This window comes from Trachypithecus francoisi, unplaced genomic scaffold (assembly GCF_009764315.1).
Source record: "Trachypithecus francoisi isolate TF-2019V2 unplaced genomic scaffold, Tfra_2.0 Lachesis_group5, whole genome shotgun sequence".
NCBI classification, from domain to species: domain Eukaryota; kingdom Metazoa; phylum Chordata; class Mammalia; order Primates; family Cercopithecidae; genus Trachypithecus; species Trachypithecus francoisi.
In genome coordinates this window covers 57,086,626-57,158,714 of record NW_022681470.1, presented here as the reverse complement: position 1 = coordinate 57,158,714, position 72,089 = coordinate 57,086,626, and the positions used below count along the sequence as shown (strand labels likewise).

The following is a 72,089-nucleotide window of genomic DNA, read 5'->3' as shown; positions in this document are numbered from 1 at the left end:
TCCAGACTTTCTTAATTCTCCACATTTCAGTCTATTGGCAAATTCTATTGGTTGGCATCTAGAAAATATTTCCAATCAGTTTTCTTAATTTCCATTGTCACTACTCAGGTCCAAGCCACCATTATCTCTTGTTCTAAGACTGTTTTAACTTCCCAGCTCTTCTCCCTATTTTCATTTTTGTCCCCATACAACCCATTTCCCTCTAGAATCATTCATGCAATATCATTCTGCTGTTTTAATCTTCAGCCTGCTTCAGTATCTTCCTACTACTCTTAGAGTAAAATGCAAACTTCCTATGAGGCCTGCAGAGCCACTCTCCTGTTAACTTTCCTCAGATTGCATGCTACTCTCCTACTCACATGGGCTTCGTCTCTGTTCCTGCAGAAAGACCAGTCCAGTGCCACCTCAGAACATTGCATCTGTCACTCTTGTTCATTACTGTATATGTGGTGCTTTGCACATTGCCCTGTATCTGGAAGGTACTTAATATTTGTTAAATGCATGAGAAAACAGCCTTCTCTTGAGAGAACTGTGGGGAGAGGGAGTTTCAAGTTAATACCAGGAGTTTGAGGTTGCAGGAGAGTTTAATTATGGAAAATGAGTTCCCCCAGGATACAAGGGAAGGCTTTAAATGTCAAAGAGGAGTGTGGCTAGGAGAATGGAAGTACAGAGAATTTAGTAGTTTGCTGTCGTAACAGGCTGTATAATTATGTTATAACAAGTAAACTAAGTGTTAAGAAATCAATCAGTAATTAATGTGGCTGTAGTGCCAACATTTTTCATATGATTTTGAATAACTCAAAACTTTCGAAGGTTTTAGATTGAGTTAGGGCATAACTATAGACTTCTTAAATTGCAAATTATTTTTCCATACTTCCCAGGAATACTTCACTTGGGGATTTAATTTTTGATTGGAGGTGGGGGAGAATAGTTTGTTATTTCATTTTCATTACATTAGAATAGAAGCTTTAAATTTTTTTCTGTGACTCCATGATAAATAAATTTATATCACCTATAATATAAATCATGAATTGATGTAAAGTTTCACACAAAATGTTGTTTTTAAAATTATTGCTCTTTGATACATTTTATTCTGTTTCATATTTTTTTTAAAGTGCTGGATGGGACTCACTAAAAATCAATTTATAACTTGAAAAACACTGTTCTACAAGGTGGAGATGATCACTTGCTCTTAATGAGAAGGGGCTTATACATGTCTGTCCTGATTTTGTCCCTTCTAGAGGGGAAAGAGATAGAAAGGGAAAAAAAGTTTGTGACTCTAGTTGGTTTCTTTTTTTCTTTTTCTTTTTTTTTTTTTTGAGACGGAGTCTTGCTGTGTCGCCAGGTTGGAGTTCAATGGTGCGATCTTGGCTCACTGGGACCTCTGCCTCCCAGGTTCAAGCGATTCTCCTGCCTCAGCCTCCCAAGTAACTGGGGCTACAGGCGTGCGCCACTATGCCCAGCTAAATTTTATATTTTTAGTAGAAACAGGATTTCACCATGTTGGCCAGGATGGTCTCAGTGTCTTGACCGCCTCAGCCTCCCAAAGTGCTGGGATTACAGGCGTGAGCCACCAAGCCCAGCAAATTCTTGCTATTTTTGAATGAATAAACAAATAATTCAAAAGGCCTCTCTGTCCCATCTCCTTTTTCTTACTCTGTTTACAAATGTCAGATAGTTGTGCAGGTGATGAAATAATGAAATAAGTGACTAATTCTTTTGTTTTTATCTATCTTCTGTCACTCTTGTTTTTATTTGAGGGAAACATATTTTATTGTCACTCATGCTGAGGTAGGCCTTCAATCTCAAAGTTACTATGCTGTTAACAGCTAATGTAAATTATCCTAAAGAAAGGCAAATTTTTAACATTTTAATGAACTCTCCAGAAACCATGGGACATTTAGAAGCAAAAATATTTTAAGTTACAGTCCTTTTGGGCTGGGTGTGGTGGCTCATACCTGTAATTTCAGCACCTTGGGAGGCTGAGGCGGGCGGATCATGAGGTCAGGAGTTCTAGACCAGCCAGGCCAACATGGTGAAATTCTGTCTCTACCAAAAATACAAAAATTAGCCAGATGTGGTGGCGCATGCCTGTAATCCTAGCTACTCGGGAGGCTGAGGCAGGAGAAATACTTGAACCTGGGAGGTGGAGATTGCAGTGAGCCAAGACTATGCCACTGTACTCCAGCCTGGGTGACAGAGCAAGACTTCATCAAAAAAAAAAAAAAAAAAAGTTATAGTCCTCTTGATTAACAGTTTTCACTAACAGTATAAGCTAAGATGCTGAAGATAAAACTCCAATACTTAAGCTTTAGTAGCATTTTTACTGTACTTAGCAAAACAAAGTTCAGGGACTGCTACATTTTTATGTTTCTTTTGTATACCATGTTTTTTATTGTTAAGAAGTTGGGAGATACAAAAAAAGAAATATCCAGCACTCAGTCAACCATTGAATTATTGGTTTATTGTATTTCCTGTCTGCTTTTCCTGTGCATATACTTTTTTTTTTTTTTCTTTTTAAGACAGGGTCTTGCTTTGTAGGCTGGAGTGCAGTGGCAAGATTATAGCTCTTTGCAGCCTTAAATTCTCAGGCCCAAGCAATCCTCCCACTTCAGCCTCCTGAGTAGCTGAGACTACAGGCATGCTCCACCATGCCCAGCTAATTTTTTATATTTTCATTTTTGGTAGAGATGAGAGCTCACTATGTTCCCCAGGCTGATCTCAAACTTCTGAGTTCAAGTGATCTAACTGCCTTGGCATCCCAAAGTGTTGGAATTATAGGCAGGAGCCGCTGTGCCAGGCCCCTTTTCTCTTTTTATAAAAATGTATGCGTAGGAGGCCAGGTGCGGTGGCTTGCGCCTGTAATCCCCACACTTTGGGAGGCCGAGGAGGGCAGGTCACCTAAGGTCAGGAGTTCAAGACCAGCCTGGCCAACATGGTGAAATCCCGTCTCTATTAAAAATACAAACATTAGGGTTGTGTGGGCACCTGTAATCCCAGCTATTCAGGAGACTGAAGCAAGAGAATTACTTGAACCCAGGAGGCAGAGGTTGCAGTGAGCTAAGACCGAGACATTGCACTCCAGCCTGGGCAACAAAAGCAAAACTCTGTCTCAAAAAAAGGCAAAAAAAAAAAAAAAAAAAAAAAGCATAGGAAAAAGTCTGGAAGGGTTAACAATGTATTATTATATCTGGGGAACAGGATTGTGGTGTTTACTTTTAAGTCTTAGCTATATTTTCTATAATAATTTGTCTACAGTGACACATGTATATGTAAAAAGTAAAGAAATAGAAAAACACAAAACATCAGCAAGGGCTGGGCATGGTGGCTCATGCCTGTAATCCCAGCACTTTGGGACGCCGAGGTGGGTGGATCACCTGAGGTCAGGAGTTCGAGACTAGCCTGGCCAACATGGTGAAACCCCATTTCAACTAAAAATACAAAAATTACCCAGGTGTGGTGGTGCGCACCTGTAATCCCAGCTGCTTGCGAGGCTGAGGTGTGAGAATAGCTTGAACCGGGGACAAGGAGGCTGCAGTGAACTGAGATGGTGCCACGGCACTCCAGATACAAACAGAAAAACATCAGCAAAGACTGTGGATGTCTACAGGGTGCTAGTCTGTGAGGGACAGACATTATGAAGTCAGTGTGGCAAGAATGGTGGGACCTAAGAGAAGTGTTAGGATTTGAATCCCACCTTCCCTAATGGGGCCCAGTACTTAATGCTCTGCAGTTATTTTCCATCTGTGAAATGGATTCTGACCAAGAGATTTGTCAAATAGTGTGTAGATCAGTAAGTTTAGGATACCATGAGTAGTAAAGAAGCACTTCTGCCCAGGTTACCCATGTGGGGTGAGTTCAAACTTCCTTCAGTCTTTATAGCACTCATTAAACAGATTCTTTAACAAATGGTACCTAATACCTGCTTGGCTCTGTTTGAGGTCCTTGTGTAACAGTGGTGAACAAAATTGTTAAGGTCCTGGCTATCAGAATGTGTACCTAGCATCCTTAAATCTGATTTCTGAAAAGAACATGTATTTAGATAATTTATGAATAATTATTCTGAAATAGTGCAAAGAAAAATTAAGATGCTTTGGTGAGACATCTGAACTTTCACTGTCACAGGAAGCTATAACTTCCCACAATGTCCAGGGCTGGACCTACCAGTAATTGGATGTGGCTTCTCTCTTGTTTCTTTAGCACTTTTTTTTTTTTTTTAATATAAACAAAACCCACAGCATTTTAATACTTATTTTTATATTTCCCGGAATACTCATATTACTCATACCTCTGAAAACACACGTTTAAATCTGGGTTAAAATTTAATCAAGATGTGAAAATGCTCATTCTTTGACTTGGTAATACCAGTTTAAGAATTTGTTTTAGAACTTAGTGAGATACACCAAAATGTTACTTATGATCATCTTCCCCAAAACAAAAGAGAAATGCCTATGGTCCCACAAAAGGAGTATGAAAGAAATAATGGGATTTTATCAGATTTCATATGTAGCCACTGGAAATTATAAATATGAAGTATCTAGCAACATAGAAATATATAACAAAAAGGACAAAACTCTAAATGTCATGTATACTATGAATGCAATTTAAAATTATGTTCAGGCCAGGTGCAGTGGCTCACACCTATAATCCCAGCACTTTGAGAGGCCGAGATGGGCAGATCACTTGAGGTCAGGAATTCCAGACCAGCCTTGCCAACATGGTGAAACCCTGTCTTTACTAAAATTACAAAAAGGAGCCGGGCATGGTGGTGCATGCCTGTAATCCCAGCTACTTGGGAGGCTGAGGCAGGAGAATCGTTTAAACCCGGGAAGTGGAGGTTGTAGTGAGTTGAGATCAAGCCACTGCATTCCAGCCTGGGCGACAAAGTGAGAGACTCCATCTCAAAAAACTAAACTAAACTAAACTAATGTTCAGGGCCAGGTGCTGTGGCCCTTTGGGAGACCAAGGTGGGAGGATCACTTAAGCCCAGGAGTTTGAGACCAGCCTGGGCAATGTAAGGAGACCCCATCTCTACCAAAAAAAAAAAAAAAAAAAAAAGCCAGATGTGGTGGTACACGTACCTGTGGTCCCAGCTACTCAGGAGGCTGAGCCCAGGAGGTTGAGGCTGCAGTGTAGCTGTGACTGCACCAGTGCTCTCCAATCTGGGCAACAGAGCAAGATCCTCTGTCAATAAATAAATAGAGAGATTAGACAGACAGACAGATAGATAGATAGATAAAACCGTGTTCATGTATGCATAGACATGAAGTGTTTGATTTAGTACAATAGCATTATGAGTGATTTTCTTTTTTCTTAAATATTAATCTCCAGTAATGTTACTGTAATATTTGTGCAAAAACGAAACCAACTGAGTTAATACATCCTTGCTATACCTGTTTTGGAATGATTATTGGTGTGGGCAAAAATCTTATCTGTTATATTGAATCTAGTGTATGGAGAAGGTGGCCAAAGTAAGTAAACAGCTCAAATTGAACACTGAAACTTTGTTAGCCTAAATTAGCTAGGCTTTGAATTACCATGGAGATATTATGAAATACCAGTGTGTACTATGTCTGAATATATTGAAAAGAGATTGATCAAGTATGTATTCATTTAGGTTTTGGGGATCCTATATTCAACAAGTTGTGTAGATAAATACCAAAACAATCTTTTATCCCCAAGATTAGTCAAAGCAGATTCTTGCCATAGATGTGATGCACCCAGAGAACCTGTTGTAAAACCATGTAATATTTCAGGGAATGCAAAGCAAATGTACTGCAATTAGTTAAACTAGAATTGAACCACGAGTAAAGTTAGAGGGGTCTAGATCTAATTTCATACTTATTGCTGATGAAAGAAGGCCCTATTAAGTAAAATATTTTCCTGAGAATCTAGATATAAGAAAAAAAAATACAGAGTATATTAAAGTTGCCACATTAAGGCAAAATGAAGAAATTAAAATGTCTTTAAATTTCTACATATTCACTGTTGAATTAGTGAATTGAATATTTTTATACTGTGAAAATTAAGAAGTCTGTCAGGAAACTTAAGAGTTAATTGTTAAAGTGAGTGGACTAAGAGATGGTGCTGTAGTTGGAATCTTGAAGTTTTTAATTTTTTTTAGTTTTAGAAATATAGTCTTATATTTTGAGAGCAGTTTGAACTTTGAACTGTCAGAGTCTGTCTTAGAATCTATCTGGGATCAGGTGCAGTGGCTCACACCTGTAATCCCAGCATTTTGGGAGGCCAAGGCGGGCGGATCACCTGAGGTCAGGAGTTAGAGACCAGCCTGGCCAACATGGAGAAACCCCGTCTCTACTAAAAATACAAAAATTAGCTGGGCAGGGTGGCACATGCCTGTAATCCCAGCTACTTGGGAGGCTGAGGCAGGAGAATCGCTTGAACCCTAGGAAGTGGAGGTTGCAGTGAGCCGAGATTGTGCCACTGCACTCTAGCCTGGGCGACAGAGTGAGACTCTATCTCAAAAAAAAAAAAAAAAAAAAAAAAAGAGAGTCTATCTGGAGTGGGAGGACTTGGATCATTCATCCGAGGATAATATATCAATTGCTTAGAAAGCCTTTTACCAAATCTTATTTAAAAACAGAATTATATGTTGTCATATAGCAGCCTAGAGTGGAAGTCTGAGAACATTTTTCTTATACTTTTCTCTAGCCAGCAATAAACTATTTACATCATCCGTAGATTCTAGTCACTCATTTACTTGTTCATTCGTTCCTAAAAATGTGAGTATGGGATACCAGGCACTGTGTCAGGTGCTGGGATACAATGATAAACTAAGATAGTCAAAGTTCTTGCTCTCCTGGAAATAACATTCTAATGGGAGTAGGCAGACAGAAAATAGCAAACAAACAAGATACTAGATTGTGCTAAGCACTGCAAAGTAAGGACACAGGATAATGAGCTGGAGAATAATGGGGGTGGGTGCACTTTAGATTGCTGCTCTAGGAAGAGTTAAAACACATCTTGGACTGTCGCTCGTTTCTAACGCTCCTAGAAGCAGCCTCTGGGCCCAATTAGTACATATAATTGAAATGGTGAATTAGGGAAGATTCAGGTGGAATGAGAGTGCTCAAAATCTGTTAGTCAATTTGACCAAGAAACTTCTGAACCTGTAACATGATTGACTCTACAGAGACAGTCTCTGAAGGGTCTTTTAGGATGGTCTCAATTGCTTCTATTAATATCTTGGCCAGCTGGGCACGGTGGCTCACACCTGTAATCCCAACACTTTGGGAGGCCAAGGTGGGCGGATCACGAGGTCAGGAGTTTGAGGCCAGCCTGACCAACATGGTGAAACCCTGTCTCTACTAAAAAAATATAAAAATTAGCCAGATGTGGTGGTGCATGCCTGTATTCCCAGCTATTTGGGAGCCTGAGGCAGGAGAATCACTTGAACCTAGGAGGTGGAGGTCACAGTGAGTTGAACGAGCCACTACACTCCAGCCTGGGCAACAGAGTGAGACTCTGTCTCAAAAAAAAAAAAAAAGGCCGGGCGCGGTGGCTCACGCCCGTAATCCCAGCACTTTGGGAGGCCGAGGCGAGTGGATCACGAGGTCAGGAGATCGAGACCATCCTGGCTAACATGGTGAAACCCTGTCTCTACTAAAAATACAAAAAATTAGCTGGGCGTGGTGGCGGGCGCCTGTAGTCCCAGCTACATGGGAGGCTGAGGCAGGAGAATGGCGTGAACCCGGGAGGCAGAGCTTGCAGTGAGCTGAGATCATGCCACTGTACTCCAGCCTGGGTGACAGAGCGAGACTCCGTCTCAAAAAAAAACAAAAAACAAACAAACAAAAAACAAACAAAAAAAAACTTGGCCATATTTTAAATGTAGGATCCATACATAAATTTTAATGCCCAATTTTTAATTATAGTAGCAAACATGTTACTTTTGGGAAGTCTCTTTTCTGACTTGTTAAGGCAAGTATGCATGGCCCTAAAATTCTACAACACAAATTGCATTTTCGTTTTGATGAGCTCTGTTCCTTTATTCATACATTCATTCATTCAACAAATATTTATTCAGAACTTACTAGGTCCTGGGGATACTACAGTGAACAATAAACAGCAATCTATGCTCTCATGTGATAGCCTCTGGTTATACCGCTTGATTCCTTTCCTTTTTCTTTCTGACTTATATACTGCTACTTTCTGACTTATATACTACTTTCTTACTTTCTGACTTGTATACTGCTAATATCACGGCTTAACCTAACACCAATTTGGGAAGATAACATTTATGTGATGTAAATAGATCTATTTTATGTTCTGCTGTTCTTAACACTTAAACATTATTATTGCGAGTGATTTTTGTATTCTTTTGGATGTGGGTAATTTAACTTTTATTAAGGTAATTTTAGTATGTTAGATGCTCAACTCTGTTGGCCATTAGAGTGCACTTCTTTATTTAGGAGCGTATAACTACTTGTCTCTGACTGATTGTGCAGTCATGACATAGCTGGAGTGAGGATCCAGCTTTAAACATTGTGAGATAAATCATTTCCACAGTCTTGCTTAAGTGGCCATTTTAGTGTAGAGAAGCACATTTTCTGTTGAAAGCCAATGTGAATGTCTCCTTGACCCAGGGTCTCAACAATTTTTGAGCAACGTAGATATGATGGTTTAGAAAAAGGTCAATAGATTAAAAAAAAGATTCTGTAAAATTAAAAATTTCCCTTTGAAGAATTATTGATAAAAGCATGCATTTGAAATGATATAATTAATATATATCAATAATAAAAATGGGGTCTATTTGAGTTTACTAAGCATTAGCTTAGCAATAGCTACATTTCTCTAGACAGATTTCTGAGTTGCTATGAACATTTTGATCTCAAGACAATGAAACCTGTAGAAGTTACTAGTTCCTTTTTCCTTTTTAATGCTCTGTATACCAAACAAAAACTGTCTCCTTTCATGCATAAACATTAATGACCAATATCTGTGAGTGCAAAGCCTGTATATTCAAGGTTAAAACTCATTCCCTGCACTATTTGGGGAGATGATTAACTCTTCTTGGTAGCAGACCAGAAGCAAGAGGGGCAGCCCCCACCTCTTCATCTTTCTGTGGAGTGCTGTAGGGTTGTCTAGAAAACAGCTGCTCGCCACATGTACTGGGTGTGAAAAAATCCATTTTTGAGTAACAAAACATCAAAACAAAGACCTCATAGCTATATATTTTTCTACCATTAGGTCCAGGATCCAAAGTCCATATTGAAATCGCTTACTTGCCTTCCAGAGCACAGGAGTGGCCGCAGGAAGTAGACCCAGAGGTTTTCACAAACCAGGTCTTCCCTGGAAATAGTAGAAGAGGCTCGGGACCCAGATCCCCATGGCCAGGTGGCTGGTTTCTTTAGGGGAGGGCCTGAGCTAAGAGTTTTTCAGAGGCAGAGCCATGTGCCTTTCTGATCTGACTATATTCTGGGCTTAGGTGAATCTAGGTTAACTTCAGAATGGTCAGAGGGGTTGAAGCAAAACTGGCATGGATATTCTGCTGGTTGTCAAATGTTGGGCAAGTGTCCTGCTCCTAATTTTTAAAGGACAAATATTTGAAATGAGCTAGCTATTTTAGATAATTTAAAAATTATTTATGTGCTGGTTTATTGTATAAAAAGGAATATGAAATATTGTACATTGGCCGGGCGCGGTGGCTCAAGCCTGTAATCCCAGCACTTTGGGAGGCCGAGACGGGCGGATCACGAGGTCAGGAGTTCGAGACCATCCTGGCTAACATGGTGAAACCCCATCTCTACTAAAAAATACAAAAAGCTAGCCGGGCGAGGTGGCTGGCGCCTGTAGTCCCAGCTACTCGGGAGGCTGAGGCAGGAGAATGGCGTAAACCCGGGAGGCGGAGCTTGCAGTGAGCTGAGATCCGGCCACTGCACTCCAGCCCGGGCGACAGAGCGAGACTCCATCTCAAAAAAAAAAAAAAAAGAAATATTGTACATAACTTAAAAACAGATTAAAACAAGCCTGGCACAGTGGCTGGCACCTGTAGTCCTAGCTACTGAGGAGGCTGAGGTGAGAGAATTGCTTGAGCCCAGGTGTTCGATGCAATGAGCTATAATTGCACCACTGCACTCCAGCCTGGGCAACAGAGTGTTCTCTCTACATATAAAACAGTAGATCAACATTACAAAATGTTAAGATAAAAAAACACCCATAATACTGCCATTCTATTTTTCCTCTGTGCAAATATATTTGAACATGGTTACATTCATAATGCACATATATCATTTGTATTCTGCTTTTCAATTTAATATCATCCTCAGTATTTTCTGTATATTGTGACAGTCTTCATAATTCATTTTTAATGATAATATAGAATTTCATTAGAAAGATGTACCATAATTAACATTTTTCTGATTATTGGGCATTCAGGTTGATTCATATTTTGTAGTGAACATCTTTTCTTTTGGATCATTTCTTAGGATCAGTTTCCAGCAATAAGATTACTGTGTCAAAGGGAATAGACATTTTCATGACTGATACATGCTTTGCAAAAGGTTTGGCCTTTTTCTTTGCACAACTTTAAAGGTGAATCATCAGCCATGAGCCAGTGCTTACATTTTTGGACAGTTAATTATTATTCCCATATTAGGCAGAGAGAGAAAAGCTCTGTGCACATCTGATTTTCTTCTTATTGCTTTCGTTATGTAGAGCTGACATGTTGAGAAAAATGTCCTGGCTGTGAGACATTCCAGACAACAGAGCCATCACTTTGGGAAAGGTTGGACCAATCCCAATTTTGCAATCAGCTCCCAGAGTTTTTCATATTTCTTTTGGCAAAGGTATCTGTCACTGTGGTCAAATGCAGCTGAATGGTTAAAGTCACAGCATGAGCTGATCAAGGTGCCTATTTTAGTATTAGGTTGGCAGCCTGTGGCCAGGTGTCTGGGTATTTTGAGAGAAGTAATTTTGTAAAGTAATTTGCAATTCTTAACTGTGAACAGTGTCAGAAGACTCATGTGCAGGTTTTCTGTGGAGATTATCTCCCTCTTCCAGACCAATTGGAGGGTAATCATTGGTTTTTGAATGAAACACACTGGGCCAGGCGCAGTGGCTCATGCCTACAATCCCAGCACTTTGGGAGGCTGAGGCGGGCGGATTCCCTGAGGTCGGGAGTTCGAGACCAGCCTGGCTAACATGGTGAAACCCCATCTCTACTAAAAATACAAAAATTAGCCAGGTGTCGTGCCATCCGCCTGTAATCCCAGCTACTCAGGAGGCTGAGGCAGCAGAATCACTTGAACCCAGGAGGCAGAGATTGCAGTGAGCCAAGACGTGCCATTGTACTCCAGCCTGGGTGACAGAGCAAGGCTCCATCTCAAAAAACAAACAAACAAACAAACAAACAAAAAAAAAAAAAAAAAAGAAAACACACTGATTGCAGGGAAATTAGGACACCTTGGTCCTTGCTGAATGTGTCACAGTGTCTGTACTTTGCAGCAAATTGCTTGACCTGAGTTTTTTCCCTCTGAGAAGCAAAGATATTAGAAACAGGAGTGCCAAAATCCCTAAAATTTTTTAGGTTCTTTGTCCGTTGGATGATTCTAATTGCATCCCCATTTTTGTAGCCAAGGATGTAACTTCTCTATTCATTGGGGCTTCTGTCAGGCAACAATGGAAAAGATGGGATGTGAAGCACAAACCAATGTTTACAGTTTGTCATTTCTACCAGAAGATATCATGGCATATATAATTAAAACCAATGGCAAAAATTATTTTGACTACCTGTGGCTTGAATGTACTTACTCCATCCCTGCTCCTCATGAATATGTTAAACACAGAAAAAAAAATAGCATTCACTCTTGCCCAGCAAGTTAAGAGGAATTCAATCCATTCTGTGGAACTGGTCTTGAATTTACCAACCATTACTTTATTTGCTGACTGTAAAAATTCTAGCTTAAAAAATAGCACTCTCAGCAACATCATTTTCAAACATGAAGAATAACAGTATTTTATTTAGCATAGCATTTTGAAAATCTAATGGCAATTTGGTAAGAAAAACTTAGGCCAGTTAGGGGATGAGTAAAAAGTGGGAATAGCATTCATTTTCTTTATCTACTTTTTATTTTTATTTTTTTGGGGCAGTCTCATTCTGTTGCCCAGGCTGGAGTGCAGTGGCGCGATCTTGGCTCATGCAACCTCTGACTCCCGGTTCAAGCGATTCTCCTGCCTCAGCCTCCTGAGTAGCTGGGAGTACAGGCATACGCCACCACGCCCGGCCAATTTTTGTGTTTTTACTAAAGACATATTGGCCAGACTGGACTCAAACTCCTGACCTGAGTGATCCGCCTGCCTCAGCTTCCCAAAGTGCTGGGATTACTGGCATGAGGCACTGCACCTGGCCATTTTCTGTTAACTCTCTGAAATTAATTTTCATTTAGTCTGTTACAAAAGTAGTTATTCTTATTTTCCCCTAGAAGGCATAGAGTCAGTAAAGAGATTTATTTATTTATTTATTTATTTATTTGAGGCGGAGTCTCGCTCTGTCGCCGGGACTGGAGTGCAGTGGCCAGATCTCAGCTCACTGCAAGCTCCGCCTCCCGGATTTACGCCATTCTCCTGCCTCAGCCTCCCGAGTAGCTGGGACTACAGGCGCCCGCCACCTCGCCCGGCTAGTTTTTGTATTTTTAGTAGAGACGGGGTTTCACCGTGTTAGCCAGGATGGTCTCGATCTCCTGACCTCGTGATCCGCCCGTCTCGGCCTCCCAAAGTGCTGGGATTAAGGAGATTTATAATGAAGCTACGTGGTCACTTTAATGCATATCTTTGTAGCTGCCCATAGAAGAATTTTCTATTGACCGTGGAAACCCCGTCATAAGAAACAGGTTCAGCATCACTCTAGCTGAGTTCAAGTAGTTTACTTAACCCATCTGTTTCATACTGGTAAAATGGGTTATGGTGAAGATTAGAGCTGATACAGTTTAAGCAGCCAGCTGCCCTCTTGCAAGCGAGGGTACTATATTTAGAGAGGAACCCATTCCCAACCTCTCCCCAGGGAATAGCAGCAGGCGAGTGCTGGGTTGTAGACCAGTGTTGAGACTTGCAAGTAGTCTTTGGCACCATAGGGCCATGCATATTCACTCATCAAATTCAGCCCTGTGTGTGTGTGTGTGTGTGTGTGTGTGTGTTTGTGACCCTACTCTGTGCCAGGTACTGTTTCAGGTATTAGGGATATTGCTGTGAATAAAACAGAGACGCTGTCCCTGCTGACGGAGACAAGTAATAAGTCAAGAAACATAGATGGAGATCTGTACTATAAAGAAATAGCAAGGCCGGGCGCGGTGGCTCAAGCCTGTAATCCCAGCACTTTGGGAGGCCGAGACGGGCGGATCACGAGGTCAGGAGATCGAGACCATCCTGGCTAACACGGTGAAACCCCGTCTCTAGTAAAAAAATACAAAAAACTAGCCGGGCGAGGTGGCAGGCGCCTGTAGTCCCAGCCACTCGGGAGGCTGAGGCAGGAGAATGGCGTAAACCAGGAAGGCGGAGCTTGCAGTGAGCTGAGATCCGGCCACTGCACTCCAGCCCCGGGCGATAGAGCAAGACTCCGTCTCAAAAAAAAAAAAAAAAAAGAAAAGAAAAGAAATAGCAGAGAGCAGGCATGTTGCTTCATCCCTATAATCCTAGCACTTTGGGAGGCCAAAGTGAGAGGATCACTTGAGCCTAAGAGTTCAAGTCCAGCCTGGGCAACATGGTGAGACTACGTCTCTACTTAAAAACAACAACAACAACAACAACAGAAAACCAGAGTATGGAGATAGAGAGTGATCAAGTGGAAGGGAATTGTTTTGGATAGGACTTTCAGATCAAGTAAGGTCAGATCAGCCTCTCATCAGAAGATACTTGTAGCAAAGTACTTACTAAGGAAGTGAGGAGCTCTGAGTTTGTCGTATGAATATTGGGAAGAAGAATGTTCCAGGCAGTGGAAACAGCGTGAGCAAAGGCCCTGAGGCAATAGCATACTTAGTGTGTTCTACTAAGGAGGGCAATGTTGTGCCTGGAGTGGAGTCAACAAGGAAGAGATTAAGCTAGAGGCTGAGGTCAGAGAGAAGGGTGAGGTGGCCAGATCATATGAGGCCTTGGAAATCAAGATAAGGACTTTCTTTGGCTTTTGAGTAAAATGGGAAACCATAGAGATTTTTGAGCAGAGGAGTGGCATCATCTGACTTCAAAGGAGTTTTTATAGTGTGATGTGGGCTTTTCTAAGCTCAGGCAAGAGGTGGACAGGGTGAATGGGGAATAGATCTTGCAGAGCTGAGCATTCCAACATGGAGCCCTCTAGCCATATGTGGCTACTTAAATGTAAATTCATTAAAATTTTAAAAATTAAAAATTCATTTTCTCAGTTGCACTAGCCACATTTCAAATTCACAGTAGCCACATGTAGCGTGGCTACAGTATTGGACAGTGAGATGTAGATCATTTCCATTGCCACAAAAAGTTCTGTTGGACAGTGCTGGTAGGGTATTAAAGGCCTTTGTAGGGAGTTCGGCTTTTATTCTGAGTAAACAGCCATTGGAGGGTTTTAAACAGAGGAGGAACATGCTCTGACTTATGATTTCAAAAGATCACTGTTGAGAATAGACTGTAACGGGACAATGGTGAAAGCTGAGAGACCATTAATAGTCTAGATGACAGATGACCATGTCTTCGATGAGGGGGTAGGAGTGATGATGATGAGGAGGAATTCTTGAGCCCAGGAGTTGGAGGCTGCAGTGAGCTGTGTTTATGCCACTGCACTCCAGCCTGGGCGACAGAGCAAGACTCCATTTCTTAAAAATAAAACAAAAATGCAGTTGTTAGTATTGAGGGCCCATAAGAAGTTGGTGACCATGAACCTATCTATGCTTTTGATCACCTCCAGCAGAGTGTGACAGTTGTGTGCAAGCAAAGAGAAAGGAGATGGCAGGGTTCAACGAGGGCTGTTGTTTTCCTAGATACGTTTGTAGAAAAAACAGAGAAGAAGGGAGTTTAAGGGACTGGTAAAAAGGATATTGTAATAACAGACCATGGAATAGAAATTGAATAAGAAGGAAAGTGAAAACAGCTGAAGGCTAATGAATTGTGAGAAAGCAGAGGGATCAGTAGACTGGAGGCCCCAATATTTCTAAGAGCAGTTGGAGTTGTTGTCATGCAAGTTGGAAGGAAAGATGCTTATCCAAAAGCTGAATGCCTGAATCAGTAATCTTGCTGGCAGAGCTATTGTAGATGATGACAAAGTCAGTCCTTTGAAATCTATGCATATATATCTTCATTATAGGCTGACTTGCCAAGTCTTAGAATTTTATACAATATAACCTCACTGTGGATCTCATCTAAGCAGGTTTGGTAACCAAAAGCTCAAGAGTGTGAGATTGGGAGCCCAGAGAGCTACCCTACAGCTCATAGCCTGTCACAAACCCGCCATGTAACCATGGACCTTGAGGAAATGAACCTTATGGTCCCTTCCATCTCTAATCTGTGACGCCATAGCCCCATTATAATATAGCCTTTTCCCAAACACTGACCTTCAACATAGACCCTGGGGGATTTTTCTATTAAAAATTTGCAACTCTGCACATTTTTATCTGCTGATGCCTCTTGGAATATTAAATGCTTAGAAAGCTGTCCTGGGGATCACATTCTGGAATCTTGACCACGTAGTCATCTGAGTGGGTGTGACAGGAATTATACACCAGCAGCATTTGTGTCTGAGTGTCCTTCAGGCACTGGGATGGCTGCACCTTTACCCATCCTCTCCAACTCTCTCCACCTAGAAAACATTCTTTTCTCTTAATTTTGTTAGAGCTATATAGGAATGCTCCTTCAGCCGAAATGACAGAGGCTGTTGCTCTCAGAATCAAATGCAATAATGTGACCTGTAAATTCCTATGAATATTTTGATATTTTAGGGATATTTGTTTATTCAGAAGAGATTCCAGACGCAGAACTCTTCTCCTCTCTGTTCCCTAACCCTGCTTTTCACCACCGTTCTTCTCTCTCTAGGGCACAGAGAGAATTAAGCACAATCTAAGGTACATTTTTAACAAGATGGTCTAGCTTGAGCTCTGTAGGCTTGAATGATGAAATAAGTAGTAGTTTTTTGCTAAAATAACCACATTGTTTGCAAAAGTTTTCTCCTTTGAGTTTTCTAGGGTCATTACAATGATCTAACTGCCTTACCTGCTTTTGAACTGGTTGAGCCTCTTGTGAGACAGAAAACAAAAGAAGGGTGTTGAAATGCAAATAGATAACTCTGGGTCCCAGTCGCTGACTGCAAAAGGAAGCCAAAACTGACAACGTTTCCTTCTCTACGGAGGTTTGTAGAAAAGCTGTACAAAAATCTCACAAGATGTATTTCTTCTCGTGGACTGGAGTCCCAAGGTAGGTAAGAAAAACAAAAACAAGATAAAAACAAACAAAGGATTCTGTACTTGGAATTTGCTCAGTACCAGTTGAATAGCTAATTGTTTCTTGTGTTCTTCCCCTCCCCCCTTTTTTTCTGCCTGAATAGATAATCCTTACAAAACATCTATTCATTCTACAAGTGAAAATTTCAAGAATATTCGATACTGACCTTGGCAAGAGTAATGGACCGAGATTGAGTGATGAATTTGTGTGTGTTGTGGCTGATATGCATTTTGGTGCTTTGTATGCAAGTTGAAGAATATCTTAGCAATAGAAAAAGAAGATTTATGACATTTTAATTAGTGAATATAATGAAGGCTAAAACTTGTAGATAAATTTATAAGGTACACAGTTATTTTTATAGCTTATTTTTTTTAGCACAAAGGTGATTGTATTTTGTTGCTTTAAGAAAGGACCTCCTGATAATACTGGCTTGCTTTTATATTTCAATATGACCAGTTTAATTGATATGCAAACAATTGTTTTTTAAGGGAAATAAAATGAGGCAGTAGTACAACTTAGCAAAGAGGACACTGTGTCAGATTCTTAATTACTAGATTAAATTTGAGCTCTTATTTGGCTTTTACTACCAACTGACTGCATAACTTTGGGTAAGTTATTTGGCTCTTTTTTTTTTTTTAATTTACAAAATTAGAATGAGAACTATGGATAGTGAAAATATTTGGAAAAGCTTTTTGAAGTCCCACGTGAAAGGCATCAGAAAAAAGAGTTGGGTGATTTTTTTTTTTTAATGGGAAATAATCTGGTATTGCCAGTAAACCTAAATTTTTTGTATATTAATTTATTTTTTAAGATGTTATTTAATTTCAGGTGCTTAAGAGCGCTTCAATTTGTTAATGGAAAGAAACACCATTTACACCGGATGGCTACGAAGCAACCTTATTCTGGTAAAATAATCTCTTAAATCCTTATATACACAGTCACTAACTGTTGGCTTTATAAGGTCAGTACCAGCAAACTAGCCCTGTGGCAGTTAGAAGCTCAGCATGTCTAAGATAGCAGTAACTCGAACAAACACAAAAAACAGCCAATAGTTTAAACAGTACCATTTGATTTGAATGTAACCCAATCTTAAACAGAGGACTCTAAAAAGAACAATTACCAGCAAAGCTACGTTAATTAGGGAGATCATTAGGTTGTATCAATGCAGTTTATCTGTGTCTTTTAAAAAGTGAAGATGGACTGGAAGTGGTGGCGCATACCTATAATTTCAGCACTTTGGGAGGCCAAGGTGGGAGGATCCTTTGAACCCAGGACTTTGAGACCAACTTGGGCAACAAAGTGAGACCATCATGTCTACAAAAAATTAAAAATTAGCTGAGTGTGGTGGGGTGTGCCTGTGGTCCCAACTATTCGGAAGGCTGAAGCAGGAGGATCACTTGAGCCCAGGAGGTCAAGGCTGCAGTAAGCCATGATCGTGCCACTGCACTCCAATCTGGGCAACTGAGTGAGACCCTCAAAAAAAAAAGAAAAACATTGAACTTGCAGGCCAACATTTATTTCTGACTATTGACTGCTTTTGAAGGAGAAAGCTTTGGACACTAACATGCTGGTCTCAGAGGCCTCAAAGAAGCACAGCCCTGTAAAGAAGAAAATTCTGTTGGGATTAGGAAGAGCCTAAAGGTTTTGGGAACTTGGAATGCCAGCCTCAGTGTTCCGAGTTCCAATATTGACTCTGCCTGTGAGTCACCCTGAACTAGTCACCCAGTCTCTTGTGTTTCCCCCTTTAGAGAAGAGCTAAGACTGTTGACTTTTCAGGAGTTGCAAAACATGTTACAAAAGGATAGGAAAGTACTATGCAAACATGTAAATATCATGAAATATTGGGGGGTACATAATAAAGATAAGCTGCATTCTTCTGATAATTGGAAGTTGATAATCTTTATGTAGAGACAGGCAGCTTGATTTCAAAATAGAGGTTAATGCTTGAAATTTTAATTTGAACAGTGTAAATTTGGATCATTGTTTGCTCTGTCAGTCAATTTTGCTTACTGAAAGGAAACTCTTAACAAGTTATCTTAGTAGAATGGCTGATTTTCAGAATCAGACCCCCAGGCTTTCTAGAAATGTGTATTAAAATTTAGTAACCTCGCTTTCAATTGTTGAGTATAGGACACTGTGGTTGGGTTTCTATATATGTTGTAAACAAGCCAAATACACAAAGTGAACTCTCTATGGACCTTAAAAAAGTCTTAAAAAAATTTTTTTTTGAGGTTATTGATTGAGGCACCTATTTTGTTCCTTACTTTTGCAGGATAGCTTGTCAGCGCCCGCTTGGGTTTTTGAATCCTGACTTTTTGCTGACCACGATTTGGCTGTCTCATTAATAAGGCAAACCTTTCTAAAGTAGAGCTCACTGCTTTTTAGTTCTTTTAATGGTGTGGCTAGCCTCTAGAGAATATGAGTTTTACTCTTCATTCTTTCTGGCAACTTTATACCCTCCACTAACCCACCCAGTCCTGAAATCCTGTTAGTTTTTCCATCTGTGTCTAGCATCTCTCTTCTGATTCCCAGTAAACACTACTATATTCCCATGATTCGAAATTAACCACTGTTATTATTATGGTCACATCTGATTCAACTTTTTAATGAAATAAAACATTGATGATAAAATCAAGTTGCCTTTGAATATTAATCCATTTCCTCCTTCTGTCCTCATGTCCCAGAGCCCATGTTCAGTTTGTATACTTTTTATTATTTTATATATATTTATATGTACCCATAGTTAATATGTAGTATTGTTTTATGGATTTAAATATACATAAATAGGCCGGGCGCGGTGGCTCACGCCTGTAATCCCAGCACTTTGGGAGGCTGAGGCGGGCGGATCACAAAGTCAGGAGATCCAGACCATGGTGAAACCCCGTCTCCACTAAAAATACAAAAAATTAGCCGGGCGCGGTGGCGGGCGTCTGTAGTCCCAGCTACTCGGGAGGCTGAGGCAGGAGAATGGCGGGAACCCGGGAGGCGGAGCTTGCAGTGAGCCGAGATCGCGCCACTGCACTCCAGCCAGAGGGACAGAGCGAGACTCCGTCTCAAATAAATAAATAAATAAGTATACATAAATAGTTTCTTTTTTAGAGAGATAAGATCTCACCCTGTCACCCAGGCTGGAGTGCATGATCATAGCTCACTGCAGCCGTAACCTCCTGGGCTCAAGTGATCCTCCTGCTCCAGCCTTTCAAGTAGCTAGGACTACTGATGTGTGCCACTATGCCTGGCTAATTTTTTTTTTTGTAGAGATGGGATCTCACAATGTTGCCTGGTCTCAAACTCCTGGCCTCAAGAGATCCTCCCTCCTCTGCTTCCCAAAGTGCTAGGATTACAAGTGTGAACCACCATGCCCAGCCCACTGTTATATGATTTATTTACTTTCTCTGAGTATTGTTTTTAAGGTCTAGCCATGTTTTTTTACAGACACACACACACACATCTATACATATTCATTATTTTGAATTGCTGTCTAGCATTTTTTTTTTTTTTTTTGAGACAGTGTCTTGCTCTGTCACTCAGGCTGGAGTGCAGTGGTACAATCTCAGCTCACTGCAACTTCTGCCTCCTGGGTTCAAACAATTCTCCTGCCTCAGCCTCCCAAGTAGCTGGGACTACAGGTGCCCACTACCAAGCCCGGCTAATTTTTGTATTTTTAGTAGAGATGGGGTTTCACTGTATTGGCCAGGCTGGTCTCAAACTCCTGACCACAGGTGATCTGCCCACCTCGGCCTCCCAAAGTGCTGGGATTACAGGTATGAGCCACCACGCCCGTCTATTTGCTATCTAGTATTTCATGGCATAAATAATACCACATTTTATCAATCAATTTATTAGTGAATATATGATTGTTTATAATTTTTTCACTAATATATAGGCAATAGTTTCTTAGTTTTGATTCCTAGATTCAGGATTGCTACATTTTGAATATGCACAATTTAACTTTTAAGAGATATTATCGGCCGGGCGCGGTGGCTTAAGCCTGTAATCCCAGCACTTTGGGAGGCCGAGACGGGTGGATCACAAGGTCAGGAGATCAAGACCATCCTGGCTAACATGGTGAACCCCCGTCTCTACTAAAAAAATACAAAAAACTAGCCGGGCGAGGTGGCGGGCGCCTGTAGTCCCAGCTACTTGGGAGGCTGAGGCAGGAGAATGGCGTAAACCCGGGAGGCGGAGCTTGCAGTGAGCTGAGATCCGGCCACTGCACTCCAGCCTGAGTGACAGAGCAAGACTCCATCTCAAAAAAAAAAAAAAAAAAGAGATATTACCAAATTGATTTTCAACTGTTGGAAAACTGTTTCCCCAGATACTTTCCAACATTCGTCAGACTTCTTAATCTTTGCCAATTCTAGGGGTAACAAATGGTTTTCTCTGGGCTTTCTAGCTTAATTTCAATTCATCCTTTTCATAGTTGCTGGCCTAATCCTCTCTAATGACAGCACTGCTCAGGGCCTTGCCTGATCAGACACTCTCAGAAGCTCTCCCGCTATCTACTCAGTCCAAACTGCATCAAGTCCTCTGCAATCAACCTGTCCCACCTCATCCATCTGTGCCCAGCTGGACCAGAACGTACAACTTACCACTTTCTCAAACTCAGCTTTTAGTTTTCTGCCTCTGCAACTTGATCATGCTCTTCTGCATTCCTGTATTGATTCAATAAATATTTATTGAGCTCTTTACTTCCTGCCAGGTGCTGGGAATATAAGGGTGAAAAAGAAAGACAATATCTGGCACTTATGTGACTTAATTTTTAGCAGAGGATGGACATGGGCAGAAAATAATCCAGTAAAAAAATTGAACACGGTAATTTTCCGTGGTACTTTATAAGTACTATAAAGAAAGTAAAATAGAATGTTAATGAGTTTGTGTGGAGGAGTGATGGGGGTGGATATGGGGCATGTCCAGGTGGGAACTTTAGAGGGGCAGGTGCTCAGTGAAGGCTTTACAGAGAAGGTTATATTCCCCTTGAGACCAGCAGTGTGAAGCTCATTCACAGACCAGAAGTATTTCTGATCCTGAGCAAGTGCAGATGCCTGCATGTAGGGGTGGCCTCGAAGGATCCTGAGAGGAACAGAGCTGCCCTTGTGGCTGGCAGTCGGGGCTAGTAGAGTGGTGGATGCTGTAGGAGATAAAGGCAGGCAAAGCCATGCCTCTGAGGGCCTTGTGGATGCTGTCTTCCAAAGCCACTACAGGCAACTGTAGTTTGCCCTTTAAAGCCCTGTAAAGCTGTGATCAAATCCTTTCTTCATAATCATTCCTGATCCAGCTGGCTGAGCGCGCTCTTTCTGGACCACCATTGCACAGTGGTGGTTCCTCTTAAGGCATTTAACATAGAACTTTGGGATCTTGATGTCCGTTCTTCCCATGAGCTATTAGAATTTGTTTTCATGTTGCTATTTTGTTTCTACCTCACAAGGGACAATACTTTATTGTCTGGTATGAGGAAAGTAGGGGGAGAAAAGGCAGAACACAGAAGAAGCCTATCTTTTTTGATTGAGTCACTTTGGAATGAACTGAGTTTCAGTGAAATAAGCTTTCCTGTTGTATATTTGAGCTGATTTTCACAGTGGCAAATATGACAAATTTAATTTTCCTTAAAAATTGATAAGACCAGTTGGAGTTCTAAAAGTGATTTTTTCCACCCCTTGAAGATCTTTTCTCAGAATAGCAGTCTGTAGGCTGTCACCTAAAGTGTCCTGTTTTCAGTGCCGCACCTGCTCTGAGCTTCAGCTATTTGTGAAGACGTCATGGTGTGCTATCTGTACTGGGAACCTTTCCCCAGCATCAGCCAGCTCCTGAAGATAACATTGTCTGCTAGAGATTGTCATGTATGTGGATTGTATCTCTTTATCTTCATGGTAATTTTGGAGTTGTGTGTTAGACCTATCTTACTGGTGAAAAGAATGAAGGTTCGTAGAGGTCATTGCTTGTCTGTCCCCAGGTTACAGAATGAGAGAATAGTGAACCTGACACTTGAATCTGGGGCTACTGACCAATTCTCTATGAAGCTTCCATGCTTTAACTAGTGACATAGCAAAGACCAAGCACTTGCAATTATTTCTAGATGAAGCCTTTGTGCTCTGAACCACTGTGATCACTGTTGATCGCATTTTCCTTCTTGAACTCATTTTCTATTAATAGGAGCATTTATCACAGACAGTGAGAAGCAGTTTGTGCAGTGGAGAAGAGCATGGGCTGTCTGAAGCTAGACTGTCTGAGTCAGGGTCTTCTCTGCCAGCTTGCTAGATGTGTGGGGGAAGTTACTTAACATTTCTGTGGTTAAGTTTCCTTATTTTTAGTATGAGGATAATAACAGCACCTACATCATTGGGTTGTTGTAAGGATTAAATAGGATAATGTACTTAAAAGGCTTAGAACAGAGCCTTGTACTTAATAAGTCCTCAGTTAATGCTCTCCTAGTCTCAGGTCTCAGCTCAAATGTCCTCTCCTAGGGAGGCCTTATCTGGCCCCTGTAGCTAGCCTGGGCCTCCCTCAGGCACTTACCATCTCCACACTCTGCCTGCACCCTGCCTACTTCCCTCGTGGTGGTTTCCCTCTTTTGGGGTACCAGGTTTATTATAGGGTTGTATCCTTGGTGACAATGTGAGCTTTCCACGGGTTGACTTGTATGTTCCAGTTTCCAGCTCCAGGGCAGTGCCTGGCATGTAGTTTGCTCTCAGTGTACATTTTTTAATGGCTCTCTGTTTCTGACAATCCTGAATCAGAGCTTTCATTCTGAGCAAAATAGTTGCTACTCTGGTTTCTTCTCAATATGCCATATGTATTAGTGTTCCCTGAAACTTCATTCCCACAGCTACAAACATGATCCCAAATGGCTCATAAATTTGTACTTCTAGCCCTGACTCCTCTTTCTTTCTTTTCTTTTCCTTTTTTTTTTTTTTCTGTTTTTTTGAGACGGAGTCTCACTCTGTCGCCCGGGCTGGAGTACAGTGGTGCGATCTCGGCTCACTGCAACCTCTGCCTGCCGGGTTCAAGCAATTCTGCTGCCTCAACCTCCCAAGTAGCTGAGATTACAGGCGCCTGCCACTATGCCCAGCTAATTTTTTGTATTTTTAGTAGAGACAGGGTTTCACCATGTGTTGGCCAGGCTGGTCTCGAACTCCTGACTTCGTGATTCGCCCACCTTAGCCTCCCAAAGTCCTGGGATTACAGGTGTGAGCCACCATGCCTGGCCCTGACTCCTCTTTCAATCTGTATTTCCAACTAACTGTTCATAAAACAAATTCTGGTAGGTACCCTTAGCACAACATGTTCAAAACAAATGCACTGCTTTTTTTTTTTTTTTTCCAAAACCAGGTCCTCTTTCTGTGCCCCCAGCCTGGTTGACAATGTGTGCCTTCATTCACCCGATTAGAAACCTTGGAGGTATCCTGTACTCTTCTATCACTTACCCTCAGCCTAAAGCCAGTCAGTCACTAAAGTGTTGTCTGTCATTGTCATTATCATTATCATCATCATTATCGTCATCATCATCATCAATGCTATCACCACTGATGGAGTGAGAACCTTGTGCAGATGAGCATGAACCCCAATTTCATTTGCAAAATGACCCAGACAGCAGATTTCATCTCATCTGCAATAAACAAGGTGAGGTTTTGATGACATTAAGGACATGGCTAAGAAGAGGTTGAGAATCAGCATTCAGCCCACCTGACTCCAAAGCTCATGACCCAAACCTCAGAGATTTCTCCAGTGAGGTCCTTTTTTTAAATGGCAGGATCACACCATTAGTCTGGACTGGATCCAACCTTGATTGTTGCAACAGCCTTTGATCTGATCCGTCAAGCCCTGTGCCTTCTGTGCAACCCGTTCTCTACCCTGGCACAAGCATTACTAAAATACCAATCTGGTCCTATGACTCCTCTGCATAAAAACCACTGCTGGGGCTGGTCAAGTGCAACAGTGTTTACAACTAATTGATCACAACCAGTTACAGATATCTTTGTTCCTTCTTTAGCCAACACACACACACACACACACACACACACACACACAAAACCCCATTATTGGTTCCCTTTTGCATCTTTTGAATTCTAAACTCCTCACATGGCATCAAATCCCCTTCTGGGTCTTTTCCCAGCCTACACCCCACCTCCCCACCTGCCCCATTCCCCCTGTTGCTCCTACCTCTGGCCTTACTTCAGCCCCAGGGTCCCCTGCTGGACATGGCAGGCCTAGTACATTCTGCCCTGGGCCCTTTTACTTTGCTTTGTGACATATTTTTCATCCTTCAACCTTCAGCTCATAAGCCATATTCTCTGTGAAGGCATCCAGAGGGCCCCAGACAGCCCCTCCCACCTGTGTTCCTCAGAACATTCTGTGCCCGTAATTAGGGTGAACACATTTCTGAATCAGCAGTGGAAATGTTTCAGTTCAGACAGCTACGCATGCGTCCCTGAAGACAATGGGACAGTTAATTGAGCAAAGTCCAGAAGAAGCTCTTGGAGGTGATTCCTCTGTCTGTCTGCTACCCTGTAGAGGGGTGGGGAAGGTACTTCCAGGATAGAGAGCTGTGGGGGGTCCTTGTATTCGCCCACACCTGACACGATGCCTAACTCATTGTTTGCTGAATGTATGAAGATTATGCCAGGCCTGAGATTCTTTTGAACATATCCAAATGTCATGTGTTAGTTTCTCCAAATAACCAACCAACCAACAAACCCAGCTCTTTATAACAATGGACAACCCAGCATGAGTATTAGGACTCTGTTTCAGTCTCAGCTTTATCACTAGAACAATTCTCATAGCCACACTTCTTCATCTGTAAAATGGGGATAATAGTCGTTACTTACAGGAGTTGCAGTGAAGATTTTATGAATGAATTGAAGGAAATTAGCAGGCACAGAGTCTGGCAAAGAAGTCTTTGTTTCAGGCACAAAGATATGTGTAGCCCATCACTATAAACAGGAACTAGAAGGCAAGGTCATGTTCTAAAATAACTTTTAAAAGTTAGGATATCATTGGAAATTTTAAAAGGTAAGACAATTAAAAATACGACTAATATTTGTCAAGTTTTTTTTTTTTTTTTTTGATTCAGAGTCTCACTCCTTCACTCAGGCTGGAGTGAAGTGGTGCCATCTCGGCTCACTGCAACCTCTGCCTCCCGGATTTAAGTGATTCTCCCTCCTCAGCCTCTTGAGTAGCTGGGATTACAGGCACCCGCCATCATGCCCGGCTAAGTTTTGTATTTTTAGTAGAGACGGGTGTTCACCATGTTGGTAAGGCTGGTCGTGAACTCCTGACTTCAAGTTATCCACCCACCTCGGCCTCCCAAAGTGCTGGGATTACAGGCGTGAGCCACCGCGCCTGGCCTAATTTGTCAGCTTTAACATATGAAGAGACATCCTCCTAAATGTTAAAGTACCCTTTGACTTTTTACACATGCATTTTATAGTTGGGCTGGGAGAGATGTGACTCCCGGTTTGTTTTGCCTCACCTTTGCATTTCATCACCTGTGTCTGATCCCAGCCTAACCTGTGTGTCGGAATCACATGGATGAGTGTTTTACAGACTCCTGGGCTCTACCCCAAACCCACTGAATCAGAATGGAGACAGAAAGGGAACTGTCAATCTACATTTATGAAAACCTCCCCTATGGTTTTGATAGTCTGCAAGGTTTGGGAATCACTAGTTCCCAAACACACCAGTAGAAAAGCAGATAGTGCTTAACATTCTCAATTTCTCAACTTTACAGTCTCTGTAATTTAACAAAATTTAGTTTATTTGCTTTTTTGTAAGTAACATTAGCTTTCTCAATGTCTGTTTCACCTTCTTTGCAGTCTGTTTATCCAGCCTGGGGAAAAAACTGGCTCCATTTAAACAATGGGACAAAAAAGGTGCAAACTTGACCAGCTTCCCTACCTTTTTTGCATTAGCGTGTAGGTATTTCCTCCATGTCCTACCGGGACCATTTAAATGCTAATGTAGTTAAGTACAACAATCTTTTTAGCAATCAGATAGAATTGTTTTTACCACAATCTTATTTCTCATTTCTCCAGTCCATACTTTCCTTTTTTGGGGCAGGGTGGGGGTAGGGCTAGAGGGGCATACATTTAAATTCTTTGACCTTACAAACCTTAACAAAAATCCTCTCCTAATATCTTCTCAGCAGTTCTTGCAATGTATCTATCCTCTAAACCTGAGCTCTGCAATTTGAATGTGCTGAGTCACCTTGTCTTTGCAGGGTCAAACATTTTGCATCCAGGAAAAGTACTGCAGAAAATCACACTGTGGGCAGCTATCTGGTATGTTGTTATTTGAATATTTGAATACAAATAGGAAGACTGGAAAGGAGAAAGTTACTGTGTACACAGATACATAGTCACATATATACTTAAAACAACTTTTTTTTTTTTTTTTTTTTTACAGATTTCTAATAGTCTGCTAAGTCCTCTTTCTGATTGATGATTTTGTGTGTGTGAAATTCTCTAAATATTTATTTGTATTCCTAGAAAGTGAAAATGAATATAAATGGTAAAGCCGTTGCCTTGCAATGTTTAATAAAAGGAGAAAATAGTCTTTGCCATTATTCTGAAGCTTTGCATAATTAAGATTCTTGAATTAATTTTAAAGAATTAATAACAAAAAATACAATCATGAACCAGATATTGAGATTTAATGTCTAACTTAAGTTCAACTTTTAGGAAGTCTGTTTTCCTATTTTGATTATGTAGTTGAATAGACAGTGAGGAGATGTTACTACAACTGTATTAATAGAGGAAGTGGCAGGAAGCTACAGTTTCCTTAGAATCAGAAAGAAAGTTTATGGAACTCACTGGAAATGAGGGTTATAGATAAAGATTGAAGTTGGAATAACTTTTATTTAGAACTGCTATTGTATTTTTGTAACATAAGAGTGGTTTTCTTTAAAGTAAGTATTTGGGGCTAAAGAGAATGCCAACACTCGTCTCACAGGGAAGTCGGAAAGCTTACCAGTATTAACAAACATCCGAAGTCATTTCACAAGGTGGAAATTTACTGTAGAACCAATGAACATAATCTTCCTTCAGGGTGTTTTGAGTCATGAATGGGGAGCAACTTGCTCCCTTTGTGGATGGAGCACTGGGGACAAGCTTCTCTGCATCAGAGCCTGTGAAATATCAGTAGCAACAGCTACTGTACTCTGAGTGCTCACTTCCTCTATGCCAGAGGCTGGCTCTGGTCTTTAATCAAATTCGCTCACTCCATCCTTACAGCCCCCTGTAAAGAAAGAACACTAATTTTTAATACCTTAAAGAGGCCAAGTCATTCCCACAGCATCGGTGGCAGAGGGGGTATTTGAACTTGAACTCCCTGGTAATTAGCCATGGTGGAGAATGTCTCCCAGCTCACAAAAATGACTACTCACTGGCAAGTAACACTAAGTACAGAAAGAACATCATCAGTTGGTTGGTGTTCTTGCTTTCTCTCAATGAACAATTAAGAGAGAGCAGAGGTGAGATGGGGTGGGGTGGGATAAAGGGAAGGCCTGGAAGAAGGGACAGAAGCGTTGCAAATAATCACGCAGGAGCCCAGTGAGACTCAGAGAAAGATTCTAACCTAAAATGCGTTTCTGCTGTCAGCTATTCTGTAATTGACATCCACAGATGAAAACATGAAATGTATTAAGAATCCTTTGCGTTTTTTTCCTTTTTTTTTGAGATGGAGTCTTGCTCTGTTGCCCAGGCTAGAGTGCAGTGGAGCGATTTCAGCTCACTGTTAGCTCTGCCTCTCAGGTTCGTGCCATTCTCCTGCCTCAGCCTCCCAAGTAGCTGGGACTACAGGAGCCCGCCACCACGCCCGGCTAATTTTTTGTATTTTGTTTAGTAGAGACGGAGTTTCACCGTGTTAGCCAGGATGGTCTTGATCTCCTGACCTCGTGATCTGCCCACCTCGGCCTCCCAGAGTGCTGGGATTACAGACGTGAGCCACTGCGCCTGGCCGTTTTTTTCCAATTTTGACTGATGGACATAATAAAATGACTTGATAATTAAAAAAAAAAAAAAAAAAAAATCCACAAAAACCAACAATCCCAAATCCTCAACTAAGTGCTTTTCATCATTCTACTCCCTGATTAGACATGGAATTGGGCTCGTTGCTAGGTAGAATAATGGCCTATGTTGGGCAGGACAAGGGCATGGAGCTCTCCAGCAAGCAGCACAGTGGGACAGGCTTCTAACATGCATGGTTTCAGTCTCAATTGTTTACAAGCCTTGCGATCTGGAACAATTGATTTGAGCCCTATAACATTAGAATGGTTCCTTTTCTTGGAACCTAATATGGGGCCAGAGAAGGCACTCAGCCAGGAGGGTTTTTTCAGAGGCCCTGGAAGAACTAGTTAAGAGGCCGAGCCTCCTGGGAGACCACGTAGATGAGTGGGGTCAGGTGCCTGTGTCTGAGATCTAGCTCAGGTCAGGGCAGTTTTCATTGAGAAGGTGAGATTTGAACAAAGATTTGAAGTTGCTAGCCATGTGGGAATCTCAACAGAAGAGATTTCCAAGAAGAGGAAACAACTAAGGAGAAACAGGAAATTGCCTTCTGGCAAGATCTAGGAACAGCAAGGAAGTAAGTCTGGCTGGAACAGAGTGAGTGAGGGGTAAAGTAGTTGAAAGTGAGGTCGGGGAGTAAGGGAGTCAGACTGGCCAGCGTCATTTTAAGGACTCTGAGTTTTAACGATGAGAGCAACATGGAGCCATTGCAAAGTTCTGAGTTCAAAGTTCAAAGTTCAAAGTTCTGAGGAGGACATGTGACTGAGAGTTTAAAAAGATTGCTCTAAGCCAGGTGCAATGGCTCATGCCTGTAATCCCAGCACTCTGGGAGGCCAAGGCAGTAGGATCACTTGAGACCAGGAGTTCGAGACCAGCCTGGACAACGTAGCCTGACCTCGTCTCTACTAAAAAAGAAACAAAGCTGGGTATGCTGGTGTATACCTGTAGTCCTAGCTACTCAGGAGGCTGAGGCGGGAGGATCACTTGAGCCTGGGAAGTTGAGGGTGCAGTGAGCCGTGATCATGCCACTGCACTCCAGCCTGGGCAACAGAGCAAGACCCTGTCTCAAAAACAACAGCAACAACAAAAATCTAAAAATATTGCTCTGATTGCTATATTCAGAATAGACTGGGTTTGAAGCAGAAAGACCAGTTAGGAGCCATTGAGTAATCCAGACAAGAGATGATGATGGGTCTGACCAGGGCTCATAACAGTACGGGGGTGAGTAGTAGGAAGATTCTGGGTATATGTTGAAGGTAGAACCAACAGGATTTATCCCTGGGTTGGATATGGAATGTGAGTGGAAAAGAGAAGGTGAGGATTTACTCCAGGGTTTTTGGCATGAGCACCTGGAAGGATGGCGTTGCCAATACCTGGGGTGGGAAGGATATGTAGAGGAAACAGATTTGGGGGGAACACCGAGGGTTCATTTTTGCCCATGTTGAGTGTGAGATGTCCACTTGATATCCAAGTGGAGATCAAATGGAGGAGGGAAAGGGTCTGGTCTGGTGATACGCTTTTAGAAATTACCAGCGTATAAATATTTAAAGCCCGGAGAGAGAGAGAGATCATAAAGGGAGTACTGATAGAGAAGAGAAGGGATCAACAGACTGAGCTTTGAGGTGCTACAATACTGCGAGTTCTAGAAAAAGAGGAGGGAGCCTCAGAGGGGACTTGAGATGGAGTAACAAATGAGGCTATCTTGAAAGGTGGCATTCACCAGGCAGAGTAGGGAAAGAATTCTAGGTGAGGGGAAGAGTGGGTACCCAGACCCACAGATGTGAAAGCCTGATTTGGGAGAGGGGCAGGGAGGATAGTAAGTGGTGTGGTGTGGGGAAGAGTACAGGAGAGGCTGCAAGATGGGCTTCTCTGACATGTAAGGGACTTGGACCCTCAATGGAAGACTTTAGGAGTTAATTTCATGATAATTATGAGGAAGATGATGGCAGCTAAGACTCACTGAGGTATTATTCTAACTTACCATGTGTCAAGCACTGTGCTAAGCAAATTACGTACATTATCTCACTTAATCTTTACACCTGCCCTTTAAGAAAGATAGTATTATACTCTGCAGATGAAGAGATGGACTCAGGGAGGTCAAAGTTATCAGTGAGTAAACTGCCTTTAAGCCAGGTAGTTCCATTCCAGAGTCCATCCTTTTAACCGCTAACCTGTCCTGTCTCCTTGAGGTCCGGCACTTCTTAACCAGGTCTCAGAGGGTCAGCCTGAGAGCATGTGTCATTTCCCCGTAGAGGACCTGACTTCACTGTTTCTCAGATGAGGTGCTTTGCATGCAAAGTGTTAAGGTAGATTCTGGGCACCAGTGAAGGAGTTCAAGTGGAGCAGCAACTTGACAGGATTTGCTTGTGTAGGATGTTGATCTGGCAGCAGTGTGGTGAACAGAGTGCATGAGGGTGCCTGTTAGTAAGGGAGATACATTTGGGGAAGATTAGCTCAATGTGAGACCTATTGAGACCCCTATAGTGAGGGGCCTGAGGGCTGATGAAGCAGGGTGCTTCAGGCTGCAGGGTCAAGGCCTTAGTAAGAGATGAGCTAGATTTGAGAGTCACATGGCTGTAAATAGAATCAGTGGTTCTGAGGGAGGGAAGCAATTTTCAGACCTTCACTGTCCATATATACACACTTTTCTCAAATGGATCGCTTGGAGAACAGGGAAGATACACACCTCTTGCACTTCCATTATCTTGCTGTGGTGTGTTTGGGAAGGTAAAAAAAAAAATAAAAACACCACTGGGACCTAAACCTAGGGGGCAATTTCAAATGTAATGCATGTAGGAGAATGTGAAGGACTCAGGGCATGTGACGCTTCCTTTTACAAGTCAGGTGGGTCTGGCTTCTGGCTGTTCGCTTTCAACATACTTGAAGGGAGACCTAACACACACACACACCACACACACACACACACACACACTTTCTCTCTCTCTCTGTCTCTCTTTAGAGATAGGGTCTCAGTATGTAGCCCAGGCTGGAGTGCAGTGGCTGTTCACAAGTGTGATCATAGCACACTACAGCCTGGAACTTCAAGGGGTCCTCCCACCTCAGCCTCACAGGATCGGTTGCGCACCACTGTGCCTGGCTGAACATAAGGATAGATTACAAAGTGATTTGGGGCTATGACTTTCAAGGATTTCAAAGATTTGAGTGACATTGCTGTAGCTAAAATACATCCATTCTTTTATTTATTTAAAGAGAGTTTATCACTTATTGTATCTATAAAAAGAAAAGTAGTGATATCATTATACCAAACTGTTTCATTATAATAATAAGTCATCCACAAACCCATTAGCGAATAACAGGAAAATAAACCCGGTTCATCTCATTAATCTCATTAAAGAATGTATTTCTAATAAAACTTTATGTTGAATGATTGTCAAAGTTTATAATATACTTATGATGTTTTGATTAATTGTGTACTATGAATAACTGGAATTTACTACTACTTAATCCAGAGGAATTTTTCTTTGTATACCTAGAGGATGATGGTCACAAATTTTTTTCTATTTTAAATTTTAATTTATGTCCATAGTTTTGTGGGTGAAATATGTGAAAGAGTTATTAATAAAAGCTTTTTTTTTTTTTTGAGATGGAGTCTCACTTTGTCACCCAGGCTGGAATACAGCGGCATGATCTCAGCTCACTGCATCCTCCAACTTCCAGGTTCAAGTGATTCTTGTGCCTCAGCCTCCCGAGTAGCTGGGATTACAGGTGCTCGCCACCATGCCCAGCTAATTTTTGTATTTTTAGTAGAGATGGAGTTTTCCCATGTTGGCCAGGCTGGCCTCGAACTCCTGACCTCAGGTCATCTGCTGGCCTCGGCTTCCCAAAGTGCTGAGATTACAGGCATGGGCCACTGTGCCTGGCCAATAAAAGCTTTTGAAGTATAAAAACAAATTTCATTTATAATTGGTGGGTAAAACAAAAACTTTCATCCAAATGTTTATAGCAGCCTTATTCATTTTTTTTTTTTTTTTTGAGATGGAGTCTCGCTCTGTCACCCAGGCTGGAGTGCAGTGGCTCGCTCCACTCACTGCAACCTCCGCCTCCTGGGTTTACGCCATTCTCTGCCTCAGCCTCCTGAGTAGCTGGGACTACAGTGCCTGCCACCACTACAGGCGCCTGCCACCATGCCCGGCTAATTTTTTGTATTTTTAGTAGAGACGGAGTTTCACCATGTTAGCTAGGATGGTCTTGATCTCCTGACCTTGGGATCCGCCCGCCTCCACCTCCCAAAGTGCTGGGATTACAGACGTGAGCCACCGCGCCTGGCTATAGCAGCCTTATTCATAATAACCAAAAAGTGGAAACAATTCAAATGTCCACCAGCTGCTGAATGGATAAACAAACTGTGGCATATCCATACAATTGAATATTATTGGACAGTGAAAGGAATGAGTACTGATTCATTCTACAACATGGGTGAACCTTGAAATATTATGCTAAGTGAAAGAAGCCAGTCACAAAAGATTACATATTATATGATTCCATTTGTATGAAATGTTCAGAATACGCAAATTTATGGAGACAGAAAGTAGATCAGTGGTTGCTTAGGGCTGTAGTAGGGGAGGAGACAATGAGGAATGAGTGCTAATGAGTACTAGGTTTCTTTTTGGGGTGATGGGATGATGAGGATGGCTTAAGGCTGATTGTACCAGTGGTTACAGGCTGTAAATACGCTGAAAACCATTAAGTTGCATTCTTTAAATGGATATATGGTATTTTTTTTTGAGACGGAGTCTCACTCTGTCACCCAGGTTGGAGTGCAGTGGCACAGTCTCAGCTCACTGCAACTTCTGTCTCCTGGGTTCAAGTGATTCTCCTGCCTCAGCCTCCCCAATAGCTGGGATTACAGGTGCACACCACCATGCCTGGCTAATTTTCTTGTATTTTTAGTAGAGACGGGGTTTCACCATGCTGACCAGGCTGGTCTCGATCTCCTGACCCTGTGATCCACCCACCTTGGCCTCCCACAGTGTTGGGATTACAGGTGTGGGCCACTGCACATGGCCTGTATGTGTTTTATATCTCAATAAAATATTGAGATATTTTAAAATATTTGTGGGAGGTTGGGCACAGTAGCTTATGCCTGTAATCCCAGCACTTTTTTTTGTTTTTTTGTTGTTTTTTTTTGAGATGGAGTCTCATTTTGTCACACAGGCTGCAGTTCAGTGGCGAGATCTCGGTTTACTGCAACCTCCGCCTCCTGGGTTCAGGTGATTCTCCTGCCTCAGCGTCCCAAGTAGCTGGGACTACAGGAGCGTGCCACCACGCCCGGCTAATTTTTTGTATTTTTAGTGGAGATGGGGTTTCACCGTGTTAGCCAGGATGGTCTTGATCTCTTGACCTCATGATTCGCCTGCCTTGGCCTCCCAAAGTGCTGGGATTACAGGTGTGAGCCACCATGCCCAACCTAATCCCAGCACTTTGGGAGGCCGAGGGAAGAGGATCACTTAAGGCCAGGAGTTCAAAACCAGCCCGGGTAACATAGTGAGAACCCAGTCTCTATACTTTTGTAAAAAAAAAAAAAAGTAAAAAGTTAGCTGGATGTGGTGGCCCATACCTGTAGCCTCAGCTACTTGAGAGGCTGAGGCAGAGAATCTCTTGAGCTCAGGAGTTTGAAGCCACATGAGCTGTCACTGCACCACTGCACTTCAGCCTGAACAACAGAACAAGACCCAGTCTCCCCCACCCTCCTCCCAACCAGAATTCTGTGGAGTAAGTGAATGAAAACAGAAGTTAAAGCAGAAATAAGAATGATATAATATTCTGACTACAAAAGAAGATATTGTATATTTACAAAACACTATCAATTCATTGCAACCATTTAAATTTGGGATTATAGCTACTTCGGAGGCTGAGGCAGTTGGATTGCTTGAGTTCAGGAGTTCGAGACTACAGTGAGCCATAATCTCCCCACTGTACTCTAACTTGGATGAAGAGTGAGCCCCTGTCAAGTAAATAAATAATAAATAAAATAAAATAAAATATTTGAATGTCAAATCAGAAATTGCATAGGAGGGCTCAGTGAGGTGGCTCACGCCTGTAATCCTAGCACTTTGGGAGGCCCAGGCAGGCAGATCATCAGGTCAGGAGATTGAAACCAGCCTTGCTGACATGGTGAAACCCCCGTCTCTACTAAAATACAAAAAATTAGTTGGGCGTGGTGGTGCACGCCTGTAGTCCCAGCTACTCAGAAGGCTGAGGCAGGGGAATTGCTTGAACCAGGGAAGTGGAGGTTGCATGAGCCGAGGTCGTGCCACTGCACTCCAGCCTGGTGACAGAGCGAGACTCTGTCTCAAAACAAACAAACAAACAAACAAAAAGAAATTGCATAGGAGTATATAGTTTTGTTTTTGTGGGGTTTTTTGTTTTGTTTTGTTGTTTTGAGACAGGATCTCGCTCTGGCACTCAGGCTGGAGAGCAGTGGCGTGATCCTGGCTCACTGCAGCCTCTGCCTCCTGGGTTCAAGTGATTCTCCCACCTCAGCCTCCTGGGTGGCTGGGACCACAGGCCTATGGCCACAAAACCACTTGCCTCGACCTCCCACAGTGCTGGGATTACAAGCATGAGCCACCATGTCCAGCCCGGTAGTTTTTATTTTAGGAGATTCTTAAGCAAAAAAGCCTGAAGTCCAGTGAATTAAATCTCCTAGAGAGAATGGCTAGATTAAATGAGAAAAGAGGACTAAAGAAGGAAAATTTCAGACTAGCCAATGTGGCAAAACCCTGTGTCTACAAAAAATGCAAAAATTAGCTGGGCATGGTGGTGTGTACCTGTAGTCTCAGGTACTCAGGAGGCTGAGGCAGGAGGATCACTTTGACCCAGTCTCATTTAAAAACAACAAAAACAAAACAAAAACAAAAAGGAAAGACAGAAAATTAGGAATACTAGCATCTAAAGAAAATGCAGGAGAAATGGAGAAGTAGGACTGGAAACACAGAAGGACGGTTTCCAGCTAGAGGGTAGCGTCAAGCTTCCCTCAGGACTGTGGAAGCTCAGGACTCAAAATCATCTGTGATTGGCAGTTATGAAATCTTTGACTTTGACACCACCCATTTCAGTGAATTAATTGCAGTCCAGTGCAGAGACTGATGGCTGGGAACAGGAGTTCAGAGAGGTTAGAGGCAAGAATCAGAGGGAGGAAGTGAAGACATCAACTGTGAACTACTTTCTTGAGAAGTTAGAACACAGAAATAATACGGCAGTAGTTTGGTAACTTTTGGGAGAAGTGGTGTAAAGGTAGTTGTTACTACTTTGAAAATGGGATTGATTTGAACATAAACCAAAGGTAAAAAGCTGGTGAGTGAGACAGTGAGTGAGAGAGAGGAGGGATGCTCATTTCTGTCGTATGCAAAATGTTCTGCAAATCAGCTAGCTTTGGCTGTGACCCCCGGGAAGCCAGATGGGATGCCATCCCCCTTACTTCAGAATTGTGGCCTTTCTCTTCTGGTGAGTTAGGAATTTTACTAAGTACTTCTCAGGAATTTTACAAACTCTCATCTAGGCAGTGAGCCACTATCTTGATACTCAGTTTCCAAAACTGCTTGTTTCTACAGAGCTCATTTTCAATGTTGCCAATGTTTAGGGCTACAACAGGGATGGGGGTGTGGATGGACCAACAGGCTAGCTCAACGTTCTTTTGAATTTGGGTAAGTAACTGATTTAGGGTAAGAGTGGCTCCCAAATTTCTTGGGTAGGAGCAAAAAAGAGATTTTAAGGTTTGGTTTTGTTTTTTCTCACCTTAGTTCTTTAGAACTATACTGGAAGAAACCAATTCACCTCAAATACCAAGGAAATGGGTGTGATGTAGGAGGCAGAAGAGTAGCCTTTTCCATGCTGCCGGCAGAATGGAGACAGACCTGGGCTCACACCCACCACCCGGACCCAGGAGTGGATGGTTCAACGTGTACTGTAAGGCTAAAGAAGGTTGGCCAGGCATGGTGGCTCATGCATGTAATCCCAACACTTTGGGAGGCCAACGCCGGTGGACAGCTCGAGCGCAGGAGTTTGAGACCAGCCTGGGCAACATGGCGAAACTCCATCTCTACAAAAAATACAGAAAAGCTGGGCGTGTTGGCACGCACCTGTAGTCCCAGCTGCTCTGGAGGTTGAGATGGGAGAATCACCTGAGCCCAGGAGGTGGAGGTCGTGTGAGCCCTGGTTGCACCACTGCACTCCAGCCTGGGCGACAGAGACCCTGTCTCAATTAAAATAAAAGACTAAAGAAGGTCATGTGAAAGCTCACTGTGAACAGGATTTTTTTTTCTCTGTAGGTGCTTCATTGTTACTTCAGTTTACTTGAATTCATTTCATTGTTTTCACACTCTTATGAAATGCTCTCAACAATAACTGCAACAATAAATAGAGAAGAAAGGAAGTATTTAGTAATATCAAGAGAGGGCCGTGGTTAGCATGAAATATCTTGCGTTATTCACCACTGCAATGAGAAGAAAGACTGAGCAAAGGGAATTTCATCCATTTCTCAAGGATTTAGAGAGCTACATGCTCCATTTGAAGGTCATATTGTACATGGTGAGGTCACATTAAGGGAACTGACTTCCTCCTCTAAATCCCCCTGATCTTTATCTATTTCTTTCCTTGGTTTTATGCTAATACTTTGAAGAACTGACGAATGTTATGAGGTGGCCAGGGAATGCTATGGTTCCAGGTAAATGTATTTTCAAGGTCTTTGGCAGTCGGTAAACCATTTTCCAGGACATACTTTGGTGTAAGCCTACTAGTCATAACAGCAACAAGTATTAGCAGGATAAACTATCTTAGTTTTTTGAATTTATACTTAATATTGTTATTGTTATTGCATTGTTTTGTAGCTGAGATATTAAGTTCCCTGCTGTGTGCCGAGAGCATTGAGAACCCAAAGATAAAGAGGACACAGCCCCTCTAAACAGCTGTTCTTTCTAGGGCCCTGTGGCTCCTTGTCCTTGGGTAGAATTCAGGGGCCCGTGAACTTTTATAGGAAAAGATTACAGTTTCACCACCCTCTAACTGCAATACAGTATTTCCTTCAGTTATCAATGGTAATGACAAGCCACAGGAGTGGTAGCTATTCCCGTTTATACAGATCACTACTTTGAAATAATGGCAGTCATTTGACCTACCACTAGATCAATAACAAGGTGCATACGGTGTGACAGTCAATAAATGTTTGAATAGTTTGATAACTGTATTTCATAATTAGTTTTCTGAGTATGCCTGTATCTATTTTACCTTATTTTGAGAAGGCTTTAGGAGGCACAAAAAAAGGTTAAGAACCCCTTTCTGTTTACTGTCTCATGAGAAAGACTAGAAGCTTCAACAGATAAAATCAGTACAAAGCGGTGAGTGGCAACTAGAAACATGCTCAGGAGCTGTGGAGCACAGGCTTGAGCTGAGATTCAGGGAAGGCTGGTGGAGAAGATTCCTGATCTGCATCTGGAATGAAGAAGAAACGGAAGCAGGAGGAGGTCATTTCCACGGAGAGAACAGAACAGATCTTAGGACAGGAAATGGCCTGTGTGGAAGGCAGGTATTGAGAGTCAGGGCTTGCTTACTGTGCTAAGTCTTGGGGGCTCAAGAATGAATGAGGCATCTCCTAGGTGGTCATTGTGCTCACTGTTCAGACCAATGTTTATGGGGACAGGGTGGAGAGGGGTACTGTTTGAAAAAGGATTTTTTTTTTTTTTTTTGGACACGGAGTCTCACTCTGTCTCCCAGGCTGGAGTGCAGTGGCACCATCTCGGCTCACTGCAATGTCTGCCTCCCAGGTTCAAGTGATTCTCCTGCCTCAGCCTCTTGAGTAGCTGAGATTACAGGCGTCCACCACCATGCCTGACTAATTTTTGTATTTTTAGTAGAGATGGGGTTTCACCATACTGGCCAGGCTGGTCTCGAACTCCCAAGCTTAGGTGATCCGTTCGCCTTGGCCTCCCAAAGTGCTGGGATTACAGGCATGAGCCACTGCGCCTGGCTGCCTTTCTAGAATTTTATATGAGTGGAATCATACAACATGTGCCCTTCTTTTTGGTCTAGCTTCTTTCACATGGCATAATGCATTTGAGATCTGTTCATGCTGTTGCAAATCAGTTCATTCCCATTTTTTTTGCCAAGCAGTATTTATTATAGAATTACATACTTTGAAAAGGGGAAAAAATCAACCTTTGTTTTCATAAAACAAAATTTTAAAAAGGAGTGAGATTTCTAATGCTTATCAAATGGGAATATGAGTTAAAAATTGTTGAGAAATGCTGCTCCAGCGTGTGGTCAGAGCGCATTCCAGCCCAAGATTTTCTTACCGTCAATGCTAAATTTGAGCACATTTGGAAGTATTTTAGACCTGAAAGAAGGCAGGACATCAAAACAACCACTAGAGCCGAGTGGGCCTTTGTAACCACAGACTCTCTGACGAAAAGATTTGTAAAGACTCTGCCTAATGAAGAGTTCAAAAAACATTTTGTGTGTCATCTGTTTTCCTTACAGTCTCCTCACTTGGTAGATAAGGGGCAAAGATTATTTTCCATGTTGCATAAATAGGAAATGAGGTATAGCGAGTTTGAGATACTTATTACCCAAGATCCCAGGGAGTCAGAGGCAGACTGAGGACTGCAAAAAGATCCCTCCCAGTCCTGAATCCTAGCCTTGCCAGTAGGCTGGGCTGAAAGCTTTAAAAAGAATACAGTAATTTCACTTTCACTTTCACTTTTGTTCTTGTTTGAGTTGTGATAGAATCTTTAATTTGAAGGAATGAAGGGTTTTCCTTTCCTTCTTTGTTTTAAAACTTCCCCCTCTTCTTGGTAAACACCAACATGTGTGTTGACTCTATCCAGTTGAACTCAACAACCTAATGCCTGTTTTGTACCAGGCTCTTTTCCAGGCACTAAGGAGGCACTGATCTGGATAAATCCTGGAGGTTACTGTGAAGCAGGTAGGACAAAATGACCAAATGAGAATTAAATTACTTTTCTGGGGTCATGGAAGATTTGAAAATCTGGAGAAGCATATGTGTCCTCCCTCCTCCCAAAACTGCACATAGTGTGTGTACACACACACAAACACACACACACACGTGTGCGTGTGTGGGCCCACATGATTTTGCCATGATTTTAGGGTGTTTAGAGATCCCCCTGGAGCTTGTGTGTAGGATTGGCCTTTGGATGAGTATTTTTGGCATAGAATGAAACAGTAATGCCTTGAAGGCAGCACAAAGCCATAGTCACTGAACAGAGAGAAAGATTCAGAGGATCCTGTGAGATGGGTGGGGCTGTTAGAGTTAGTGTTAGTGTTCCGATAGACACATGTACTGAGTTAGGAGGATACTAATCTCTGGAAGACAATATTCCAGGCAGAGGCCACGTCTGAGAAAGCCAGGAGGGGAGGGAAGCAGAAAAATGCAAAGCAATCTGAGAAACCCAGTTTGGCTGGAGGACAGATTATATGAAGAGGAATCTTCAGAAACACCCATAGAAAGGTAGGCAGGGGTCATATTGTGAGCGATACTGTAAGCAAGGTGAGTAGTCTTGTATTGTTTTTATCTAGATTCACCAGTTAACATTTTGCTGTATTAACACTGGTTCTCCCTCCCAAACCCCCTTTCTAAACCATTTGAAAGTAAGATGCAGTCACAGTGGCCTTTACAGTTAAGTAACTGAAGAATAAGAATATTTTCCTACATAACCATAATATAATTATTACATAAAGAAATTTAACCTTGGTTTTATACCATTACCTAACATACGGTCTATATTTGCTCTTCATAGCTCTTTTTTTTTTTGATTCCCAGATCCAGTTCAAAATCAGGCATTGCATCCAGTTGTCATGGCTTTAATCTTAATGCCTTCCCTGCACTGTTTTGGGAATATCTTGATACTGATATTTTTGAAGAGTCCACATCAGTTATTCTGCAGAATGTCTGTTGATTTGGCTTTGACTGTTTCCTCCTGAGTAGATTCAGATTATACATTTTTGTTGATGTTGGGTTCTTCTCAGTGAATCACATCAGATGATGTCAGCACAAGGCCTGCTCGTTTGGTTTAGGCAGCTTTCACTAGACTTTTTCATTGTAAAGGTACCTATCCCTTTTCTAATTAATAAGTAATATGTTGGGTGATAGTTTGTGTGTGACTATCCTTTTCTCCGGTGACCTTTCACCCAATAGTTTCAGCATCTTAGATGATCCTTGCCTGAGTCAGTAGTTTCAGTGGCGGCTGCAAACTTGTGGTTTTCCAATTCTAGTTTTTTTTTTTTTTTGTACCTTTTTTTTTTTTTTTTTTTTTTTTTTAGTAGAGACAGGGTTTCACCGTGTTAGCCAGGATGGTCTCGATCTCCTGACCTCGTGATCCGCCCGTCTCGGCCTCCCAAAGTGCTGGGATTACAGGCTTGAGCCACCGCACCCGGCCTAGTTTTCCAATTCTATCATCACTTTTACATTTATTAATTGGCAGTCTATGACTTCTTATAGCCACATAAAGATAATCCAGGAATTATCTGAACCTATGAATGTTACTTTATTTGGAAAAAGAGTCTTTGCAGATACAATTCAATTAAGAATCTTGAGATGAGGAGATTATCCTGGGTTATCCAATGGTCCCTAAATCCAATGACAAATGTCCTTGGTGGAGGGAGATTTGAGACAGACAGGAGAAGAGAAGACATGAAGGAGGGAAGGAAGCAATGTGACCATAGAGGCAGAGACTGGAGTGATGTAGTCACAAGCCGAGGAACGCCAACAGCCACCGGGAGCTGGAAGAGCCCAAGAATATATACTAATACCTGGATTTAGGACTTCTGGTCTCTATAAATAGGAAAGAATAAATATCTGGGTTTTTTTTTTCTTTTTTTTTTTTTTTGAGTCAAGGTCTTGGTCTGTCACCCAGGCTGAAGTGCAGGGGCGTGATCACGGCTAACTGCAGCCTTGACCTCCTGGTCCCAAGCAATCCAACTTATCTCAGTCTTGAGTAGCTGGGAGACCAGCCACCACACCCGGCTAATTTTTGTATTTTTTATAGAGATGAGGTTTTACAACATGTTACCTAGGCTGGTCTCGAACTCCTGAGCTCAGGCGATCTGCCTGCCTTGACCTCCCAAACTGCGGGGATTACAGGCATCTGTTATTTTAAGCCACTCAGTTTTTACTACAGCCACAGGAAACCAATACAAAGGTCAAGGGAATTTTTTGTTTTTAAAATATACAGGCCAGGCTCGATGGTTCACGCCTGTAACCCTAGCACTTTGGGAGGTCGAGGCAGGCGGACCACTTGAGGTCAGGAGTTCAAGACAAGCCTGACCAACATAGTGAAACCCCCCCACTCTACTAAAAATACAAAAATAAACTGGGCATGGTGGTGGGAGTCTGTAATCCCAGCTACTTGTTCAAGAGAATCACTTGAACTTGGGAGGTAGAGGTTGCAATGAGCCGAGATAGCGCCACTGAACTCCAGCCTTGGTGACAGAGCAAGACTCCATCTCTCTCTCTCTCTCTCTCCTCTCTCTCTCTCTCTCTCTCTGTGTGTGTGTGTGCATGCGTGCGCATGTGTGTATGTATATATATACACACACGCACACATATATACGCATATGTATATACACACACACAAACGGAAGGTTTCCAGCATACCAGAAAGGCATTCTTTGTTTTTTCTATCTCTCTCTCTCTCTCTCTTGTTTTTTTTCTCTCTCTCTCTCTATATATATACACACACACACACATATAGAGAGATACACACACACATATACACATATATATGTATATACACACACACACACACATACACACACACAAACAGAAGATTTCCAGCACACCAGAAAGGCATTCTTTCTGTTTGTTGTTGTTGTTGTTGTTGTTTTTCCCATTTATGTATCTCAGACAGGTCCAATAATTGAACTTGGAAAGACTGGAAATCTTCCTTTTGTCCCTCCGTTTCCCCTCTCCACACTTCTCCACCCTGACCTCTCCTGGGGGAGTCTGGCCCTTATGAACCACACCAAAGGATCCTCTGGCTTCCGCTTGGGTTTGACCAGCTGGGAGCCCCAGCAGATGGAGGGAAGGTAGACAGCTTGGCTGTGTCCTCAAGTAGAAGGTCACTGGTTCTCTCAGCACGTCCTCTCTACATGCATGTCAGGGTCCCCATGACCACTCCCTTGCTGCATCTTTGAGGCCTTGGAAGAGACAGCACTGCTTGCCAGCCCCAGGAACCTGCACTTTTCCTTGAGGTTTTCTGTACCCTATCTATATTTACAAATAACCTCTTTATTAAATCCTCTTGGAATTATGCAGAGTTGGGGCCGGGCGCAGTGTGTAATCCCAGCACTTTGGGAGGCCGAGACGGGCGGATCACGAGGTCAGGAGATCGATACCATCCTGGCTAACACGGTGAAACCCCGTCTCTACTAAAAAACAAAAAACTAGCCGGGCGAGGTGGCGGGCGCCTCTAGTCCCAGTTACTCAGGAGGCTGAGGCAGGAGAATGGCGTAAACCCAGGAGGCGGAGCTTGCAGTGAGCTGAGATCCGGCCACTGCACTCCAGCCTGGGCGACACAGCGAGACTCCATCTCAAAAAAAAAAAAAAAAAGGAATTATGCAGAGTTGAATATGCCATCTACTTCTCTGTGGGGACTCTGACTGGTGGTGATACACTTTGAAAGGACAGAAAACCTTGAGTCTCTGGACATTTCTATGGTGTTTCACATTCAGCATTGCTGGTATTATAGATAAATACCTGTCGGATAGTTGTATCATTTTCATACTCAATCATTTTTTAGTAAAAGTGCTTCGGACTACTATTAATATTCAAGGTCCTTGTGTTTTCTCTTAGACCTCCCTAAGTCTCATATCTTATGCTATTTGCTAAATGATTGTATTTTTTTAAAAAATTTTAATATTTTAAATTTTTTTCTTATTTTTTCATCACTCTCAGGATGTGATTACATTCTTTATTAATATATTCTTTCTTCCACTTCTTGCCCACAAGTACCATCTTGATCATGAGTAAATAATAGCATTAATTTAAAAATTTCAGCTCATAGTCTATGTTTTTTTCCTCCTAAGAACTTCAGGAAACAACATATGTTTTAAGTTATTTGTATACATGTCACGGTCACTTGTTTGGTAATTAAATACTGTGTCCTTTGAATGCCTGTGGAAAGCTATTTTCCCTGATACCTCTCTCTCAAGATAGCCATGAGCCCACAATTCTGATTATCAGTGCAGCAGAGTGGAGCTCCAACTTTTTATTTTTTATTTTTATTTTAGAGATGGAGTTTTGTTTTGTTGCCCAGGCTGGCGTGCAGTGGCGTAATCATGGCTTACTGCAGCCTTGAACTCCTGGGTTCAAGCAATCTTGCTGCAGTCTCCTGAGTAGCTGGGACTAAAGGTACATGCTACCATACCCACCTAATTTTTTTTTTTTTTTTTTTTTTTTGAGACAGAGTCTTGCTCTGTAGCCGAGGCTGGAACATAGTGGCATGATCTCAGCTCACTGCAACCTCCGCCTCCCAGGTTCAAGCAATTCTCCTGCGTAGCTGGGATTATAGGCACACACCAGCATGCCTGGCTAATTTTTGTATTTTTAATAGAGACAGGGTTTCACCATGTTGGCCAGGCTGGTCTTGAACTCCTGCCCTCGTTATTCACCCATCTCAGCCTCCCAAAGTGCCAGGATTGCAAGAGTGAGCCACCGCGCCCGGCTAATTTTTGTATTTTTAGTAGACATGGGATTTCACCACGTTGGCCAGGCTGATCTTGAACTCCTGACCTCATGATCCGCCTGCCTTGGCCTCCCAGTGTGCTGGGATTGCAGCTATTTTTTAAAAAAAGTTTTTGTAGAGACAAGATCTTGCTATGTTGCCTAGGCTAGTCTCAAACTCCTGGCCTCAAGTGACCCTCCTGCCTCAGTTGCCCAAAGGGCTGAATTACAGATGTGAGCCCACTGTACCTGACCCAACTTTTAAAATTTAGACTAAAAAATATTGTATATAGTCTTTACTACTGCATAGCTTCCTAGTCATATCACCTTTTAGGTTTTGTTAAATATAAGATAAATATAGACAATGGTGAAACAAGAATATTATTGACATTGGGATCTTCCAGCCTTGGCCTCCTGAAGTATTGAGATTACAGGCATGAGCCACTATGCCACTAGGCCCAGCCTGTTTATCATTTTCAAATGAAAATCCCGACACAAGACCATTTCCAAGCTCTAGCTCTGGTGAGGCGTGGCAATCTCCGAACTTGGCTGCCTCGTTTTGTGGGTGAGGTTGACTCCTGCAGTATGAAACCTCCCCCCGCAGCCTTCCATGCTTAGTTGGCAAAGCACATGCTATGCGCAACTCAGATTGATTGTAATCAAAATTAAACGTAGACAGTGCCAACTGGGGAGCCAGAATACACGATGGTTTGGGGTTGCCTTAGTCAAGGATGGCACACTGCAGGTGAAGAGGACAACTAGGATTACTTGGGAAAAAAGTAGAATAGATTCTAAACATTCACGGGACACCTGCTGTGTGCCAGGCACTGTTGTCTAATTTTTTCATAGGTTCTTTTTTTTTTTTTGAGACAGAGTCTCACTCTTGTTGCCCAGGCTGGAGTGCAATGGCATGATCTTGGCTCACTGCAACCTCCACCTCCTGGTTTCAAGCTCCTGCCTCAGCCTCCTGAATAGCTGGGACTACAGGCACCTGCCACCATGCTCGGCTAAGTTTTGTATTTTTAGTAGAGACGGAGTTTCACCATGTTGACCAGGCTGGTCTCAAACTTCTGACCTCAGGCGATCCGCCTGCGTCAGCCTCCCAAAGTGCTGGGATTACAGGCGTGAGCCACTGCACCAGCCTTTTTTATTTTTAGTATTATTATTTTTTGAGACAGAGTCTTACTCTGTCACCCAGGCTGGAGTGCAGTGGTGCGATCTCAGCTTACTGCAACCTCCACCTCCCGGGTTCAAGTGATTCTCGTGCCTCAGCCTCCAGAGTAGCTGGGATTACAGGTGCATGCCACCACCACTGGCTAATTTTTTGTTGTTGTTGTATTTTTAGTAAAGACAGGGTTTCGTCATGTTGGCCAGGCTGGTCTCAAACTCCTGAGCTCAGGCAATCCGCCCACTTTGGCTTCCCAAAGTGCTAGGATTACAGGCATGAGCCACCACTCCCAGCCCATAGGTTCTTAACATAATGTTCACAACCATCCCGACTATCTTCTTTTTCCATCTTTGAAACCGAAGCTTTGAGGAGTGAAGCATGGAGTGAGGATTTGGACCTGGGACTCCTGACCCCTTACCTAGCTAATCTCTCCAGCCACCCACAGAGCACAGCACTCGCAGACAGGCCCTGGGATTGCCGCCTGGCTTCTTTAGTGACCAGTTGCAAGGTTTCAGATATCACTTTCCTGTCTCTAAAATAGGGATGATGCTTCACAGGGTGTTTAGCGAGTTGAACGTGGTCATGTATGAGAAAGCACTGAGCCTCTTGCCTCTCTAAAATGACCTCCCCTGGTCAATTTCATTATCCTGTTTGTTTCCTCCATACCAAGCACCCAGTCTGCAATTATCCTGTTTGTAATCAGGTTGTCCTGTTTAAAAACATGTGCTTCCTAAGGGAAGGGACTCAGCCTGTTTGTCTTCCCTGCTACATTCTCAGCAGCACTTAACACAGTCCTTGGCACACAGTAGATGCTCAATAAATATTTTGTTGTCTCCCTACCTCCTCATCTACTTATCATTTTCTTTCTTTTTTCTTTTCTTTTTTTTTTTGAGACAGAGTTTCACTCTTGTTGCCCAGGCTGGAGTGCAATGGTGTGATCTCAGCTCACTGCAACATCTGCCTCCTGAGTTTAAGCAATTCTCCTGCCTCAGCCTCCTGAGTAGCTGGGATTACAGGCATGCACCACCACACCGAGCTAATTTTGTATTTTCAGTAGAGATGGGGTATCTCTGTGTTGGTCAGGCTGGTCTCGAACTCCTGACCTCAGGTGATCCACTTCCCTCGGCCTCCCAAAGTGCTGGGATTACAGGTGTGAGACACTGTGTCCAGTCTTGCTTATTTTCTAAAGCAGGGGCCCGCAAACTGTAACTCAAGGGTCACCTCTGCCTGTCACCTGTTTTTACGTGACTTGTGAGCCAAATGATTTTTACATTCTTTTTTTTTTTTTTTTTTTTGAGACAGAGTCTCGCTCTGTCGCCCAGGCTGGAGTGCAGTGGCGCTATCTCGACTCACTGCAAGCTCCGCCTCCCGGGTTCACGCCATTCTCCCGCCTCAGCCTCCCAGGCAGCTGGGACTACAGGTGCCCGGCTCCCAAAGTGCTGGGATTACAGGTGTGAGCCACCGCGCCCGGCCGATTTTTACATTCTTAAACGGGTGGGGAAAAAAGAATTTGTGACATGAAAATTATGCAAACTTCAGATTTCTGTGTACGTATGTAAACTTTTAATGGAACACAGCCGTGTCCATTCATTGGCATATTGTCTATGGCTGCTTTCAAACTACAGTGCAGAGCTGAGTAGTTGCAACAGAGATTATATGAACCACAGAGCTTAAAATATTCACTCTTTGGGTGTTTACAGAAAAAGTTTGCCTATCCTTGTCCTAAAAGATAAATAGAAATTGTTTGAAAACGAATAGTCACTCTGCTCCTTTACCCTCAGTTATTCGTGTGCTTACCTGATTGTCTTTCATTCAGACATTTATTTATTCAACAAATATTTATTGAGCATTTACTTCTTCTACCAAATAGATCAAGGGACTCAGTTCTGTTTGCCCTCCCATAGTTGGGAGGTGTGTCAGAGAATTGGGGGAATGTGGCCCTAGTGATGGTGACTGAATTTGTGTTCACCCATCAGCTCCGTACCCCTTTGGTAAAGTGGCATATGGTGGCTGTTGAATAGAAAGAAGCCACATACATCCCACGGGGCTTGAACCCAAGCTTTTGGCACGATGAATATTGAAGCGCTAGGCAGGGTCTCATAAATGGAGGCCTGTTCTTTTAGATCAGGATTTTCTTTTTCAGTCTAGGACTCACCTGTTACTTTTCTAGGCTCTGAAGCTCTGATCTCTGCTTTTGTCTCTCTGTCTTCTGCATCTCACAGTGTAAATATAACTAAAACATCTGCAGGCGTCCTTCTTCCTCTTCCCCTCTGCTTTCCATTTCCTCTGTCCTCTGTCCTAGCTGTTAAAACTACATTAGCTATGAAGGGGGTCAGAGGAATGAGAAATCATAGTTATCAATATTTGTTAAGTGCCCAGCACGAGCCTTTTCATTTTTAATCTTTTCTTTAAAAGGTGGGTACTTTTATTGTTCTCCTATGTTACAGATGAAAAAAACTGTGGCTCAGAGAGGCAGAGCAATTTGCCCAGTGTGACATACCTGTGAAGCAGTGAAGCCTGGAATTTGAACCCAGGCAGTGTGACTCCAGAGATGGAGCTCTTAAGTATGGTGACAGATCAGGCATATCTGCATATTCTATGACAGGAAAGCAGTGTGGGTGGAAAATAGGGGTGCCTTCCTTTTTTTTTTGTAATGGCATTTTGGCAACTCCCTCAGATAGATACCAAAGAGAAAATTGGTAGTCACTGTCAGACCAGTCGCCCTGCATCTCAGAAAAAACATTTTCTACTAAAGGGACTTGGAAGTGCTAACAGGCCAGAAAAAAACTGGATGAGGGACAAAAAAGATTGACACATGTGCTTTCTGCTGGTGTGGGGTTATCATGACTTTGCAAAATCAAACATCTTGAAAAAACATCAAAACATCTTGACATCTGACAAACCAGGTTGTTTCTCAGGATTGACTCAGACAATGATTGTCCAGAATACCAGGCCATAAATTTAACAGAACTGACCCAACCAGCAATGCCCGAAGTGCCTGTGGAATGTTAATCATGTTACTAGAAAAAAGGAGTGGCCAAATAAGTATGGGGATGTAGAGTTAAACAAGGGTAAGTAGGATCTTGATTGTGTGAACTTCTGTGACCCTCCAAGAGGGTCAGATATGGATGGCAAGATATGGATGGCAATTATCAGACCTTGGCCATGTGTCAATGGCTATCTCAGGGGACTGGTGTTCTGAGTGTTCCAGGGAACTCCTTTGGGGCAATGCTGCTTTAAGCCTTTCCCTTTTCCTTTTAGCGTAAGAAATCCCAAACATGTTTGTGATTTCAGAGCAGTGTGTGTCTTGCGTCAATTCATTGCTGCTTCTAGGCTAGGAAGGGAAAAGGGTTGCCATGTTTCCAGTGATGAAAAAACTTTGTTAGGAAAGATGTTGAGATGAATAATACAAAATTAGATTGGAGTTTTTTGAGAGCCTTTCAGTTATTCAGCAGTGATGTCTCAGTAAAAGTGGAAGTAAACTGGGAACACGTAAACCTTTCTGAAGTGTTAATGTTTCACATAGTTTAGTTTGCTTGGTCTTTTACATATTGTTCAAACCATTAAGTTAGACCTCAGAATATAAAGCATGTTTATTTTGTAATGATAAAGGAAACACACATTTATGTGACTAAGATGTGGGAATTGTAGCCCTGGGCTCTGGTTATGTAAACATGGGAATGTGTGGAATTTACTCATAGTTTACAGGAAGTAAGGTGTCATTGTTTGGATAGTTTCCCGTCATAAAAAATTATCTAATTCGATTTTAAAATAGTAACCTTAGATGTTGTTTTTCTACTCAGAAATTCATAGGAAACCCAAAATTGTATGTTTTTTTCTTCTTCTTTTCTCTGTTTTTGTGAAAGAATTTTCTGTATTTTCTACCGAAAAGAAATTAGATGTTTCTGTTCCTGGCAGTGCACAATGTAATGATGTATATATTTACCACATGCACATGTGTAGGTGACCTGATATTAAACGTAGGGAAACTCTGTGTTGATTTCAGTGATGAGCTCCACGTACACAAAACCATCCTCCTTACTTGGTCATTTCTACAACTTCCAGTCCTGAGAACTGGTCACTCCAGCAGGTTTCAAGTAATAATCTGTGGCTGTCAAACGATTTTACTTGAAGCATTTTTGGCTTGTACTTCGTTATAAGCTTGTATTTAAAACCAGAGGCAGGCCAGAAGCAGTGGCTTATGCCTGTAATCCCCAAATTGATTTTTGGGGATTTTGGGGAGGCCGAGGCAGGTGGATCACCTGAGGTCAGAAGTTCGAGACCAGCCGGATCAACTTGGTGAAACCTCGTCTCTACTGAAAATGCAAAAAAGTTAGCTGGGCACTATGGTGGGTCCCGGTAGTCCCAGCTACTCAGGAGGCTGAGACAGGAGAATCACTTGAGCCCGGAGGTAGAGGCTGCAGTGAGCCATGATCGCACCACTGCACTCCAGCCTGGGCGACAGAGTGAGACCCTGTCTCAAAACAAAATAAAATAAAAATAAAAATAAAAATTTCTTTCTTTCCTTCCTTCCTTCCTTCCTTCCTTTCTTCCTCCCTTCCTTCTTTCTTTCTTTTTTTTGCAACAGAGTCTCGCTCTGTCACCCAGACTGGAGTGTAGTGATGCGATCTTGGCTCACTGCAACCTCCACCCGCCAGGTTCAAGTGATTCTCTTGCCTCAGCCTCCTGAGTAGCTGAAACTACAGGCACATGCCACCACGCCCAGCTACTTTTTGTATTTTTAGTAGAGAGGGGGTTTCACCATGTTGGTCAGGCTGGTTTCAAACTCCTGACTTCGTGATCTGCCCGTCTCGGCCTCCCAAAATGTTGGGATTACAGGCATGAGCCACCATGCCTGGCCAAATTTTTTTTTTTTTTTTTTTTTTTTTACTGTGGTACAACGTAAAACATAAAATGTACCAATTTTACCATGTTAAAGTGTACAGTTGAGTGGCATTTACTGCATTCACAATGCTGTACAATCATCACCACAATCTAATTCCAGGGTAGTTTTATCACCCCAAAGGGAAACCCCACACCTATTGAGCAGTCTTCCCTGTTTTTCTCCTTCCTCCAGCTTTGCTCTCTCCATGGATTTGCCTATTCTGGAAGTTTCAAACAAATGGAATTGAACAATATGTGATCTTTTGTGACTGGCTTCTTTCACTTAGTATACTGTTTTCACAGTTCATCCACATTGTAGCACATATCAGCATTTCATTCCTTTATATGGCTGAATAATATTCCAGTTTTTGGGGATATTACCTTTTGTTTATCCCATCATCAGTTGATGGATATTTGTTTGTTTTTTTTTTTTTTTTTTGAGACGGAGTCTTGCTCTGCCACTCAGGCTGGAGTGCAGTGGCCGGATCTCAGCTCACTGCAAGCTCCGCCTCCCGGGTTTACGCCATTCTCCTGCCTCAGCCTCCCGAGTAGCTGGGACTACAGGCGCCCGCCTCGTCGCCCGGCTAGTTTTTTGTATTTTTAAGTAGAGACAGGGTTTCACCGTATTAGCCAGGATGGTCTCGATCTCCTGACCTCGTGATCCGCCCGTCTCGGCCTCCCAAAGTGCTGGGATTACAGGCTTGAGCCACCGCGCCCGGCCGTTGATGGATATTTGGGTTGTTTCCACCTTTTGGCAATTGTGAATAGTGTTACCATGAATGTTTCATGTACACGTTTTTATTTGAAAACCTGTTTCTAATTCTTTTGAGTATAGCTCTAGAAGTGGAAATGGTGAGTCACATGGCTATACTGCTTACCTTAGTGAGTCACCACTGACCTGTTTTTCTCTTATCTTTTTTTTTTTTTTTTTTTTTGAGATGTGGTCTTACTCCATTGCCCAGGCTGGAGTGCAGTAGCACAATCACAGCTCACTGCATCCTCAACCTCTGAGCTCAAGCAGTCATCTCACCTCAGCCTCCTGAGTAGCTGGGAGTATAGACACACACCACCATGCCTGACTAATTTTTATTTTTAATTTTTTTTTGTACAGACAATGTCTCACTTTGTTGCCCAGGCTGATCTTGAACCTCTGGACTCAAGCACTTCTCCCATCTCTACCTCCCAAAATGTTGGTACTATAGGCATGAACCACCATGCCTGGCCTCTCTTATCTTTTAAATGCCTTTCTAAAAATACAAATGCACCACAAAATATCAATCATGAGACTAGGGTTAAAGAATGTTTATATTTCTGGACTGAATATTAAAAGCCTAAGATGTTGCCTTGAGATCAAAATTCATTCAGAATACTTTGCTAAATGAACAGACAAAGCAGGCAGAAGCCACTTACATTCATTTGCTTCTTGCCATCCTTGGTTTTTTCCTAAAACATTTGGCCTTTCACAGAATTCAGTATCTCTAAAGATGATGGTTATAAATAGATGATACCGTCACTCTCCACTTTGGTTTTGTAATTTTTCTGGGTCAGACGGAAGCTCTCTAATCTCTTTTGTGATTTGGTTAAATGTAGAGTAATCCAGCGGTAAATCCGAGTTAGCTGCTCATCTTCCTTTTTATGTTTACTTTTGCTTAAATATCATGGTTCCCTAGGGCAGGGTAAAAGGATGACAGACAATGCTGATAATTTCCCAGCATGAAATTTGCTGGTGAGGATCCTAGTCCTAGCTAAAAATGAACAATAATGCAAAGTCTGACTGCCACAGACAGTGAGCTCCACAGAAGGGTATAAGAGCTAGTGAAAACCAAAGTGTTTTCCTATTCACACTCCCCACAGCACAGAGCTCCCTAGTCACCAAAATGTGTGGGGTTTTTTCCCCCACCAACCAAGCAATTCCCCAGCAGACACCAACAGGCTGTCTTATGATTCAATTTAATTCTGGAGTTAGAGTCAGATCCTGCGGGTTAAGGGCTCAGTTCCACAGACTGCTCCTATTTTAGATGCCAATTGCAAGTCCATAGCATGTTGTCACCTGTACTTCTGGGTTTGTTTGTTTGCTTTTGTTTTTTTTTTTTTTGAGACAGGGTCTTACTCTGTTGCCCAGGATGAGTGCAGCGTTGGCTCACTGCAGCCTCGATCTCCTGGGCTCAAGTGATCCTTCCACCTCAGCCTCCTGAGTAACTAGGACCACAGGTACGTGCCACCATGCCTTGCTAATTTTTTATTTTTATAGAGATGGGGGTCTTACTACATTGCCCAGGGTGGTCACAAACTCCCGGAACTCAGCACCCACCTTGGCCTCCCAAAGTGCTGGGATTACAGGTGTGAGCCATTGTGCCCAGCCCACTTATGCTTCCAACCTACCGGCTATAAATCAAGTTACCAGGACCCCTTTCTCAGGTTCCATTAATTAGCTAGGATGTCTCACAACTCAGGGAAACAGTTACTCACATTTACTGGCTTGTTATATTAATAAAGGATGCAGACGACCAGCCTGATGAGGAGATGCACAGGGCAAGGCAGGTGGAGAGGAGCACAGAGCTTCCTTCCATGTGCTCCCAGGTGCTCCACCCTCCAGACACCTCCACACGTCCAGGAGCCTGGAAGCTCTGGGAGCCCTGTCCTTTGAGTTTTTACAGAGGCTTCATTACAAATACACAATTGATTACATCATTGGCCATTAGTGAATAACTCAGCCATCAGTCCTCACTCTCCCCCTGCCTGGAGGTGAAGGTGGGGTGGAGATAAAAGTTCCAACCACCCGATCACATGGTTGGTTCCCTTGGCAACCAGCCCCCTTTGGGAGGCTACCAAAGTCCCCAACCATCAGCCATCTCATTAGCATACAAAAATACTTATCCCTCCGGAGATTCCAAGAATTTTAGGAGCTGTGTGTACCAGGAAACTGGGACAAGGACCAAATACAGAGTTCTTACATAAATCACAACATCACAAGCGTGTGTAGCCCATTCATGAATATGCAGCTCCTCATCCGTTAACTGCTCTTTGGTGGCCCAACCTTCCCAACACTTTTCAGATTTAGGGAAACAGTTTAGGAATTTTTCTCCATGAGAGGTCTGCTCTCACCTAGGACTTAGATCCCAAATATTGAACAATCAGTATGGTGCAGGCATCAACCAGCCTGTGCACAGGACCTGGGCCATGGTATAATGTAGCAGGTTCTGAATTCCGTCCCCCATCCCACCACCCCACCATCAGGCTCAATGCTGTAGTTGCTGGAACATGAAGTTTCTGGGTCCTGGAATTGGGGTAAAGAGGCAATGACCATGGGAGGACATGTTAGGGTATCGACTATTTACCAACCGATATAGAAGTAGAAGTATTTTATTTTCTATTTATTTATTTCTTTTTTTTAAGATGAAGTTTTGCCCAGGCTAGGGTGCAATGGTGCAATCTCAGCTTTCTGCAACCTCTGCCTCCTGGGTTCAAACGATTCTTCTGCCTCAGCCTCCCAAGTAGCTGGCATTACAGTTGCCTGCCACCATGCCTGGCTAACTTTTTGTATTTTTAGTAGAGACGAGGTATCACCATGTTGGCCAGGCTGGTCTTGAACTCCTGGCCTCAGGTGAACCACTGCCTTGGCCTCCCAAAGTGCTGGGATTACAGGCGTGAGCCACTGTGCCCAGCCCAGAAGTATTTTAATGTTTACATAGCTAGTATGACTGCACTGATGTGCTACGAGGATTCTATTACTAGAATTATCTTTCCCCACCATCCTTAACCATAAATCTTCAGGATCAAGATTCTGCTGTCTTACTCTACTGTCTTTCCACAAGTAGTTACCCCTTTTCCTATTCGAGAAGGCATCATTGTGCCTCTGTGAGAGATGACCCTTCTACCTACAGCAGTCTAGGAACATTACTGTCATGACCTGTGGTTCCTTGTTCTTTCAGGAATATCTTCCTCTATCCATTTTACTTGATATTTCCATCAACTTTTTTTTCTAAAGCCTCAGTTACACTTGGTCATTGTCCTGCTTAATAGCCATCAGTGTGTGTCCGATGCCTAAAAATAAACAATCCCCCCACTTCCGGCAAGGGAAAAAAAATCACACATATAACTTTAGAATGACATTCTAGGCCTCGGTTTCATTCCCAACATCTTTTTCAGTGACAACTTCTCTTCGTATCCTTCTCCCCATGCATGGGAATGCATATTCTCCTCCAAATACACCCTGGCGATCACCATCTCTGTCTCTCAATTCCCTCAAGTATTCTCTTGCTAAAATCCTATCATACTTGCTGGTTATTCCTTCCGTGTCACACCCTCCCTTTTTTTTGGAAGCTGTGGAGGAAGCATGTGAGCTAAGCTGAGCAGCCAGCCTTTTTCCGGGGTTGATGTGGGCATCTGGGGAGAGACCGTGACCGTCAGCTCTGAGGCTGTGTGAGCCTGGAGCTGCCACGACCATTTATTCTACGGCGTGGCAAAACCTGTCGGAGAACAAACTCAACGCGGGAGCAGGGCCAAGGAGTCAAGGGATTTCAGGAATGTGCCCTGATAGGCATCAGTGAAACCCCTGAGATCCCTCCTTGGATTTCTCTTCTGCTGGGGACAATACATTCCCTTTTTTTGCCTAAATTAATTTGAGTTAGCCTTTTGTAGCCTGTGAGAACGAGGTGGCCCTTCCTCCAAGACGCGGGTCATACGCCAAGTCCTTGTGTTCCTGCCTCCTTTTTCTCTGGCCTTTATTTGCACTGTTTCGCTACTGCCTTGGGGTGTGTTGTTGTGCACATGCTTCATCCTGCTAGGACTTAAGGGCCTTCGGGAGGACAGATTCCTGGAGCGTCAAGGCCAGATTACATGGTTAATTAGGGAGGAAGTGGATGGTGGGTACTATGAGTGAGTTGCTCTTTTGTGAGATTAGGCAGGAAGAAAGAAAGGCTGGTAGGAAAAGGCGTAAGGGACCAGGCTTAAGGCTGGTTTAAGACTGACTCTAGAAGGCTCAAGAAGAAAAAAATTCAGCTCAGAGTAGATATGAGCGTTCATGCTTTTAAACAAAAGGAAGTCAGGGAAGAGGGAGGAAGAATGTATCAAAGAAAGAAAGTTCACTGCAGAAATTCCATCTCAGGATCAGCAGGAGGGCTGGGAGAAGAGCTCAGAGAGGTTGAGGTTTGGGAAAGAGAACAGGGTATTTATTCAGACACATGAATGGAGAAAATAATGTGTTAAGATGTGGTGACAATGTAACATGAAGAGGAGTTGAAGGAATACATACTTTATGATATTAATCTTGGCAAAGCAGCAAATCCTCAGTTTACTGGACATGTTATCTGAGGATTTTAATTTAAGGCTATTTTCCTTAAAACTGCCTTAAGGATTTAACAGCTGTGTCTTTATTTTTCCTCATCACTTGTGGAGGTCACTTCTCATCAACTTCCTAAAGGGTCTCCTTGTCTGTATTCTCTTTCCCTATTAATCTCTTCTCTACCCAGTGTCAGGCATTCTGAAGTATAAATCTTATCTTGTCACCTTCTTTCTTGAAACACTGCAAATCTTCTCAGAAATTCTAGAATGAAATTTCCAGTCCTTAGCTTAGCACATAGGCCCTATATTCTGGGGATACAGATGTCATAGCCTAGCACGGGGATATATGTGGCAAGCAGGCCCTGCCCACCTGTCCAGAACACCTTCAGCCAGCTCTTTCCTGCCTCCTTGCTTTCCTAATCCCCACCTCACATTTCACACCTCCATGATACTGAAGTTACTTGGTATTTTCTGCCAAACCGTGTGCTTTTCCATCCCTTGAAATCTTTCTGTATATTGCTTCAACTTAATTCAATAATATTCATTGAGCACAAAAAAGGTGTCTGTTGCTGTAGTGGGAGCTACAATAATCTTACTCAAACTGATTTACTAGGTTAACTCCTAACTGAGGTTAACTGCGGTGAAGGGATTGCCCTCCCTCTGTTGGAAGGCCCCCAGCCTGTCCCATCTGGCAGGAAGGGGGCAGCCTGCAATCCCCAAGGGCTGGTCTGGGGCTGCCAGATGTTCCAGGCAGGAAGCCCGAGGGGGCTCACCAAAGCTTGGCCTGGAGGAGATGACAGTGCTGCCCCTAGCTTGTCTGCCTGGGTACAGTAGTCCTTGACCTCCTATAGCCATTTGCTGGTAATTCATGCAGGATCCCTGTCAGCTTCTTCTTGATGGCATCTTTGGAGCTGCCGTAGATCATTCTACTCTTAGGGGTGCAGACTGAGGTGCTCAGAAGATAAACACCAGGTCCTCCACTTGGCTCTCTTTGGTCTCATAGGTTACATCACAGAGGACATAGTGGCAGTCCTTGTCTGGCAGCATCTTGACAACGGTGGTGTAGGAGTTGTCAACAGCCTACCCCACTTCACCTGCCAGGGTCCTCCTGCCCTCCTCAAGGATCATGATCTCATCCCCACTCAGGCAGAGAGCACCGCCATCTTACGTGTCTTCACCTCCTCTGCTGTTGAAGACTTGTGCTCCTTCTTGTCATCATGTCATTGAACACCATTTTGTTTTACTTTTCTCTTTTTCTCTCTTTTTCTTTTTTTGTTTTTGAGACAGAGTCTTGCTCTGCCATCCAGGCTGGAGTGCAGTGGTGCGATCTCGGCTCACTGCCACCTCCACCTCCCAGGTTCAAGCAATGTTTATGCCTCAGCCCCCCAAGTAGCTGGGATTACAGGCATGCGCCATCACGCCTGGCTAAGTTTTGTATTTTTAGTAGAGACGGGGTTTCACAATATTGGTCAGGCTTGTCTGGGACTCCTGACCTCAGGTGATCCACCCGCCTCAGCCTCCCAAAATGCTGGGATTACAGGCGTGAGCCGCCGCTCTGGCCTCATTGGGCACCTTGATGATGCTATCAGACACAGCCACACCCGATGCCATGTTCCTGGAAGTAAGAAGGAGATGGCAGGGAGCGCCCCAGAAGAGGAGAATTGCTGCAGCTGCCGCCGGGATCAGAAGGAACCAAAAATTCTTACGAAGGCACTGGGTTGAAGCATGAAATTCAAATGCAAGAGTGGTACCTTTTACCTTTTGCTCCAGCGTTGAAACAGACTGTGGCTTTTTTTTTTTTTTCAGTTGAGCATGAGGTGAAGTAGTTGGCTGATGTTTTGGGGCCAGGAGTCTCTTGAAATTCTCCACTTACTAATGCTCACTGTCCCAGAGGCATTTAGGAAATGCAAGACATTTAGGAAATCACAGCCACATTCACTACAGTCCTCATTTTGTGGAATGGCCTGGGCTATTTGTTTTGTTTTATTTATCTTGTTTAAAAGAAAATTACTGAAAAAGTATATTTGAATTCACTTAAGTCAGATACTGATATGATGTGACCCCATTGTACAGGTCTGAGTTCTCCAGAGAGTTCTAGTCTGGGAATGCATTCGGAAAGTAATCAGCATGTAGTTAGTAGTTAAAGCTGTGAGTGTGAATGTGTTCACTAACGGGAGTGTGTGTGAAGAGTAAGAGGCAGCAGCCTAGGGCAGAGCCTTGGTGAACATGGATGTTTATGGGGCTGGAGAATGAGGAACCCAAAAAGGAATCTATAAAAGGTATGAGCCTGGAAAGTAACATGGAGGCCAAGGATAAGAGTTTCAAAGAAAAGAGAGTGGTGAAAATTGTGTAGTACTACAGAAAGATGTATTCCCCTATCTTCTTTAATTCAGATAAGCCTGGAGGGTGTCCTTTAGATTTAACAGCTTCTCCAAAGCGGCCACCATTGAGAGGCATAGTTGGGGGAGAGAGCAGATTGCAGAGGAAGGAGCTGGGAATGGGAGACTGATTATTTCAAGAGTTAGAAGTGAGCATGGAAGGTTACTAGAGAGGGGGTTGTGGAGTAAGAAAACACTTTAAACATAAATAGAGGGGGAAATTCTTGAGCCTGTTTTTATGATAAAGAGGAGAACTAGTTAAAAAGGAGAGCTTACAAATAAAAGTGCATGGTGGTGGAGATGATTAATGGAACAAGGTCCTGGAGGATTTGGGAGGGGGTGATCTGAAGGCCCGGTCCAACATTTCACGTTGGACTGGAAGAAGGAATAGGAAAAGCAAATGTTTTGCAAACCAGGAGCATGTCTTATTTGTGTCTTTGCCCCTGTGCAGCATGGTGCCTGTTTGCTGGAAGGTGAGGGAGGTACAGATGACTGTGCTGTAGGTGAGGGATGAAGGATCAGGTGAACACTTGCCTGTTTTCAAAGAGGAGCAGTCAAGACCCTCTATTGAAGACACCTGAGAAAGTGGTGGGGCTTCGGAGAGAGAGTGCAGGTTGGGAGGACCCCAGAAGGAGGTGGAGAGGAGGAGGGAGAAGTAATTGTGCTGCTGGGAAGGCTCGCTAAGACTGGGGACCATGAAGTTAGAAGCCAAATCCGTGGTATTGGGGGATCTTCTCCAGGAGTGTGCAGATGCCCTTGGGTAGGAGTCAAGAAGGCAGCACCTGGCTGGGCGCAGTGGCTCACGCCTGTAATCCCAGCACTTTGGGAGGCTGAGGCAGGAGGATCACCTGAGGCCAGGAGTTTGAGACCAGCCTGGCCAACATGGCGAAACCCCGTCTCTACTAAGAAAAATACAAAAATTAATTGGGCTTGGTGGCGGGCGCCTGTAATCCCAGCTGCTCGGTAGGCTGAGGCAGGAGAATCATTTGAACCTGGGAGATGGAGGCTGCAGTAAGCTGAGATCATGCTGTTGCACTCCAGCCTGAGCGACAGAGTGAGACTCCATCTCAAATAAAGAAGTAAGAAAAAGGAGGAAGGAAGGAAGGAAGGAAGGAAGGAAGGAAGGACACGAAAGTAAGCAAGCAGGCAGCACCTGTCAGAATAAGTCATCCACGTGGGAAGGGGATGAGGGGCTACTCTCTACTTTCTGGCATTAACTTTCCATTTCTCCCCCTGAGAGCTCAGCACCTGCTCTGTCCTCAGACACTGAGGTGGAGAGAGTTAAGCTCCTCCAGGCTCTCCCTTGGGGATTTACATCCGTTTAGTGACCTGTGCTGACCATCGCCAGCCCTTGAACCAGCCTGGGTTGGGGGTTATGATTACTGCACTTCTGTGCTGCCCAGTTCCATCACACCCTTACTGTGCCTGTTCCTTTTTGTCAGGTTCCTGTGCTCCCTACGTATATCCTAGAATGGTTAAAAATGTTCAACAGTCAATACCAAGTGTTATTGAGGATGCAAAACAACTGGAACACTCAGACACTGCTTGTGGGAATGTAAATGGAAAAAAACACTTCGAAAATTCTTTGGCAGTGCTGATTGTAAATATACCCAATGACAGTAATTCTACTCTGAAATATATGCCCAAGAGTAAATGCACTAAAAAATAGATACAAGAATGTGTATAGCAGCATTATTCCTAAAAATAAGCCAAGATTAGAAACAACCTAGATGTCCATCAGTGGTAGAATTGATAAATAAATTTGCTATGGTCCTGCAGTTGAATACAATTTGGTAGCGAAAATGAGCTGTTGCTACGCGTGAAAACATGGATGCATCTCACAAACATAATGCTGAGTGAGAGCAGATGGATGCAACACACATGCTGAGTGTTGTAATTACAGATACATTTCAAAAGCAGGCGAAACTAATGGTTGAAGCAAGGACTGGGAGGGGACATGAAGGAAGTTGATGGGTCACAGAATGTTCTCTATCTTAATCTGGGTGGTGGTTACATGAGCATTTTTACATTTAAAAGTTGTCTAATTCTTTCATAGGTTCTTTTTCTTTTTTTTGAGACAGAGTCTCACTCTGTCGCTCAGTCTGGACTGCAGTGGTGCGATCTTGGCTCACTACAACCTTTGCCTCCTGAGTTCAAGCGATTCTCCTGCTTCAGCCTCCCGAGTAGCTGGGACTACAGGCGCATGCCACCATGCCTGGCTGAGTTTTGTATTTTTAGTAGAGACGGGGTTTCACCATACTGGCCAGCTGGACTCAAACTCCTGACCTTGAGATCCGCCTGCCTCAGCCTCCTAAAGTATTGGGATTACAGGCGTGAGCCACCACGCCTGGCCACGTAGATGTTGCTTTTGCCATGCAGCATCTATTCCCCATTTCTGTGACAACAGCACTCTGTCTTTGCTTTTGTGGGTGCATTAGTTACCCATTGCTGTGTAGTAATATCATCACAGACTCAACAATATATTTGTCATCTCATAGTCTGTAGGTCAGGAGTCTGGGTGCAGCTTCACTGGGTTCTCTCCAAGGCTACAACATGGTGGCTGTGGCTGTGGCTGTGTTCTCATCTGAGGCTTCACTGGGGAAATATCTTCTTCCAAACTAACATGGTCATTGGCTGAACTCAGTTCCTTGCAGGCTACTGGAATGAGGGCCTCATTTTCTTATTGGCTATTATTATCTGGAGGCCAGCCTCAGGTCCTAGAAGCCATGCTCAGTCCCTTACCACACAGGCCCTCAACACAGCTGCTTGCTTAATGAAGTTAGCAAGGGAAAGAAAAAGACTTCAGCAAGACAGGTTCTACAATCTTTTGAAACAATTATATATGCCCCGTCACCTTTGCTGTGTTCTGTTGGTTAGAAGCCAGACACAGGTTGTGTTCATTCTTAAGTGGAAGGATTGCACAAGAGCCTGAATGCCAGGAGGTGGACTCGTGGCAGCCACTCGTATGAGTATTATGAGTCTATCCACCACAGTAAGGAACAGTCTGTTTCTCATGCCATGTTTCAGGTCCAGCAGACTCCATCCCTCTCACCTTGGCTAAGCCAATCACCACATTCCATTCTCTGGCCACAGTGATTGGATCAAGGTTGGGCATACCACCAAGGTCAAGCCAACTGGGGCCCATGTGACTCAAGTGCTCAGAAAATATAATGTTGAAATGTTAGTTGGGCCGGGCGCGGTGGCTCAAGCCTGGAATCCCAGCACTTTGGGAGGCCGAGACGGGCGGATCACGAGGTCAGGAGATCGAGACCATCCTGGCTAACACGGTGAAACCCCGTCTCTACTAAAAAAATACAAAAAACTAGCCGGGCGAGGTGGCAGGCGCCTGTAGTCCCAGCTACTCGGGAGGCTGAGGCAGGAGAATAGCATAAACCCGGGAGGCGGAGCTTGCAGTGAGCTGAGATCTGGCTACTGCACTCCAGCCTGGGCAACAGAGCGAGACTCCGTCTCAAAAAAAAAAAAAAAAGAAATGTTAGTAAAGCCGACTCACCCTTCCACAGGAGAGGAAGGGGAGAACACTGGCAAGGGAACCCAGGATTCAAAAACAGTGGTGCTGGAAGGTAGATTCTGGAGTTACTATCTGTGTCCCGAATCAAGCCCACCTGAGGTAGTCCCTATTTCTGGTTTTTGAGTAATGGATGTGTCACACTTTGGAAATCATTGCTCCAACCAATTGAATACATACATTGTGTGTTTGCCATACTCAAGTAGAGATTAACATGATGTCAGGCACATAAACTTGCCTTATATTAAAAGAATAAAAGTCAAGTGCCAAAATGAGTGGGCATAGCATGTGATATGACCAAGGTTGATATTATGAATTGCATCACAATCTAAAGAAAAAGTAGATTCTACCTGTTTGTCTGTAACTGTGTCAGGCTAAATGTCTGAGTGGATTTTCACTACGTTTGGAGATCGTATTTGGCATGGCTTGACTTAAAGCATAGGTTTTGAGTAAGGTGACTATGAATTCTGATTTGCCCAGAAAAGCTCCAGTTTCGACCTGTTGTCCCAGTATAATTATCACTAGTGTTTCCTTTCCCTCTCTAAAGTGTTGAGTTTGGGCAATAAATTACATGATTGCCCCAGCTCAGCAGTGTGTTCCAGATTCACTGGGATAGCCTTAGAGAGGACCATTTCCATTTCCAAGAGACAGCCTGTTATTCCCTACAATTGCAGTCAGAGGAAGAACCCCTGTGACTGCTGATTGAGAGAGACATGCACGGTATGTAGTTATTAAGATACCATGTACAGGACAAGCAGGGATTCCAAATGAATATGCACCCAAATTCTTAATAAAAGAGTTATAGGTGTTGACTTGCAGTTTAGATGCTTCTAACATGAGCACTATATCTTGAACTTCATGGTTAGAAGCAGCAGGGATTCATTGAATTATTAATGAAATGACTGGTTCTTTCAAGGAACTCTAGTTCTGCAAGTTAAGAAATTTAGGTAAGCAATGAGTCAGAGGAATTAGAATTTGGAGACCTGCTTGGAAGCAACAGATGAAAGGAAGGATACAAATAGCAAGTGGAGATCAAGGAATCCCGTGGTAGGTCCGCAGAGGCCTCAGCACCCTTCAGACTCCTCTCTTTTTCCTTCCTTCCTCTCCTTTAGAACAAGGACTAAAAATTGCCTTCAAAGAAAAGGAAAGGAAGGTGGAGAGTTGGGGTGGGATTGAGACCATGGGAGAAGATGAGGAAGGTGGTATAATTTAGAATCTTTACAATCATAAGCTCTAGAGAGAACTACTAGGATTTGAATATTGACTCTTACCTTGATAATTTTATGTGCTTAGACAGAGTTACTATGATCAATTTAATCATCCATAAATTATGCTAAATTATGAGGATTAAATGAGATAATATGTGTGATATGACTAGCACAGTCCTCAGAACATAGTAAAAATCTTAGTCAAAATTAGCTTCCATGAAGAACAGTTGTTGGGCTCCATACAGAGTAATGTATCATTACTACTCATGTTACCATGAATAACATTTGTTGAGCTCCATACAGAGTAATGTATCGTGTACGTTAAACACATTACCTAGGTCAGGTGCAGTGGCTTACACCTGTAATTCCAGCACTCTGGGAGGCTGAGGTGGGAGGATGGCTTGAGTCCAGGAGTTTGAGACCAGCCTGGGCAACATGGCAAGACCCCGGATCTCTACAAAAAATACAAAAGTTAGCAGGTATTGTGGCACATGCCTGTAGTTCCAGCTACTCAGGAGGCTGAGGTGGGAGGATTCATTGAGCTTGGGAGATCAAGGCTGCAGTGAACCATAATCGTGCCACTGCACTCCAGCCTGGGCAACAGAGTGGGACCCTGTTTCAAATAAATAAAATTAATGTGTTAGCTAATTTCATACAATGGACTAGACATTTCCCTCACAAATGGAGGAAACTGAGGCTCAGGAATTCTGTAATTTGCCTTGTTGGCTAGTGAGAGGTACACTAGAATTTATGTTTCCGTAAGCCTGGCTGCATTTGACGGCTCTTCCACCACCCCAGGCTGCTTTGTCTGAACCACTCCTGCATCCCCAGAGCCTAGAACGCTGCCTACCACTCGGGCGCCCACCAAGTATGTGTTGACTGACTGCATGAATACTTCCTGTCTCCTCTCACCATGATGGTTCTTTTGTTCAGTGTGTTGGGCATTTGAGTATCTGGCCCGCCGTGTAGGGCACTGCACTCATTAGTATGCTGCTTCTTGTCTTTAAGCCTTTGTTTGTGTGTTGCCAATCCCCTGGCTAGACGGGGAATTCTCGGGCCAGGATTGCCTTGTATTCACTGATACAGGGGACTAAGGTCCAGCATGTTGGAGCCCAGAAAGCATTTTCCAGAAAAATATTCTTTAGAACATCCAAGGATGGAGTATCCTGACTTTTTTTTTTTTCTTTTAAACATTCAGATATCAAATGCACACTTGGCTAGCTAATCTGTCTTAACTAGGATCAAATGTATGAAACTGTCTTCACATTGGCAGCTCAGCCAAAAATGAATATTTGGCATGCTTAAAACAACCGTTGCCTGCTTTTGTGTTTGAAGGCTGTGTATTTCAGCAGAAAGACTGCTGGACTTGGGGCGTGAGTCATTTAACTTCTTGGGCTCTCCTTATTTATTTATTTATTTGTTTATTTATTTATTTTTTGAGATGGAGTTTTGCTCTTGTTGCCCAGGCTGGAGTGCAATGGCGTGATCTCGGCTCGCTGCTACCTCCACCTCCCGGGTTCAAGTGATTCTCCTGCCTTAGCCTTCCAAGTAGCTGGGATTACCGGCGTGCACCACCGTGCCTGGCTAATTTTGTATTTTTAGTAGAGATGGGATTTCTCCATGTTGGTCAGGCTGGTCTCGAACTCCTGACCTCAGGTGATCCTCCCACCTTGGCCTCCCAAAGTGCTGGGATGACAGGCATAAGCCACCATGCCTGGCCTTCCTTCCTCATTTATAAAGCCAGGATGATAATGCATGTTCTTGTAACCCAAAGCTTGGTGAGGTCAGAAGATACAGACTATTTTAAAGGCATTTTTATAGTGTACCATTAAATTAAAAAGGATCCTCATAGAGCTTATTGATGGTGAGATTATGGGTGATTTTTTCTTCTCAATTTAGCCTGTATATATTTCCTAATTTTGATATTATGAACTTTTTTTCCCACTTTGCTTGAGTTACTAAAAGTCATTAAAGATTCCCGGTAGAAAGATTGTGGGCTGGGTTAAGTGCTCATCCCTGTAATCCCAAGGCTTTGGGAGGCTGAAGCTGGAGGATCACTTAAAGTCAGGAGCTATATTCCTTGGGCAACATAGCAAGACTCCATCTCTACAAAAAGTAAAAATAAAAATTAAATTAGTCAGGCATGTTGGCATATGCCTATAGTCCTAGCTACTTGGGAGGGTGAGATGGGAGGATTGCTTGAGCCCATGAATTTGAGGTTGCAGGGAGCTATGATTGCACCACTGCACTCCAGCCTGGGTGACAGAGCAAGACCCTGTCTCAAATAAAATAAAATAAAATAAAATTTAAAAAGTTGTGACTTATACTTTGATATTTTAGTTGACACTTGAGGGTCATTTTGGCAAATATCTGATATTATACAATTAATATATCTAAGTGACAGTGTAATTAATATAAGAGAATGATTACTGCTGATTTTTAGGGTAGTTTACCTGTCACAGTCTGATAAGGAGGTTTGGTTTCTCCTCCAGCCTGGCTTCTGGTATGTGGCTGGTGGTAAAACAGGCCTGGACAGTTTTGCCTGTGAAAAACTAAGGTCCTTGCGATTCTACCCCTGTCCAGACTCTTGCTAGTATCAAGAGAGATCATTAAAATTAAACACAACTCTAAGTTCACTTTTAAGCATGGATAATGCTACACAGGACTATAACAAATTCAAAAGTAGGAAGATGTGATCTGTGACCTTTAAGGTTTTTAGGGAGTCTCTCAGGTTCTCCCCAGTTTGGCCTCTCCCAGTTTACGCTTTTTGTCCCAAAGGTGTGGCTTTAAGATTACTGAGGAATAACACCTACTCATTGTTATTTCTGCTTCTTTTAACCTGGTGATTATTCGGAGTCACATGTTCAAGTATCACACTGGCACTGCCTTTTATGATGGCTTGGCTGCTTTCTTTGACTTCTGTGGACCTGAATCATCCTAGCAGTTGAGACTGAAAAGTGCAAGTCTCAGCTGAGGCCCCAGCTTCAGTGGAGGTTTCTTCTGCCCACACCACATTTGCCACCAACTATTCCTATTTAATTCCATGGTCTTGGAATGTTTTTTCCCATATACACTTCTAGAGATAATTTTAAAGATTATGGGCAGCGGGCATGGTGGCTCACACCTGTAATCCCAGCACTTTGGGATATCGAGGAGGGAGAATTTCTTGAGTCTAGGAGTTTGAGACCAGCCTGGGCAACATGGTGAAACCCCATCTCTATAAAAAGTTTAAAAATTAGCTGGGTGTGGTGGCACATGCTTGTAGTTCCAGCTACTCGGGAGGCTGAAGTGGGAGGATTGCTTGAGCCTAGGAGGTCAACGGTGTAGTAAGCTGTGTCTGTGCCACTGCATTCCTGCCTGGGTGACAGAGAGAGACCCTGTCTCAGGAAAAATGTACTCTTTTCCACAAGTTTTAGTGAACATTTAACATTTTTCATAAATTTAAATATCAAATTTTGAAAATCGATAATAAATCTATAATATCCTTTGTTTAAGGGTTCTCAACCAGGAGTGATTTTGCTCCCCAGGGGACATTAGGCAAATTCTGGTGGTCACAGCTGTGTGTGTGTGTGTGTGTGTGTGTGTGGGCGCACGCACACACGCATGTGTGTGCAGAGATCAAGGATGCCGGTCAAGATCCTATAAGGCACTAGACAGCAAACTATAACACAAATTATCCAGCCCCAAATGTCAACAGTGCTGAGGCTGGGAAACTGATTTAAATGTGTCCAAAGGAATATGAATATCATGGGATTTTGCACTCACCAGCACCAATTTAAAAAATACATGGCTTGGGGCCGGGCATGGTGGCTCACGACTGTCACTTTGGGAGGCTGAGGCAGGCATACCACCTGAGGTCGGGAGTTCGAGACCAGCCTGACCAACATGGAGAAACCCCGTCTCTACTAAAAATACAAAATTAGCCAGGTGTGATGGTGCATGCTTTTAATCCCAGCTACTCGGGAGGCTGAGGCAGCAGAATTGCTTGAACCCAGGAGACCGAGGTTACAGTGACCTGAGATCGCACCATTGCACTTCAGCCTGGGTGACAAGGACAAAACTCTGTTTCAAAAAAATAAAATAAAATAAAATAAAAATAATAAAATAATAAAAAATAAAAAAAATTATGCAACTCTTCCATAGCATTGTTCCTTTTCTACCTTGGAATTGTATTTCCATTCTCTTTCCCTCATAGAATTTTACCTTAATGAAATACAGCCTTATGCTTGAAAGCCCTTATTGACTATCATATAATTCTCTGCTACAAAACTAGGTATGTAAATTGAAATTTCTTTTCAAATATCCTATAAGTTGCTAAATGTTAACATTTTTCTTCTGTATTGAGGTAGCACTGGAAATTGATCAAAACACCATAAATATATTACAATGTATTTGATATATTTGACAGATGAGTTTTAAACACAAATATCTTTTGGTTGAAATGCATCTCTTAGTGGAATGAATTGGTGAGGAAATTTCAGGGACCTGGTAAATAGGCTTTGGATGAAGTAGAGGTTTATATTTTCTCAGGTGGATCAATTTTAGAAAAGGATTTTGAAATGCATTTCCTTAAAACTATTTGTGCCCACGTACCCTCCGGAAAGTCTTCATGTACCCACAGAGATACTCACATATCAGCCTGATTTGGCTCTCTTTGGTTTCTGAGTAACTTAGCAACGCTTTTCTTTTAATGATTCAGACAGTTTTGCATGCAGCTAATGCATGTTAAAGAAAGCTAAGCCAGTGTGTATTATAAATACTTTATAAGTCAAGCAAGTAGAATTTCTCACAGGAGTCATAATTATAGTGGAGGCAGCATACCATTGTAGTGAGAATTCTGGAGTCAGACACAGTATTTGTTCCTGTTCTTCATCACTACTGGCTATGTGACTTGGGGCAAATGATTACCTGCTCTGGTCTGTAGCTTTCTCACCTATGATAAACAGGGACCAGTAACAGATTCTTCATTTAGTTGTCATAAGATTTAAATGAGTCATGCATACAAAGCACTTAGTACAATGATTGCCCAACATATCCTAAGCACTCAATAAATACTAGTTGTTGTTATGTTTAGATATTATAGGGTTTATCTCAAGAGATGAGCACTAGAAAAGCAATGGAATAGGTATTTCAGTCTTTTTTCTTATTTCATGGCTCTTTTGTGCACAATTTACTGTACCCGACTTCCCTGATGTTACGGACAGCAGTGGGTTTTTGATATTCCCATTGATCATGAGCTCTGGAAGCCCAAGGCTGTGAGGCTGCTGCAAGGCACCTGCTCCCAATAGCAATGTGCTCTCATTTTCTGGTCAGCCTCACAAGGACAAACATAAACTTTCGAACACCTGGGAGAGTGAGCCTCTGAATGCTTGAAGTTATTTTTAATATTCTCAGAATGCTGTCTGGGAGTTGCATGATGTAGATGGACGGCACTCATTTGGGGTCTCCTGTAGGGTCACTTGGACAAAACATGTAAAGGCATGACTTCAAGTAACATAACCAAAGTACCTTAATCCTTGTATCGACAACCGTCCTATTGGATTACACAGTTTTAATCCCAGAGGAGTTGTCTCTTGACATTAAACTGTCCAAACGGTATTTATATCTGTGGCTGCCCTGCAAGATCACTTAACCCTGCACAGCCGTTTAAAAGTAGTTAATGACAGAACTGGCATGACTTGCCCCTTATGAATGATCACATAAGTTCGACCTGTGCTGTCATGGTTTATGGAGGAAGGCAGTTTGTCCATAGCCTGCTTCAACCACAGCAGGTAATTTGAAATGAAATGAGACAGTTTCTACAAGCAGATTGATTTGGGAATCTTGCCTGTTCTTCCCTTTGACCCTTGACAAGTTGACACTACAAAGATTGTGACTTTAAAAAATGATTGGGTGCAAATACATTTAGGTAGATGATTTACTGTGTGCTGAAGCAAGGACAGTGCGTTTAGAGCGATGCTGTGAGGGAAGGTAATTGTGAACTTTAACAACTCATGTTTTATGTTTCTGTATCTTATTAATTATCCTACCAAGTGAATCTACTGATAACCCTTGATCAAGTAGTTTATATTTCTGGTAAGAGACCAGAGACCCAATTTCAGGATTAAGAGATATAGTATTTATGATAAACTTATTAAAAGTTACAGATTCATTTTGTTATTTTGGCCGTAAATCACAGCTTGTATATAAGGATAAGAAGTCGCATTCTCTTTCATGGATTCTGTTCTTTTTCTTTTTCTTTTGGTTTTCCTAAATATAGTTAAACATATACAGAAGAAAACATTGTGATTAAAAAGATAATCAGCTTGATTTTTGATAACCAAAGAGTCACCAGGGATATCTGAAAAGAAAAGAAATTCCCAACTATGAATTCACACGTTATTTTCTAATTTAGATCTTCACACCAAATAGTATGTAATAAGTAAACAAATATTTTCCATATTATTTCTATTCTATTCTTCTGGTGCAGTTTTTCTTAGAAGTGAGGTTTTTGTCATGAATCAGTGCTACCATAAGTAGAATTTTAAAATTGACTGTCTTCCAAAACAAAAATAAAAAAGACAGTAAGATAATTTTTAAAAAACTGTTTCCTTAGTTCACAGTGATACAATATTTATGCTGAGATTGTTTTAAGTGAACCCTGTGATAGAATTGTTGATTTATTAATATTTGGATTTGGGTTGATGCTCCTTTTACATTTGCTGTAGAAAACACCCACGGCGTGAGGTTTGTAAGCTTTTGTGTTTTTCTCTATTCTAACCACTCTGCTTGAAATATAATTTTGAAGATGCTAGTAAAAAATATAACAAATTCCCTATTGGTCTCCATTTAAATTATTTACTACCCTTTTGAGCCATATCTTCATTGAACTATGTTAAAAGTATTTTGCTGAAATGTTTCTTTATGTTGTCCATCGGGTTTAATAGACGTGCCGTTTAATAAGCTCTCTACCTGTAAGGATAGACTATTTGACCTCTATGCCCTGCCACTGGTAGACATAGTATAAGATTGCTTTGTGAAATAAAGCTGTCGGTAACATCAACAAAATAAAAAATGATCGTATTCCAATACTCTCTGCTGAGTACTATGACAGCACTGAAATATGGAATAAAATTGAAAGTAGATTAGTTTTGGGTCTTAAGTCATGTTTTGACAAGAAATAAGAGAGGAGAACATATCTTTGAACTTTTAGTTTTAAAGTTTTTTAATGAAAATATTTATCATTTTGTAAGGTTCCTTCTTTCTTTATCACATCTAGGCTCTATAACCTTAAAACAATTTGTTCTCTTATTGTGAAGGATATAAATACTGTTCTATCTTTATATTAAATATCATAAAGGAGACACGTACAGTAAGAGACGGCTTGACACTTACAAGTTAAAGATTGTCACACTAATAAAAAAGCTTATTGAAGAGGTTGGAAATTCAGTCATTAATAAGCTATATATTTTTAGGGTATGTAAAGCATGTAAATACTGTAGACAAGCAGGCTGCTTTTGCTATATTTTTTGTTCACTTTTCGGAATGGTTTGAATCTGAAGAGGAAGAATAAATATGTCAGAGTGGAGAAAGCCTTGCTGGTGATTGCTTTCAACCTAAAGGAATTTGAAAATTGCTGCGACGTGCAGATTGTGAAATTATTTCTTTTGCCTCTGTGGTTACATATTAATCAGCTGAAATCATGACAAATAAATGGCATTGATGGCCCACAGGAGAATGGGTTGAGTACAGTAACCTTTCCCTCCAGGAGTTTGCAAACATCCTGTGTCACCAAATGGGAGATTGTGGAGCTCTTAAAAATGCAGTGCCTACTTCCCTTCATTACATATGTGGAGTGATTACACAGGAGGCAGGTTAAGCCGCACACCTTGTTCATCTCAGAATGAACTTTTCTTTCTTCATGTTCTTTCCCTTTAAAACACAGGATACGAATTCTCTACACAGGTCACTGGGCTGCCCTTCCTCTCTCCAGTGTGTTTAGGTACCCTCAGCCCATTGGGGCAAAGCTCACTGATGGGAGCCTTGTAACCCTTGCGTCATTTTAAAAAATTGAAATTGACCCCCCTGCTCCCCACAAGTAAATGTGAATTACATGATAGCATGGGGCTATAATTTTGGTCAGACCCTTATGAAATACTTTTTTTAGTCATGAAAAGAGCCATTGTCTTAATCTTAAAGTTTCCATATTAAGAAATTTAAAAAATAAATGGAAAAAGCTAAGGTTGTATTGGCTAAAGTTTCTGGAAAAAAAGTTTTCTTGCAAGGTTTCAAACAATCTCTCCTATGATATTTTAAAATGTACAAAGGGAAAAAATTAGAGGTATATGAAATATAGCTATGTTTCCTAGTTGAGGTGTATACCAAAAGTGTGGTGGAGGTCCTGAAATATCAGCCCTTAATTTGTTCCATTACATGGTTTTAACCTTGACTTTGCTAAATAATGTCTTTAAACAGGACAATGAATTACTGTGGTCATTAGGTTGATATCATTTGTCATGATCGGTGTAGGCTTGACTCCTGAGTATAGAAGGTTGTTAAGTAACTATATAGTTATCAATGATCCAGACCAAATTTACATGTGTGTTTTATTCATGTTTTTTTTTTTTTGGTCAAATGTCAAGCTCTAGGAAGGGCCCTGAACATCTTGAAAAGGTCAAAGAGTGTGCTGCAGACTTTTAGAGGACTGGGGGTGGCCATGTCCTAAGAAACAGGCCCTTGGCCTGTGGAGATTTCTGAGAAGAGATCAAGGCTAGGCAAGGAAGGAACTGTGCATAAGGGTAGGGAAAGGTAACAAAATTGGAGGTGAGATAAAATTTTAGTATTCTAGAAGAGAAAAGAGAAGGGAAGTATTGGTAGAAAGTTAACAGTAATTATAACATAGGGAAGGGACTTGGAAGGCATTTCATTGTGAAGTAGGTGAGGGGATAGTTTTCACAGTGGTATTCTGTATGTCAGCCTGGGGTTTAAGGATCAGGTCTGCCAGATAATAGCTGTGATAATTTTGACAAAAGATGCAAACTTTCTTAGTGTCAGGGTTTTAGTTTGTAAAATGGAGATAAAACTGAGGTGGCTGCCCTGTGTGTGAATTCAATAACCTACTTGAAAGTGCCTAGCATGGTTGCCAACACACAGCAACTATGCAATCAGTACTGGTGGCCTTTTCTCCCCTCTTCTCCATGCTGAAATGAGGATGTCAACCTCTTCTTTCTTTCAGATTTTATGAACCTGAAGACGTCCATTCTATTATTGTGAAAGGGAGTATTCTAGAAGTTTTTTTCACCCTCACTAAACCAAAAATTCTTTTTTTTTTTTTTTTTTTTTTTTTTGAGACGAAGTCTCGCTCTGTGGCCCAGGCTGGAGTGCAGTGGCCTGATCTCAGCTCACTACAAACTCCGCCTCCCAGGTTTACGCCATTCTCCTGCCTCAGCCTCCCGTGTAGCTGGGACTACAGGCGCCTGCCACCTCGCCCGGCTAGTTTTTTGTATTTTTTAGTAGAGACGGGGTTTCACCGTGTTAGCCAGGATGGTCTCGAT

The 72,089-nt window shown here is 42.5% G+C and overlaps 1 pseudogene; it reads right to left on the bottom strand.

Moving 5' to 3' along the window:
* Window positions 1-37,794: 37,794 nt before the first annotated feature.
* Window positions 37,795-57,055, bottom strand: LOC117074069 (annotated as a pseudogene).
* Window positions 57,056-72,089: the final 15,034 nt, after the last annotated feature.